A 53,999-nucleotide genomic window follows, 5' to 3' on the forward strand; every position below is an offset into this window, starting at 1 on the left:
TTTCTTTCTTTCTTTCTTTCTTTCTTTCTTTCTTTCTTTCTTTCTTTCTTTCTTTCTTTCTTTCTTTCTTTCTTTCTTTCTTTCTTTCTTTCTTTCTCCAAGAAAAGGTTAAAACTACCAGAGAGGAAAGTGGATAAGAATGTGAATAAACAAGTTACATAATTGTGGAAGTTGCTCAATTCTCCTTGGCTTTAAAAAAAAATTGAGGCTATTTAATCATATGAATTTTTTAAAAAATCCACTCACCTACTGGATTTCAATTGTCCTTGCAATTAATGAATTGTATTTGGATTGGATGATGGGTAAATAGAAAAAAGTTATTTTTAATCATGGTAGAGGGACAAACCTGGAGTTGAGAATTGTCTGATGATTTATTCTGGGATGGAGACCATATGAAACCAATGGAAGGGATTAGAAACATCTGAATAGTTGTATTTACAATCAAAACAAATTTAGTACATGCTCCTACAACTAGAGTATCTTTGGATGAGGAAAAGTCTTTAAAAAGCAACTGATATAACTCAGTCATTTTACAGGGGAAGAAACTGGGATGTATAGCGATGAAAAAACTTTTCTAAGAAAGTAGAACACAAGGATCACAAAAAAAAAATGAGGTGAAAGGTACTAAGATATGAGAAAATAAGCTGGGTAGTGCTGTTAGGGTGGTTAGAATTTGGCAAGATGTTAGTCAAGTAAGAGGATTTTCTGGGAAGGTTGGTTTCAAGACTTACTAGCAAATAAGATTCACACCCGAAAAAGCAAAATCCAGCAGGTGGAACAGGTAGAATGTACAGTCATTTGCACAGAGTGTACAGTATTTGTCTTTCTGTAACAGTCAAGTGATTGTTCTCTATTTTCAATGTATAGGCTTGTCTCCCACCTAGAAAAAATTTAAGACTTCATACCTCTAAACCTCTAGATTATCAGAGAGAATGAAGGCGTTTTTAAAGTAAAGTAAGGCTTCAATAATCCCAAAATCTAAATAAATCCCCAAATCTAAAACCAGTCAAATCTTTACTTGGGTCAAGAAGTGAAGGAGGAATATGTGACTTTCCTCCATGAGAAAGGGAACTAGAAAGTGCTCACTTTACATGAGATGGAGAGAGAAGATGACAGATGGAGAGACAGTCAGAAAAGAGGGAAGGAGAGGCATATAGAGACTAAGAGAGGGAAAGAACTAGAGGGAGGGAGACAGCTACAGTTACTGTTATAGGTTCAGTAATGCCTTAAGAGATTCAAATAAGATTTGGAAAGGAAGAGATAAGTAGTTGTTGTTTTCTTAAGCTCTTAAACACCAAAATTTGCTTCTTAGATTACTCAGCTCCATATCCTCACCCTCTAGTCCCTCACTCCACACACTTTTTTAGATTAAACTTTAAGATTTTTTTTAAAATTAAGGACTGACCTATGAAGATGAAGAAAAGGCATAAGTAACTCCTCTGGAAACTTGGAGTAGTTAGGCGGGTAATTCTGTCTTTCTCTCTCTCAACTAATAAATACTTAAAATTTAGTATGAAGTCTCCAAGATTAATTTTTATTACTCTATTATTAAATTAGTATTAATAAGTAATGGGGACAAAATCAGGAAAGATGATGTGATCCTGTGGAAGAAATGATGAATTTGGTGTCAGAGGAGCTACATTCAAATCCTACTTATTTCACTTGTTACCTCTGCAAATTGAGCAAGTCATTTAAACTCTGGGACTAACTTCTTTGAATAACAGAGGTCTAGATTAGTACAGTCAAATTCAAATAGAAAGAGGTAGAGTAAGTCATACATAAAGACCCCTGCAGCTTTATATTAACAGTTTTAAAATGGAGTCTTCCAAGAGCTGGTTGGGTAATGTGTTTCATATCTTAATAATGCTAAATTTAGAAACTCAAGATAAGATATAGGTCATGGGAAGGAGTGATTAAATAACAGAAGAGCTTTTCTTTTTGGGTCTTTGGGAAATAACAGTCATTTCTTTATTCCTTATGTACCTATTATATGCCAGGCATTATTCTTAGTGCTTTACAAATATTTCATTAGATCCTGATAGCAATCCTGAGGTAGGTTCTATTATCTCCCTTTTTTGTTTGGAACAATTGAAGAAATTGAGGTAGATGCAGGTTTAATGTGATTTGCCCAGGGTTTGAAGCCAGAGTGGTACTCAGTTTTGTTTTTTTTTAATCCCTTATCTTCAGTCTTAGAATCAATACTGTGTATTGGCTCTAAGGCAGAAGAGTGGTAAAGGCTAGGCAATGGGGGTCAAGTGACTTGTACAGGGTCACACAGCTGGGAAGTGTCTGGAGTCACATTTGAACCTAGGACCTCCCAATTCTAGGCTTGGCTCTCAATCCATGGAGGCACCCAGCTGCCCCTGAACTCAGTTCTTTTTGACTCAGGTTCAGTATACTCTATACACTGTGACCATGTGTAGGTGGAAATGGGCTGTTATTTTTTCATTATTATTTATCTAATGCCTTTATTATTTGTTTTTTGTTTTTGTTTTTGTTTTTTTTAAATTTTAAACCCTTAATTTCTGTGTATTGACTTATAGGTGGAAGATTGGTAAGGGTAGGCAATGGGGGTCAAGTGACTTGCCCAGGGTCACACAGCTGGGAAGTGTCTGAGGCCGGACTTGAACCTAGGACCTCCTGTCTCTAGGCCTGGCTCTCAATCCACTGAGCTACCCAGCTGCCCCTTATTTGTTTTTTTAAATAATTTTATTTTTTAGAAAAAAAATTTTTCCATGGTTACAAGATTCATGTTCTTACTCTCTCTTCCCCAACACTCCCCCCTCTCCCCTGTAGCCAACATGCATTTCCACTGCTTTCTTCATGTGTCATCGATCAAGACCTATTTCCATATTATTGATAGTTGTACTAGGGTGGTCAGTTAGAGTCTACATCCCAAATCATGTCTGCATCAATCCATGTGTTGAAGTGGTTGTTTTTTTTCTGTGTTTCCACTCCTGTAGTTCTTCCTCTGAATGTGGGTAGTGTTCTTTACCATAAGTCCCTCAGAATTGTCCTGGGTCATTGCATTACTGTTAGTAGAGAAGTCCATTACATTCTATTTTACCACAGTATATCCATCTCTGTGTACAATGTTATCCTGGTTCTGCTTCTTTCACTCTGCATCAATTCCTGGAGGTCTTTCCAGTTCACATGGAATTCCTCCAGTTTATTATTCCTTTGAGCACAATAATATTCCATCACCAGCATATACCACAATTTGTTCAGCCATTCCCCAATTGAAGGGCATACCCTCATTTTCCAGTTTTTGCCACCACAAAGAGCATGGCTATAAATATTTTTGTACAAGTCTTTTCCCCTATCATCTCTTTGGGGTACAAACCCAGCAATGGTATGGCTGGATCGAAGGGCAGGCAGTCTTTTAGCACTCTTTGAGCATAGTTCCAAATTGCCATCCAGAATGGTTGGATCAATCCACAAGTCCACCAGCAGTGCATTAATGTCCCAATTTTGCCACATCCCCTCCAGCATTCATTACTCTCCCCTACTGTCAGGAAATGGGCTGTTATAAGAAAGACTCCTGCTGATTTTATTTTCTTGACAACTAGAAGAAAATGTAGCTGGAAACTAGTAAGTTCCAGATATTAGAATTTATCATCATTATAACTTTCAAAATTTGCTATCATATGACTCAAATATTGTCTATATGCTTAATAAAACAAATGTAGAACATATTTTCTGAATAATCATTTAATGTCTTATTTAAACACCGATTCCTTTATTTTTAAATATTTAACTTGTTTCTGGCTTTTGTCAATTCTTTTATTTTGTCCAGGACTCTTTGTTATACTTTCAGAGAGACAACATTCTGATTGGAACCCATAACAAGGCTATCCGCCCTAATAATAAATCATTTTTTTATACATCATTCAAAACATTTGCCATAAGAATGGGACAGGTCTGGTTTGTGTGTATCCGTGCAGGGTTGGAAAGTAAAGATCCCCAAATTGAAAAAATGTTCCCTCAACAAAAATTTCATGCCTAGACAAATTATTTTACCAAGTTCTAATGTTTGCTAGGACTGCTGTTCCAGGTTTTTCATTTTCTCAAAGTCCTTCAAAGTGATAATTAGCTTAAAATGAAGCAAATTCATTTTGAAAGTACTAATAATCCATGCAAGTCTGAAAAGTTTTTGCACTAGGAGTTACATTTTTTTTTTCAGGGCCAAACAATGATAGAATTTATTTGTAGTGTGTTTTGATGATGCATTGATCCAAGTGAACAGTACAAAGCTCTAAGATCTGCTACTCTAAAGATACCTGGGGACACACGACATGAAGTGGACTATGACAATGGTGTTATTCTTGAGAATGTTTTAAAAAACCAAGCACCTTGCCTTTTCTTTGTATCTTCAGTGCTTAAAACAAGGCCTGTTAGTGATTCAGCACTAAATAAATGCTCATTTGACTGATTGCCATGACATTGTTCATTTTACTTCACTTGAACTATAGAATCGAGAAGGAAATATTGAACACTATTTTTGTGGTATTGTGTAATTAATGTGGTGGGTTAGCTAGGTGGTGCAGTAGAGGGCCAGTCACAGAGTCAGGAAGGCCTGTGATCAAATCCAGCCTCATAGACACGTAATAGCTATGTGACCTTAGCAAGTTACACTTAACCTGCAACATTTTTTCCTGTTTACCTCAGTTTCTTCTCTTAAAATGAGCTTGGAAAGGAAATGACAAACTACTTCAGTATCTTTGCCAACAAAACTCCTCCCAAAAGGTCGCAAGGAGTTGGACATGACTGAAAAATAACTAAATGCCAATATATGAATACGGCATATATTCATGATTTTGTCAGATGAGTAAAGTCCTAATGTACGAACTATTTCCAAGAACCCAGATTGCAGCTCCTTTATGCCATGAGAGATTTCTTTGGGTGTTACCCAAGACCCAGATGTGTCTTAGTTATTTTTTCTGAGGATCACACAGATATTATTAGGGGCAAAATTTGAACCCATATTTTTCTTTACTTCAGTGGTACCATTCTATCCCTTAACTTTACTGCCTCTATCTGAACAAATGACTTTTGTAAAAAAGGATTTTAAATCTTCTAGAATATTTAGGAGTTTTTGCTTTATTTGAAAAAGTCTAGATTTCTTCAGACTGGTATACAGATAAACAAAAGTCATCAATCTTGTATCATTCTTTTCTTGTAAGCTCAGGACACTGAGAGATAAGGCAGGTAAATGCAGATATTGACTTGTCCCCCTTTCTTAGAATCTCAGGAACCCAAGAGTCTGGCATAGAGTAAAATACATTCAGCAATTATTGATTGAACTTCAAACTCAAAGTAGTTATCCCAAATTTTGGAAAGAGGAAACAAGCATTTTTATGTGCCTTGCTTATAAATCACATAATGCAGTTTTCCTCACATTTCCTTGTCTGTAAAATGAGCTGGAGAATAACTAGAAAACCACTCCACTTTCTTTACCAAGGAAATTCCAAATGAGGTCACAAAGAGTAGGACACAACTGAAAACAACTGAAAAACAAAATAACAAATGCCCTCTACTTACTAGACACAGTGTGGAATGTTTCCCAAATATTATCTTTTAATGTTATTTTTTGCTTTTTTCTCCCCTAGGTTGTCCTTCATTTCTGTGCATTTACATTTCTAATGTATTGTTTTTTCTTTTGTTCCTTTGTTTTCTTTGTTGAGGCTTGTCCTTGCAGATTAAAGTTTCCCTATTTTGCTCATTATTTTTGTTATGGAGGTCATTAATTTTTTTGTAATGATTCTTATTTTCCCCTTAAACCATTTAGAAACAACATTATGGTTTCCAGTTCTCAAATTCCACAAGGTTCTTTGTCTCACCAAGTATTGTAGCATTTTCCTTTATTTTGCAGAATATATTCATGAAAACCTGAATTCACTTACTAGATCTGGAAACCATATTTCCTTCTGCTGTTATGGTTTTTCCTCTTGACTCATCTTCAAAGTTCAAGTTCTTTGAGATGTCTTCCTGAAAACTTTCTTTCAAACTTTTTTCTCCTTTGTTTTTCATTTGTTTCTGAACTCCCTTCCTTCTGATAGTGATTTTCTTGGGGGGCAGACTATATATAATGGGACCCAGAAATAAAGAGAAAGGGAAATGGAGTGGGATGTAGAATATACAGAATTTCCAGGGCACGAAAGAAGGATTCCTCTAACCCAATCTGGTCAGAGAAGACATCCTAGATGACTACCAATAAACAGATAAAGATGGTATGCGTGTTCCACCCTTCTGAGATGTACATGTACCCTGATAGGCAATTTTGTCCACCTCAGGCCCTTCCTCAAAGTCACCTGGCCTTGGGGTCACATGCTTCTCCCTCATTGTTTTCTTTCATGTATCCAAATCTCCTGGTAAACCAATAAAATCTCCATCTTTTGTTACTGAAGGCAGGCAGTCTTCTACCTGCAAACATGCCTCCTGACCAAATCGCTAACAAATCTCTTTAAATTTATTGGGGTTCATTTGCAATTCCTTAGGTGTGGACTCCTCACAAATCAGGCCCGCTTTCTCACCCCCTAAAAGGACCTCAAATCATTTTAGCTTCCTCCCACATTGGACAATTCATGATTCATCATCCTGGACTTCTGCTCCAATGAACTTTTGTGTGCCTAAGCTGGGCTTAACTGTATGCTATGCTCTTTGCCAGGAGGCTTGGTAGAACACGACACTCTGGGTCTCTCTGTTCCAGCCACCTGGTTCATTCCCGTTCCTCAGTCCTTTGGCTCAGGAGTTCAGAATCTGTTTACTCAGGCACCAGCAGCAGTCCAGAGTTTTAGAGCCCTGGTGCCTTCAGATTGCAGCCCCTGCAGGGCTGTGGCCAAGCTGGATGTCAAAGCATGAGCCATTTCTTTCTGCAGCCCAGGAACTAGGGTCTTCCTGGTCCTGGAATGAGGGAGTGGGGACTAGGGTGTGGAAGTGGGATTTAAGTCTGTGTCATGTCCTTGGGTCTCCTGGGGTGTGGGAGATAGGGGAGAGGTGCTGAATTTAGACACTGAGCATCAGTTCTTGTTTTGTTGGGATCCTGTGTGTCATGGACCGTGAGAACAGTCAAAATAGTTTTATCTTAATATCCACTTTGGAGAGGTTTGTGACCTTGTGGAGACTGAGGACAACATTGAGTCCGCCATCTTGTTGCTCCTGTGACCAGTAAGTCCACAAGAACACTGGGAGCAAGATACTACTTTTTATCCTTCTTTTAGAGGTGGGGAAACCGAGGCAGTGGTTAAGTGTTTTGACTGGGTCCCAGAGCTACCAAATGTCTGAGATCACATTTGAATTTAGTTCTGCCAGCCTCAGTTCTTTGTCCAATGCACCACCTACTGGCATTTTTCACAATTAATGCTCATTGCAAAGCTGTTACCATTGTTGGAAAAGTATTCAATATTCATCGGGTGACACATAACTTTATACATGGATGAAAAAGTTGCAAAAATTTCTTATATTTATCAACCTTATAAAGATCCAGACCAAGGTGAATTCGAAGTATTGTACTTGGGACTTTTACCCACAGAAAGCACCTTTTACCAGTTCTTTTGTAAGCATTACAAAAGGGTTTCGAATAAATAGCAAAGTAAACTTTCAGTATTATGCTTACTTAGGTCTGCATATTTCAAGGATGAAGTCATTAACGTCATCAGTTTTTGGGAAAGGTCTTCTTCACAGTGTGTTGGGGAAGTCAGAAAAGATATGTGGCTGACAAAACATTTGGCAGTGACCTTTGTATTAATATTTATTTTGACATCCTCTTTTCTATGTAAATTCCTTGGCTTCATTGGAGGGAGTATAATGAAATGGAGCCTCTTATTGTGAAATGTAAATTTTAGTTAAGGAGGCAAAGGCAGTTCATATAGTCTAAAAAGAATTTTAATGTCTTGTTCCTTTTCCCCTCCTCTGTTATGTATTCACACCTAATAAAAGATTAGTTTGGGAAAATGTGAACAAGAAAACTTGAATTGCTAAGCAATAATATGCAAGGAAAACTAAATGTGTCTAATTTTAAATCTATGACTAGGAAGAGAGGCACCAGAATACAATGGAATCAGAGGATCTGGGTTCAAATTCAAGGTCTGGGTAAATCACTTAAGCTCTCTGCCTACATTTCTTCACTGGTAAAATAAGATGGTTATCCTTTCTAGCTCAAAATTATATGAATTCAGCCTTTCTTAATCTTCTTAATCTTCTTAAAGTTCAAGAATTTGAGTTCCTAAAGTTTGATTCTTCATGTGGGATGAATGCGAAGTTTTAACAACAAGAAGTTGTGAGTATTTGTAGGAAAAACTAAGGATGGGCAAGGGTATCCCTGGCAAATGAGAGTGATGCCTATTACTGGTGCTCTGCCAATAGTTTCTCAATAATTTTTATCATTAGTTACTATTTGATTTTAAAGGCTTACTTGGGTTGATATCTAACCCAGCTGCTACCACCCTGTCTTTTATCTCTGTAATTTTTATTGATGTGGCATCATGATAAAAAGGCTGATATGGAGCCAGAAGACCTGGCCTGAAGTCAATTCAGGCTGTGCAACTTTGTCGCCTATATGAATTCAAGAACCACTTAATCTCCCTGCTTTATTTCTCCATCATTAAAGTGACAGAGTTGAGCTAAATTTTGTTGGAAGTTTTTTTCCAGTCCTAGATCTGTGAAACTCTTTGTGGGTTCCCATAAAGACTGTCAGTTTTATAACTTGCACTGTCGGCATCTCTATGCCATTCCTCCATGTTTCCCTGTCACCAATCCCCCTCCACATTCTTCATCCTGGCAATCATAAGATTTAAGTGAAATTTAAATAAATACTTTATGAGAAAAAACTTGGGGGGTCTATGCCTTAAACTCAAAGGATAAAACACACATCCAATTCAACGGAAAATGCCTTGAGTTACCCCCCACACGCAATGAAGATCTATTCTTACAAAAGATTATGTAAGATTATTTTAATGAAGCTTATATTCAGACTACAGTTAAGCAGTGCAGGCATTAAGTTACTTCATTAGACATGGGTTTGACATCTGAGGAAGCATTTCCAAAGACAAGAAAGACTTCATAGCACAAGCAAACTGACTACAATCTATTTGGTTGTTAACATATGCAGAAAATGTCAAGGAAATCATTCATAGAAACAAAAAGCAAAACAACAACTGGTCCTCTCACATTTTTTTTAAATGTCTCAAACTCTACAAGAAGCATCTACTAAGAAAAACTCACAACTCCTCTAATACTTGAGAGATCTTGAGTCAAAGTCTCCCACTATCTCTATTGAGTGGAATGTGATTCACCGTGTTCACATGAGCATCAAAAAGCAAAGGAGTCTTTCAGAATAAAGCACATATTCTAGATGTTACTTCTTACTGCTAATATAACTAATATTTTATTTTACTTTTTTCTTTTTTTAAATCAGGAATAATAATGCTGGGTGCAAAATCTTTCACGAGCTTAGATAAGAGCTACTTGGCCATCAAAGATAAACAGCTCCATGTCCTGTGGAATTCTTAGGAGTTCTTCTCCGAGATCCTGACTGTGACAGTCTTGACTTCAGTGTATTCATGGAGACCATATTCTCCTCTAAAGGGGAAAAAATCCAAAATAACATTTGAGATATCATTATCCATATTTATTTCTATATGTATATGTATTTCTATACTGGGAGTTACTCATTTTCTTGAAATTATAGATCTGGACCAAAAAACATCAGATTAAGTGATTTGAAAAGTAGTTTGTATTCTCAGAAACATCAAGAACTATCATCCTGACCCAATTGTCCATTTTGTGAAAAGCCACTTTGGGAGCTTTTTTATATTAATACTCAGATCATAACCAGGTACTACAGGTACTTTTACTTCATCAGACACGGGCCTGACATTTTAGGAAATGTTTTCAAAGTGAAATACAATGGCTTAATTAGGGATTTTTGTCACTTGTAACCAAAATAATTGTCAGGAGACGGCAAATACAAGTTGAGTGAGACAATATGTTCCATGTTGGGCCATTTCTCATTTCCTGAAGCACATAACCTTGCCCACATGCCCTTAGCAGGCAGAGGTACAGGCTGGCAAACTGTGATGCATGATGAAATGTGGGGACGGCTCTTTCTTTTGTGTGGTAGATCCCCTTTGACAGTTTGATGAAGCCTAGAGACCTCTTCTCACATGAATGTTTTTAAACACACAAACTATAATACATAGAATTACAAAGGAAATCAGAGATGAATGAAAATAAAGATGTATTTTTTTTCATAAAAGTTTAAAGAGCTCCTAAAATTTATCAATGGGTGCATATGGATCCAAGGTCAAGAAATCCTGCTCTAAATCTTTGGTGAGAGTGAATGCACACTTTTGGATATGTTATTGCATGATATTAATCACCAACCACCCTGGCCTGGTTATATCTTTAGGCAAATGGGGTTCTACAACACCTATTATAAGTTATCATTGTCATTGATCAAAAAAAGATGACCATTCAAAAGACATGAATGAATTAATTTTCTAATATTGATTCAAAGAAACACTACAAATTGGCTACAGGAAACATGAATCCTATAATAATTATAAGGAATTGTTACAAAAACAAGATAGAGGAAGGATAAACTTAAATAATTATTACCAGCACACAATAATTTGTGATAGGTTAACGTACTGATGAAACAGATCCAAAGAGATCTCACGTGTCTAGGATATTGAAACAAATCTAGTAAACTAAAATTGAATAGGCATTAACATAAAGTTGGCTCTTTAAAAATCAACTTCACAAATATAAGATGAAGTAGGTATGGCTAGTTAGCAATTAATTTGAAAAAGATCTGAGTTTTAATCGACAAAAAGCTCAATCATAAGGTAATGTTTAAGTATGATGGGCAACATTGGTAATAAATGGTTCCTGGGCTACATCAAGTGACATGTGGTTTCCAGGATTAAGCAAATTATAGCCCCAATGGGCTCTTTGGGGCCTCTAGAAGTAGAGTATATTTTCATACTATAATCTAGGAAAGACATTGTTAAGCTAAAGAACAACTGGAGGTTGGTGACCAGCATGCTGGAAGGTCTCTAAATCATGCCAAACAGGATCCACTGAAGAACCTTGGGATATTGATCTGTAAGAAGAGAGACTTTAGGTGGGTATCACGGCTCTCCTCAGATAATGTGAAGGGCTTTCATGCACTAGAAAGATTAGACTTGTTTTGCTTGGTCACAAAAGGTACACCAAGAAACAATGATTAGAAGTTGCAGATAGAGTTCCACTTCTTATCAGGTGAAACTTCCTAACAGCAAGAGTTATTGATTAATGAAATGAAGTGGATAGTGGATGAATCTTCAATGTGGGTCTTTAAGCAAAAGGTGAATGACCATATGCTGGGAATATAACAAGAAATATTCAGTCACACATGGCTGGGACTAGATGGCCACTGAGGTCACTTTCAATTCCAAGATTCACTAAAATTCTTGAGAGAAATAGTGTGTATTAATGATTAGTCACTTTACTTCTCCTAGTGCTAACATCTTAATTTAAGTTGTTTTAGTTTTATGCATAAACAGTGTAACTAAAATCAACTGACCAATCACTTTTTTTCCTGTTTAAGTCACGAAACATTATCCTTTTACTTACTCTCTTTCATCTAAACTTCCCAAACTTGGTTCCCAGGGGAAATTGAGCAGTAGCAGATTAAGCTGAGTTTAAACGTAATTCATAAGAAAGTTTTCTCTAAGTTCTCATTCAAGTAGTTAAAGTTACTTTTTAGATTTTAAAGTCTTTAGGGTCCTTGAGTCTACTTATTTACTATTTTACTGTCAGCATTTCTCAGATTTCTTATGTGAGATAAATTCAAAATCATAGCACTTTAGAACTGGAAGGGATCGTGTCTAGTCCTACACCTCTATTTTAAAGTTGTAGAAATGGAAACAGATAGTAAAATATATGTCAAAATTATTTTATGATTAGCCAATTAATTCAAAGATCCAATTTGAAGAATATTGAGGAACGAGGGGGAGGGTTGTAAAATTTGAAAAATTTGTCAAAGGCACAAAAACAACTTTTCTCAGGGGGTATAGTAATTGACTTCTCACTCGATTTGGTAGGTGATGGTCTTTGTTTTTTCATTAGTAACTCAAGTATTGGCATTGAGAATTTTATGTATTTTAGGTTGCAAATAAAACCTAGCAGGTAGGGATAGTTTTCATTTTGATTATTTCATTTCTAATGCCTCAGAATATGCTTAGCATATAATAGGTGCTTAATAATAGTTTAATTGTTCTGAATAATAGCTTTTTGCATTAACCAGGGATTTGATATACATATGTCAATCCACTATACTTGGCTTAAAGTCATTTCAATTAAAAGTGAAACAAACATTTATGGGGAACTACTTGGTTTTCCTTTTCATTACAACAGCCTATAATGATTTTTTTTTAATATCAAAATCACATAGTCTTTATTATAGAATGCCACAAGGAACACTGGATCAAATACATGGCATAAATGAATATTCTAAGGCCTAAAAGGGTTGCCTGACTTGTCCAAGCTCAGGGCCAAAGCTTTCAGTTTTCCTGCTCAAAGTGCTTTCCTTTATACCCTATGCCTTTCTACCTTTGTGGAGATTAGAGACCTTATTTATATACCATTTATTTATTTTTTATTATTATTATTTTTTTTATTAAACCCTTAACTTCTGTGTATTGGCTCCTTGGTGGAAGAGTGGTAAGGGTGGTATATACCATTGATTTAGAAGTTAGTTGGTGTTCATTGGAGAAGCATTGTCCAGTGACTCCCGGGGTTTGGTGGGGGAGGGAGGTGTCAGCGGTGGAGTCAAGAAGTAAGATTCACATCTAGCCTCTAATAAATACTGGTTATCTGATCAGAGTCAAGTCAGCTAACTTCTCAGGGCTCCAGGGGGCCAACTATATGACTAACTCTAAATTATTATAAAGGAGTTATTGATTAATAGCGATGGATGGTGGTTCTCCCCCATGGGATCCTTAGACTGATGAAAGGATCAGCTTGTCCCTGACTTTATACTTTCACTCTCTCCCCAAATGATCTTGCTCAAAAATTTTCTTTTTTCTTTTTTAACATACATGTCCCATCACCCCAATTAGTTTGTAAATTTGATAGGAGAAATGATGTTTCATCATAATTTCTTTCGTTAGTAGTGAGCTAACTATTTCCTTTACTATAAGAAGGCTACAGATTTAATATGATCTTTCAAAAAATTAAAAAAATTCTAGTTGAATAATAAACTTAAAGGAACTGGGATAAATTCATTTTAATATTCTGTTCATAAAAAGGACATTATATGAAGCTTGATCACATATGATTTGCATCTTGGAATGTGACAATTTTTTTATCATGGCAATTTGCTTTCTAATTTTTGCATGAATTAAATAATTTCTGGCAAATTGAAACTGACACGTGGAAAGTCTGAAATGATTGACATTGACATGATTTTGTAATCAGGTAGGTATCTACAATAGTTTCAGAAGGAACTAGAAGCTAAGGGGTGAAGGCTCATGAAGGCTATTTTGAGAGTAGTACTAGCAGTAGTAATAAGAGCCAACATTTATATAGTTCTTTAAGTTTTGAAGAGTACTTTACAAATAATCGCTCATATTCACATAGCAAACTTCAGAGGTAGGTGCTATTAATATCCCCATTTTATAAGAGAGGAGGTTAAGCAACTTGTCTAGGGTCATAAAGTGGCTGAATTTGAACTCACATCTTCCTGCCTCCAGATGCAGCACTATGCCACCTAGCTGCCTTATTATGTTATAATGGCAAAGTAAGGCATTTTCATGAAACCAATTACCATAGAGAATAGATCTCCAAGGGTCATTCATCTAACTAAGTTTGTATTCATCTTTAATTTGATCAAAGTTATCACAGTGAATTCATTTTATGTGACTTCACAAAACATAACTACAAATCCCTCTGGCTCTAGAATCAGGGAAACTGGGTTTGAATTCTAGCTTTGCCACCTGTAACTGTGGGGTGCCTTTGTTAACTAACTTTTGTGGGCCTCATTTTCCTTATTTGTAAAATGAAGGAGTTGGATTAGAAGACTCACAAAGTCTCTTCTAATTCTAATTCTGTGATTCCATATAGTGATTGCTATATGGTCACAAAGGGAGTAAATAGTCTATACCCACTCTCTGAGCCCAATTCTAGCAGTCTTTCTATGGCACTTCTCCGGAAAAATGTCACAAAGTCAATTATATAGACATACACATGTGCATATTTATCTGTGTATGTGTAACATGCAAATAATCATATTTATTATATATATTTTTAGGGTAAAAGTGATGTATCTTTCTTGTAATCATGAGTTTATATAAAAACAAAATTTATATTTTTTGTTTTAATGACTGCAAATATTTTGGTCTCTATATTTTATCCCAAAATATTGTGTGTATATACATATATGTTAATTAGATGGCAGAGTGTATAGAATTCCAGGCTTGGAGTTAGGAAGATTCATCTTCATGAATTCAAATCTGACCCTAGACACTCACAAGATGTATCACTCTGGGCAAATCAGTTTACTTAGTCTGACAATTACTCATCTGTAAAACAAGGAGGAGAAGGAAATGGCAAACTATTCTAGTATCTTTACCAAGAAAACCCCTAATGAAATAATAATTGAAAATGATGTAATAAAATATATGTAGATGCATATAAATTCACATATATGAACATATATGTACAATATATTTATACATAATATAGATTCATGTATATAAAATATGTGTTTTTATACTCCTTTTTATATGAATGAAAGGAATCTCAGATCCTATGAGCTATTCTGGGAAATGAAAAAAAAATACAGATATATGTTAATTATTGACTGAATTTTTTCCTGAGAATCTAGGAACATGGAGATATCAACAGGAAAATGGACATAAACCTTCAATATATATCATCAGAATAAGCTGGAGATACCACGAAAAAATGCCAAATAGCCTTACTTACAATTCTCGCCCATTCCCAGACATCTTGAATCCACCAAAAGGACTTTGAGCAGAAACCACACTATAGCAGTTCACCCTGAAAAGGCAAGAATATTTTGTACTTATTTCAACTGGATCTAATAAGCATGTATTCGGTGCATATTGTGTGTAAGGTTCATTTGCTTCAATTTTTTTGGATTGGAATTGTGACTTCTTTGGTGTAGGAATTCCCAGTGAGGAAACTCATGCTATCAAGACAACATATTGGGACTTGTTTTGCAACTTAAGCCTTTTATAGAGTTGCCTAGATTTCTGAAAGGTAAAGTGATTGATTAAGGGTCACACAGCAATTCTATGACCAGAGGAGAGACCTGAACCCAAGTCTTCCTCACACCACTTTCAACTCTAAATGCATGCCACATTGCCTCTCTGTAAAATTGATAGTAAGTGGTCAACTCAAACTTCATATGATCAACTGAACTGACAGACCAGATAAAGGCATTTATTTCACATGGTATTATTTACAAAGTAGTTTATATTTTGTCTTAATTGGTATTGTGGTTTCATCAATTAGGATATTATATTCCCTCTATCAGAGCAAAATACAAATCCTTCCCAGCCTTTACAGCTCTCAAGAGATCCATTAAGTTTATATTTTTATTGTATTCAAAAGGGGGAAAATTATAAAATAGATCTAGACAATTTATAAAAATGTGTCATGAGCACTTACACAATATTCCCCAACATTAGCAACAACCAGGATTTCACAAGTTCTGTTAAGAGACTACTGTGGTTAGTTCTGGAAAGCTAAGGGGTATAAACTCTATTATTTTCTACCAACCCTGGAAGCCTCTCAGGATGGACCAAATGACAGTGTCTGTTATTCAAGAACCAGACTCTCTAAGCTGAGAGAGAGAGAGCCAGGTCCACAAAGTGATCTTCCCTTTTCCTGTCCCCACTCCCTCATTTTATTTGTCTAAGAAACATGGGCCTGTAAGCCTCAGTTTCCACTTCTGTAAAATATAAGGGTTGGATTAGGTGATCTTTAAAGTCTGACTTACCTCTAAGAGACAAAGTTTTATATATGATAAGGAAGAAACGGGTACAAATCCCACCTCTTTCACTGAGCCACCTAGCTGCCCTGCTAGGCAATTCTCTTAAAATTAAAAGTAGCAGAGAAGGTGCCAGTTTACAACAGTAGTGGGAATTTCTTTAGTGGGAATTCATTACGCCCATGAAATCACAAAATTATGTACATAGATGTGTGCATATACATAGATATGACACATATATGTATGTATGTATTTAGTGCTACATAGAAGAAATTTCGCTGAGCAAAAAGACTATGCCATATACTTTGCTAATGTCTTCCCCAACACCTAGCATAGTGCTGAGCATGTAAACGGGGCTCATAAATATTTGGGGATGGATTGAGTTTTTTCTGGTTGTTCTGGAACTGTGATTTTACAATATAGAGAACGTCCTTATTTGGAAACTTCCTCTGTTGGTACGGAAAGGCAATTACTATTATAATTTATAATCTTAGAGTTTCCTGGAACATGAGAGGTTAATTGAGTTACCAGGCAGCTGTTATTTATCGGAGACTGGACCTGAGCCCCAGTCTTCTTGACTCCCAAGGATGGATCTCAATCTATTAAATCCACCCTGCCTACCTAATGCTTCTATTAAACAACTAATTTCAGGAAAACATTTTCAAGAAATAAACCACATAGGGCGAACTGATCTCATTTAAATTAGAACATCTATTATCTATAAAATTATCAGTAGCTCAGCAAACAGAGAAAGGCTACATCCCAGCAGGTTGCTTAGTTTGAAAGAGAAACAAACTTAATTCTGTAAATGCCCAAGTTGTTCTATTAATGTTATTTGAGATGGCATATAATCTAAATAATACCTCATTAATGTTTGACTTACCAGACAGTGCCAGCTTGAAGAGCAGAGGAAATTGTCAAGGCTTTATCAAGGTCTTTGGTAAAAATACCTGCTGCTAAGCCATAGTGAGTATGGTTGGCCCTCTTGATCACTTCATCAATTGTTTTAAACTTCATAATTTGTTGGACTGGTCCAAAAATCTGCTCCAAAGAGAAGAAATGAGGTGGTAACAGAGAGGGAAACTTTGGGTTCCTGTACCCCATATTTACAGAGGAATTCAAATTTCAGTTAGAGATATGTGTTTTAAAAATTCCTCTTCTAGGGGGCAGCTGGGTAGCTCAGTGGATTGAAATCCAGGCCTAGAGACAGGAGGTCCTGGGTTCAAATCCGGCCTCAGACACTTCCCAGCTGTGTGACCCTGGGCAAGTCACTTGACCTCCATTGTCCACCCTTACCACTCTTCCACCTAGGAGGCAATACACAGAAGTTAAGGGTTTAAAAAAAATCCTCTTCTAAAATAGTTATTAGAGCTGCACAGATGCAAGCTAAATCCATAAAAAAACAATGCCTGACTTTCTGGAAGAAGATATTTATCAAAATTTAACTATATGCCTATAATGACAATTTTAGCCAGAATTTTAACTATTAGACTAAAAATGTTTTAATAGGCAGATGTCACATTGGCAGTTTTGTACCCAGGAAGGAGGAAACTAATCAGGCAAAACCCAGGAATAACTTGAATGTTTGTTCAAAACTCAGCTCTACACCTCAATTCCCCATGGTTCATTAATTCCAAATTGGATATATGATCCAATCAAAAAGAATCTCAACTTCTGCTTACTAGAAGAATCATCATGAGCAAATCACTTCATCTCTCTAGGTCTGTATTTTCCTTACCTGTAAAATTAGAGGGTGTGATTAGACTTTTTAAAGGTTCTTTCCAGCTATAGATCCTTCAATAACTATGAACATACTCTAGCCAAGATATGTTTTTCCCATTGATGTTTTGTTTTGTTTTGTTTTTTAAATTTGGTGAGAATGATGAAGGAGGATGTAGGGCCATGTACTTAAAAATAGTTTTATCTTTAATTTATTGGTTGTCTATTTTAAATCATGATATTTAGCATAAAGTTATATAGGCAATTATAATAAATAATTCCTAAAAGTACAAAAATGCATTGGGAGTTTACAAATATTTGCAGAGATTACTGATGATAAACAAAATGAATCTTCAATTACTTGTGGCCAGCTATAGGTTTGGAGGGTTCCTCCTGCCCCTCATCTTCCAGATGTGCTATTCTAAACCAAGATCTTAGCCTTTTCCTCTTTTTCCTGTTGGAGCCAAGACATGTGAGTACATAACTGAGAAAGAACTGGACTAAGGCAGGTAAACTATGACAATATTTGTGAATTAAAAAATAAATGGTCCAGTTTGTAACCTTTTTAGGTTGGGTCAGTATTTGATTTCTGTAAACTAATCTACCTCACCCTTTTTTGTTTTTCCATTTACTTTCTCCAGTTTGTAATAAAAGGATAATAATTGACAGGATAATTCCAATGACCCCTTCTTCCCTGAACCAATATTGGAGAGGAAATTCCCTGTTCCACTGGTTGGATTTCCATCACATTTCCTGGCCCTTGCCTTCACCTCACCCCCCACTGTCTGTGACCCTTGTGATTGATCACATCTTTTGGACTCATAGTGGCCATGCTCATCCGGTTCCACTTTGCCCTGATTGCTGGTGGTTGTGGCAAGTGTACAGGAGGGTCTGTCTCAGGAATGAGAGTTACAGAATGATTTAGAAGCACTTTCCCAATTGTAGGTTTATTCTTTCTCCTGGCTCCAGACCTTGGTCCTAATTAGAGCTTTGGATCTCAGGCATGAGAGAGTAAAATGGCCATGTGCAAGTCTTACTTTGCCCGTGTGACCTTAAAATATCCATCCGTGTAGCTCTGTTTTCTTGTGAGGAGATAAGGCTCAGAGACTGAGGAGAACAGCCCTGACATGGATTCCAGCAGAAGATTTTGGAAAACCTCCAGTTTGAAACTATAGTTAACCCTCCATTTGATGGCATTATAGAGTCTTAAAAGCCATCAAGCTCAGACCCAGCTCTCCTCCCAGGAAATCTCCTCTGTGTATAATTGCCTCTTTATGGATTACCTATAGTATATTTAAATTCTCCTTTTGGCTTTTTCTCACCACCAGATGAGTTTCTGGATTACCTCTTAGAAACTTTTAATTGGTATTCATTTAGGTAATACATACCCATCTTAGTACTTGCCCAAGAAGGGGGGGAATAGTTTGGGTAGGGGCGAGGTGAGGATTAATGTGAATGAATTACCTTAGATAAGACTTGAGCAGGAGGGTTCATTTTTTTCCATTTTATTATATATAAACTATATCTAAAATGTTTATATTTGTAACATTATAAGTGAAATACTTCTACAAATTATACACAAACATAAAATGTAGTTCAGATGCTAATATACTTTATTTAATATCATAATTAAAATATTATATATGATTTGTTGTATTTTATAATTATATTTCTCTTTATTAATTATGCTATACTATATATTAAATTAGAACAATAGTACTATATTCATTGTATTGTTATATGATTTATTATATATAATAGTAAGTTATCTAAAACATGTAGTACATATATAAAATTATACATATTTGTGTATACATACATGTATACTTTTTTTTCCTTTTTCTTTAAACCCTTACCTTCTGATTTAGGATTGATACTACGTCTCAGTTCCAAAGCAGAAGATCTATAAGGGCTAGGCATCTGGGATTAAGTGACTTGCACAGGGTCACACAGCTAGGAAGTGTCTCAGACTGGATTGGAACCCAGGACCTCCAGGCCTGGTTTTCTATACATTGAGTCACCTAGCTGCCCCTATAATACTCTCTCTTTTTTTTTTCTTTTTTTTAAGATAAAGTTTTCTATCACACTCCTAATTCTGTTTTAGGTCTGTCCCAGAAGCATTAAAAAGCCAGCCTGATGATTTATAGGAACCTAAACCTTCTTTGAACAAAGGCAAATAAAGTCACCTTCTTTAGATAAAGATGTTTATCTCTAAAAGAGAAATGAACACATACAAAGGATAATGGACTCAAGAGCTCAGTGTGATTAAAAGAGTTATGGTAGAACAATATTAAATAAACAGCAAGAGCAAGGAAGTTGAGCTTAAAAAAAAGCCAAAAGTGATTAGATTCTTTTCCCATATTGTCACCAATTTGCTATGTGACCTAGGACAAGTCAATTTATCATCTCAAGGCCTTGCTTTATTCATCCATAAAAGAGGCAATATTCTGTCCATCCAGCAAGGGGACAAAAATTTGTGAAGGATTGGTGATTTCATCTTGGCTCTGAAGTGTTAATAAATTTAAAGTTAGTAAGTTAATTAGCTTAAAGACATATTATAGAATGGATAAAGTGCTAGCCTGATTTTAAATCTTGATTCTGATAATTTAATAGCCATATGGATAAGTCCTTTAACCTTCATGCATTTCACACAACTCCCCAGGTTCCTTTTTAAGTTATAATAGACTGATTCAGATCTATCTTTGGTGGATTGAATTCCCAACATAAGTGAAATACCACAGCCTTCATATAATTTTGTCATTTTACTGTATAGGGAAACTGGGGATATTACCACTTTGACAGATTAGACAATTGAGATATAGGAATAGTAAAGTGACTTGCCCAATTAACAAGCTTAAAATTGCACCAATGCTTTTGGGATGTCCAATATAAGTTCTTTTTGCTGTTGTTATTCAGTAATTATCCAAAGTGTCCAGCTCTTTGGGACCTCATCTGAGGTTTTCTTGTAGAGATCCTTAAGTGGTTTACCACTTCCTACTCCAGATCATTTCACAGATGAGGAAATTGAGGTCTACAGGGTTAAGTGATTCGCCCAGTGTCTGAGGCCAAATTTGAATTCAGGAAGATGAGTCCTCATGACTCCAGGCCCAGAACTCTATCCACTGTGCTACCGAGATGCCCAATGGAAGTTCTAGTTATTTATTTTACCTTTTTTTAAATGAAAGACTTGGACACAATGGCTTCTTCAAGGTTTCTTTCAGCCCTAGATCTATCATACTAAGATTTTAAGAGTGTGAACCAATTATTGAAGGGATAAAACAAAAAGAATGAGTAAATAGGATTAGAATGTTTAGCAAAGGTAAAATAAGGATGTATCTCCAAGGATCTTGATAAATTTTGCAAGGAAGATATTACTAGCCCGTTCTCTATGTTCTTTTTAGATAATACATGTTAGGCACTGCAATTCCTTAGAGTGCTATCTAAATGTGATTCCATTTTTATTAGTAGATGGAAGAGAAAAGGGAAGCAGAAACTTCATTTGAATAAAAGGGAAAACTCTAGACCCTGTCATCCCTAGTGATGGGAACACTATCTCTACAGATGCTACAACCAAAGCAGTTTGTTCTGGATAGCTTAGTTATTTGAAAACCTGAAGTCAGTGCTCTGGATCAGATAGCATCTCGAGGTCTGTTTCAGGTATATGGTTCTTAAATAGATTCATTGTTTTAAATGATACTTCCTCAGAGGAGACTAAACTAGCAATTATCTTCACAAGGGAAGGTGTTTTAAAGGTTTCCCATTATTGAAAGGGAAGCAAATCCCCAACCCATACAGTGCTTTTTGTGATTTCTTAAGTTTTCTGTTTTTGTTTTTTTAACATGTAGAAAGATTTTCCCTTTCTATTCTTTGTGTGTGTGTGTGAATATATATAGCTGAGAACTGCCATATGATAATTAGTAATTACTGCCAGATGGTTTGGGGGTGTTCCGTGTTTCCCAGTCTAGATGACAACAGCTAAAACTGCATCAATGAGTAGGAGAGGCAAATTAAGGTGAAACAAAAAGAAAAGCAGAGCATTTCCTGTGAAAGTTATTCAACCAGTTGTGCCTTGGAAATGGATCCTTTGAGTGCAAGTGTGTAGGCAAAAAAGAAAGTTAACTAAAGAAACAAGAATGGAACCAAGTCTTACCTCCTCTTTGGCAATACGCATCTCATCAGTAACATCAGAGAAAACTGTGGGCTGGATGAAGTATCCTCTTTCTCCCCATGGTCCTCCTCCACATTCCAGTTTGGCCCCTTCCTTCTTCCCACTCTCAATAAGGTCAAGTATTTTGGTGTACTGCTCTTTATCAATCTTCATGAAATTATGGGTAGGGCAGGTTGAAAGTCAGAAAAGAAAAATCAACAGTTTAAACTAATAATTCACTTCTTCCCTGAACTTGTAATTCGAAAAGAGAATATTGTTAAATATCAAATATTATATCAAAATTGTTTTCTTGGCCTGAAATTTATTTTAGTCATAAAATTAATTATAAATCTTAAATTGCTATGTGTAATATTAGTTGTTGTTATTGTTGATGATAATAAAAATGCTAGTGTTGAGAAACTATATGGCTAGGTAATTAAAACTGGTTTTTGACATTGGGTTTAAATAAGGGTGAAATGATATACCATGTTTAAACAGTCTCAATTGGTTGATCTTTAATAATTTTTATGAAGTAGCAGTTTTGAATTCTAAAACATCTTGTAATAAAATCCTTATGGAAATATAATAATTTAATCCTCTCAATATGTAATTTAATCAGAGTTCATTCATATGCTAAAAAGTGGGATAAGGGGGAAAAATCAGTTATTCTGACTTTACTTTTATTTGGCACAAGAAAATTGGTCATTTAGAGCTGGGACTATAATATTGAAGGGTACTTGATCCCAAGGTGTTTTATTCCCCATACCCCCAGATTAGTTCACCTAACATTTCTATTAAAATGAATGAAATATTTATTTATTGACACTTATTTTTATTTTTTTCCATTTTAAATTCCAATTACTATAAATAATAAGTGGATACCCATTATTTTGTTGCCTGACTTCTATTGTTAGTTCTACAGATTATCCTATTTAGTAGACAAATCACTTCATGTCTTTATAGCTCTTCATTGCAAGTGTCACTTAAAGATTTAGGCAAATCTATGTTTGAATATTTTTGATAACTCAGGCATAATTCTATTTAGAAATTGCAGAATGTGTTGCCTGATATGTCAGTCAGACTAGGGAGGGGAAAGTTTGTTTCCAAGATGACCTTATCTGTTACTCATTCAATACTGTCTTTATTGCATCTTTTAAAAAATGAAGCTTGGTGTAGTGATACACACCAAGTAATCCCTGCTATAGGGGAAAATTGAGGTTCCTAGACTGCTCTTGAATTTGGCAGTTCTGAGCTGTAGCAGGGCAGAAATTCAGTGTCCTTACTGAGTCCAGCACCAATATGAGGAAACCACAAGATGAGAAGATCAACATTATTCTTAACAAAGAGAGAATTAAGTCTAGATCGAGTGGAGTCCATGCTTATCAGCAGTGGGATCATGTCCATGAGTGGCCAAAACACATTTAGGTAGGGCAAAATAAACTCAGCCTCAAACTACCCACCCAAACAAACAAAAACACCTCCTCAACACAATAAAAGCATATTCAAATATTTATATTGTCATCATTTGTTCTTCCTGTGGGAACAAATTTTTTAAAATATATAACTCCTGTCAATCCATAAGAGTACAAAGAAAGCCTAAGAATACATGGCAGGCTTCCCAAAGTAGGGTACTTGTAGATTAGTTTCTCCTATTACCTTCTGTATTCTCCCACCATTATTAGTATCCCAAAAACTACCCAGTAAATTCTCACCGGATAAGTAAAACCTTGTATTTACAGTCTGAATGTTCCAGTTGTGTTCTACCCCCATATTTTCAATTGCTTCCAGGATGTCACTTCACAATAAACAAACAGGATCACTGGACACTGGAATCATAAATTTGGAACTAGAAAGAGCTAAGGTGGTTATCTAGTAAGACCTTTTCATTCCAGTAGGGAAACCCAGGCCAAGAGAAATCTAGTGTCATATCAAATGTCTCATGTCCTCCAAAATCTAGTGTCATATCTCAAGTGGAAGAGTTGAGCATCAAGTCTAGTAGGTTTTCTGAAATGTCATTATAAATTTTAAGTTAATAAATTTAGAGGTGGAAGCAACGTTAGAGGTCTCCTAAGCCTAATCCTCTCATTTTATATAAAGGAAGTTGAGACTTAGTGAGGTTAAGTGACCTGCCAAAGGTGACAGGGTAGCAGATCTGAAATTTGAATCCAGGTCTTTAGACTTCATATCCAACATTCTTTACATTCTACAACAGTGCTTCCTTCATTTGCTTGTCTAGTTTTGTCTGCCCTGTTTTAGCCAGTAGCATAACAATTCTTTTAGGTTTTCAGGCTATAAATACAAAAGTCATGTTTAATTCTTTCCTCCTCTTCTTCCTCTACTTCTCCATCTATCCCATAAAGTGTTCTTCACATTTGATCCTTCCTCTCTATTCCTGCTGTTATCACTAGTCCTATCACCTCAAGCATAGATTATTGCAACAGCTTTGTGGCTGTTTGCTCTGATTTAGTCTCTCTCTTCTCTAATCCATTCTGCTTGTCAGCCTAATCTTTGTAAAATATCAGTTTCATCATCCTTCCTATCATTTTCAAACCCCTTCATAATGTGCCACACCCTTTATATTAGAGTTAAGTTCTCATCACTCCCCTTATAAGTACCCCCTCATCTCAGGAAGGCTGATCTCTTAAATATATACCAGGTTGTTTGCCACTTCTTTGTTATTGATCACAACAATGTACTTTCATGGAATGGTCTCCTATGTGTCTGTTTACAAATCCCATCATTCCTCAAGGTCCAACTCAAACCTTCTTCCCCAAACAGTCTAACCCAAATTGATCTCCTGCTTTTCTGAGGTAGGCTATAAGCTCCTTGAGGGTAGGTTCCTTGAGAAAAGAACAGTGAATTTAGAATCAGAGAACCTGGTTCAAATCCTTCCCACCCACTCGAATCACAAACAAAGTTAAGGTCCTCCATAAGTAGAGACATGTTGAAAAGATTCCAATCCAAGCCAGATCTGGACTAGGTCCATCCCAAGACTCAAGAAGTTATCTTAGATCATTAGGACTGTGGCTAAGTGAACAGACTATTGGAGCTCTCATATAATTGATATTCCATATACAGTTCTGGGTAAACATAGTCAATTCATAGTGAATTGTTTATCATTTATTTTGTTTTGAAAGTTTTGTGGTCAGTTAGGAAAAAACAAACTGTAAAGTATTTATCTTTTGACTCCACAGTGGAAAAGAATCTTAAGGATTGACCCATCAAATGGGAGTATGAAGCAACAGGCCAAATGTTCCAGGCGAATGAAATCTATCTTTATGATAAATTCTTTCCCACAATGACAACAAAAGGCATTTTTTAATTGTGGGGAAGCCCTGGGGTGTTTTTTTTTTGTCTCAGCATACTTATTGGTTTAAATGCAACCCAAGATAACATCTTTTTATTATTTTTAGAGATTAAGGTATAATGATCTGTTAAATCAGCAGACAGGAAAACTTTGTTTCTTAGAGAACTATATCATCTTTCTTTTGGAAGCAATAAAACATTTGAGTTCTCTTTTAATTCCTATTGGTCTAATTCCTACAGCTTTTCTAGAGGAGAGAACCAAAATTTGAGTTCTATCGACAGCTATTTTGAGCTGCTTCTTTTAAATTATAGAAAATCTGCATTTTCCTATATGTATCTTAAAATATATTCTCTGAAGAAATCAAACATTAAGCAAATTCCATTAAAATATGAATGATAATTTTTTTCTGTTATTTGCTCTGATGTGGAAGACCAGTTTATAAAACAAAATTAAGAAATATCTTGACCTTTCTTTACTAACAAAAGTAGGACAAAATCAGTCAACTTCCTTGAAAAATTGTTTTAGGATCAACTGATAGTTGCAATATGGTAGAAGTGAAATGGAAACATTACTTCACAGTAATAATTTGTATGTGGGGGGCAGCTTGGTGGCTCAGTTGATTGAGAGCCAGGCCCAGAGATGGTAGGTCCTGGGTTCAAATCTGACCTCAAACACTTCTTAGCTGTGTGATCCTGGGCAAGTCACTTGACCCCCATGGCCTAGCCCTTCCCACCCTTCTGCCTTGGAGCCATTACACAGTATTGATTTCAAGACCGAAGGCAAGGGTTTTAAAAAAATAATAATTTGTATGTGCTGGGATTGTAAGTTTTCTATATATACAGAGTTTCCCAAATCCTAAGTTTCCGGTTGGGTGACTTGGTTGAAAAATGAATGGTGATTTATGGGTCCTTCTTTTCCTCTTAGAGAAGTAGAAAAAATATGATTCATATATTATTATATTATGTTATTATATGTTATATATTATAATAATACATACCTTGGTCTAAATGGACATAGAGGCAAAATTGAAGGGAACAAGAAAGGGAATTATTTTAATGAAGGTCAGTGCATAATTAGAAATTAGATTACATCATGGATGTAGGTAGAGGGGTAAACTACTAAATGGTTGGTACAGCCTCAATGTGAAGCAGATGAGTAGCATAAAAAGTGAAGAGGTCCGAGAAATAAGGGGGGAAAAAGCAATTTTGCTACCTTTGTACTAAATACATTGGGAGAAAGGTTAAAAATGAACAAAAAAACTATCTTCTGGAGGAGGGAGTTGGCTTTAGTATCATAAACAAGAGGTATAAAGATTTATAGATTTTCCAGGACAGATGATCACATGACCATCTTCTAGGATGGTTATGGGATGCTGAATCAGCTGATCAGAGTGATTTCAGTGTTTAGAGTGGAAGAAAGATTTGCAAACACATCTTGGTTGAGCATACTCCATGAACGTAAGGGGAAAAAAACAAGATGGTGAGGAAGAAAAAAGTGGATTTCACATAGCTTTCATTTGGTGAACAGAGAAGGCAAAAGATAGAGGTAGAGATTAAAATTGTTTCTCTTACTAGATTTGGAATAGAAAAACTTTCTTACACTCTTTAATTCTAAATTTGCCTTAATTGGTTTCAGGAATTAGTATTAAATAACATGGTGGAAGGAACAAGGTCTGGAAATCTAAATTTCATTCCAATTTGTTCCAAAGACATCAAGATAAAATTTCTTCTCATTTTATTCAATAAAGACTAACTCCATAGAGAGAAAACAGAAAGAAAATGCATACTTCACATTGATGTGTGACTCCTATGATATGCGCTTCCTTTTTTTTTTTTTTTACTAACCTGAGGGCCCTGTTGTACTCCTGGGTTCAGAGGATCCCCAAGAGTGTATTTCTTGGCACGCTCTACACTTCGCCTAACAAACTCATCATAAATGGGTTCTTCCACAAAGATCCTTGATGCTGCTATGCAACATTGGCCTTGGTGGTAGAATGCACCATGGTGTGCAAATTCCACAGCACTCTCCACTGTAAAAGAAAATATCATGGAGTTACAAGTTAGTCAAAAGGAAAACATTTTCTCTCAAAAGTTCATCTGAAAAGGAATACCTGAGTTCAAATCCAGCCTCAGATAATTAGTATCTGTGTGATCCTACTAAGACACTTAAACTCTTATTTCCTTTAGTTTCTTCAAATGTAAAATAGGGATAGTAACAGCACTTGCCTCATAGAGGTGTTGTGAGAATCAACTGAGTTAATATTTGTAAGCTGTTTAGCACTGTACCTTGCACATGGTTATATAAGTATTATGTAAATGTTAATTCCCCACTCCCCCACCTTCAACTCCCCAGGGAAGTGGAAGTATCTTTTAACCTTAAAAAAAAGAGTAGTCTAAATGAATCTTGGATTTGTCAATGATTATTTGTTTGGGGGTTTACATTATACCATTCTGAAGAATAAGTAATTGGTCTGTGACAAAGATGATTGTAAAGGTGACATCTGTAGTAGAACCTAAAGATCCTTTAATATTTAAAATTTTTATTCCTACCTCCTCAAATACTTCAAAATGCCTTATATATGTTTTGTTGTTGTCGTTCAGTCAGGTCTGAGCTCTTTGTCCTCTGTCACTTAATCTCTGTTCATGTGGTTTTCATGGCAAAAATACTAGAGTGGTTTGTCATTGCTTCTCCAGTGGCAAACAGAGGTTAAACATCTTGCCCAAGGTCACACAACTGGGAAGTTTCTGAGGCTGCATTTGAATTTAGATCTTTGTCTAGGCACAGCACTCTATCCACTATGCCATCTAGTTGCCTCCCAAATGTATTAGATTTCAATAGAAAATGCTACTTGTCTATGTGTTGCTGAGAAAAAGGTATGAAAAAGTTTAAATAATATGGGAATTTTGTGATTATTTATAAAAGGGGGAGGCTGCTTAGTTTGGTGATTAGAGTTCTAGATTTGCAACTGGGAAGAAATGAATTTGAATTCTAATTCAGAAACTTACCAGTTATGTGGCCTTGGTTCTTAGTTACTTATAGCCTCTCTTAGCCTTAGTTTCCTCAACTGTTAATTGGGGGTAATAATAATACCTACCTCAGAGGGTTGGGAGCATTAAATGTTATAATATATAGTCAAGTAATTTGTAAATCTTAATGTGCTATATCAATGTTAGCTATTACTATTAAAATTAAGTCCTCATTTTCTAGGAAGCTAAAACTGAATTTCATAGTAACTTATAACAATTTTTTTAAAAAGCCCTTGACTAAACTGCTACAGTTGGCTTATTTTTCCTGCTCCAAAGGAAATCTGATTTAGTAGCCTCTGTGGATAACTATACTTTAGCACCTGATTTTACTTGGGATTGTTTAAAATAAAAATGGGTGCCATTTCTCATATGCTTAACAAAGTCTTGCAAAAAGTTTTTTTTCGTAAGATTGTAACAGAACAGCCTCATTTAGAAAGCTATATACAGGTAAAATATCAAGGAGAATATGGTAGAGTACAATGAATCAAAGAGCCAGGTATTCTTTAGACTTGAGTTTAATAATCCTTCTTTTGATATCACAAAGTCCATCATTTGGCTTAATCTACTATCTACCACAAATATAATTTGATTTTTTTAATATTCCCAAAGAGAACTTTAGTAGAACATCATCTCCAAATTGCTATTTTATCTTAAAACTTAAAATTAAAACATGACTATAGTATATAGATTGGGTATGGTATATACTGGTAGTATTGAATTTACAGAAGGTCAGAGCTGGATTGTACCTAAGAGTTTATTTAGTCCATCCCCTAATTTATAGCAAAGCAAACTGAGACATGAAAAGGCTATGAGCTGCAGAAATTGTGAAGTTAATGACAGAACACAGATTCAAATCCAAGAGTTCTGACTTCATGGCTTATTAAACTTTCATAAGATTTTTTAAAGGCGAATCAAAAGATATCCAGTTAGCAAGAATTTAGCTCACTGAATGACATTGGTCAGAAATTGCAAATAAAGGGAAAAGGAATGTAAAAATTTTCATTCTACTCACAGTCAGCATCAGCAAATATGATGCAAGGGCTTTTCCCTCCAAGCTCCAGGGTAACCCTCTTCAGATTGCTCTTCCCAGCAGCCTCTTTGATTAACTTGCCAACCTGAAATGGAGCATCAAAAAGGATGATCTGAGTATTTCTCTAAAGAAGGAACTTTTTTCTGAGATTTCAATGTCTATAACAAGGATAGAATTAAATTTCATTTGAGAAAAAGCATTAAATTGTCACGTGAGGGTTGGTATCTCATTTTCAATGTCAATCTACTTTTATTTATAAAAACCCTGTGCCCAGACACATGGTTTGAATGATGGTGAGTATAATGTGAAAACAAACAAAAAAACAAAAAAAGCAAATGAACAAAAGATGTAGATGATAGTTGGGAATCCAGTAGCATAGGATTAGAGATTGAAGGGTTCTTAGGTATCTCAGCATGTCCTTATATACCAGTTTTTAATGGATCAATGATACCACAACTGATCCTGAAGCTCAGGGGGCAATAAAGGTAGACTGGAAATGATGCTATTTTGAAATCAAAGAACCTGGATTCAAATTCTAGCTCTACTGCTCCTTAGAAGCCCGACAAATTCTTCAAGGTGAGGGGGAGAGTCAGGACTAAATCATCTCTAAAGGTCTTTCCTTATAAAAATGTCTAGTGATGTTTTCATCTCTATCAACTCCCTCACTATTCTCCTATGCAAATCCTTCATTGCCATCAAATTGGATCCCTCATCAGGCAAATCCATTGTGAGCTTTTCTACCAATATGTCCCCTCTCCCCTTTCTTAAAACCTTACTTTCTGTTTTAGTATCAGTTCTAAGAAAGAAGAACATTAAGGGCTAGGCAGTCGGAGTCAAGTGACTTGCCTAGAATTACACAGCTAGAAATATCTGAAGGTAGATTTGAACTCTCCTGACTCCAGGTCTGGCATTGAAACACCTGTGCTATTCAGTTGTCCCATACCAATCTGCCTTTGCACAATCTCTTCCTCCTTGATATTCCTCCATAGAATTTCAACCTATGCCCTCCATTTTTTCAATATTCCATCTAAAGTCAAAGTCCAAATTATATCTCAACTTTTTAATGAGGTTTTTTTTTCTGATCAGCTGAAAATGATCTTTGCCTTCTTTGAATTCCTATAGTACTTACTCTATAGTATCAAATATATGCCTTATAATGCAGGTATTTGCATATCAAAATGTAGCCCTTCTCCTACCTTTCTAGCTTTCTTATATCTTACTCCCCCCAAATATTTTTTCCATGATCCAGTGACATTGTCTTCCAGGTTGTTTCATGAACAAATCATTCCATCTCTCAGCACTAGGCATTTTCTCTTCTTTGTTCCAACTACTGACCTCCCTGGCTTCATTCAAATCTTAACTAAGATTTCACTTTCTACAGGAAACCTTCTATAAATCCTCTCTTTTTTTTGGTTTTATTTATTTTTTCATTTAATAATTTTTATTTTTTAGAAAAGTTAACATGGTTACATGATTCATGCTCCTACTTTCCCCTTCACACGCCCCCCCCCCCCCCCGCTCCGCTCTCCCCTCACCCATGGCCGATGCACATTTCCACTGTTTTTAACGTGTCATTGATCAAGACCTATTTCCAAATTGTTGATAGTTGCATTGGTGTGGTAGTTTCAAGTCTACATCCCCAATCATGTCTGCCTCAACCCATGTGTTCAAGCAGTTGCTTTTCTTCTGTGTTTCTACTCCTGTAGTTCTTCCTCTGAATGTGGGTAGCATCTTTACCATAAGTCCCTCAGAACTGTCCTGGGTCATGGCATTGCTGCTAGTACAGAAGTTCATTACATTCTATTTTACCACAGTGTATTGGTCTCTGTGTACATAAATCCTCTTAATTGCCATGCTCAAGCCAGTTATTTTCTCTATTCCATAACTTTTAGGAGTATATAACGTAAACCAGAATTGGTGGTACATTCCTGGTAACTAAAAATGTTAATTTTTCTGGATCATTAATTATAATGGAAATTTTAAATTAAACTAAGTCTGAGGTTTCCTCTCACACAGATTGGCAAAGATGATGAAAAAGAAGAATAGCAGTTGTTAGGAGGTCTGTGGAAGAACAGGCACACCAAAATGTACTGCTGGTGAAGTTTTATGAATGGTCCAAATGTTCTAGAAGGTGATTTGGAAGAGTTACTAACCTGTGCATACCCCTTTGACCTACTATGCTTATGCCACAAAGAGAAAAACAATAAAAGAAATGAAACAATGTCTTCCCACATATACATGACAATATTTTTCCAGTGGGAAAAAACTGGAAACTANAAAAAAAATGAATTTTCATCTAAATACATGTCGAGTCACTGCACTATCATGTTTGTAGCTGATGATTTTTTTAAAAAATCGAACATATTACCTAATGATAGCATAACAATGATTATAAAATTGCAATGAAATAATAAGCAAGAGATTTAGGTTAAGTTCTTTAAATGTCATAAGGTGCTTGTAGAACAACTACATGATTGACTAATTTCTCAGCTGGGAGACAGGTAAATGACCATCCTTTTATTTCCGGCTTAATCTTCAAATACTTTAGTTGCTTGTCATTACTTTAGGTTTGGAATAGATCTTTGGTGGGGCAACTATACAAGAGGATGCAAAGTGTCAGGCGGTTTTAAAAGTTCACTCACTCATTCAGATTTAATTACATACATAACTGCAGTCCTTCCAAGTGTGAAAAGGCTTTGGCTAGTAAACCAAATAATAAAATACTACTTTTAGGGAAGTAAATTTATACAGAACACTTCTGACTGAGAAAAAACTCATTAATTTATTACAGTACTATTTCCCATACATTCCATAAACAGCATCATAAAATACTTGTCCTCGGATTCACCTGCCTCTGAAGTATTGACTTTATTTCAGTTTTCTAAAAAATGTTCTAGTGAAAGGATTTTAAATCCATTGCCCTGAAAACAATAGGCATGTACTAAAGGTTTGTTAAATTGAGTTGAATTCCAACTCTAAAACTTGACTGTGTTTGTGGAAACAATAAAACTTAGTATTTTTGTTTGTTTGTTAGTTTTTGTTTGCCTTATTAAATTCTAACCTCTATTAGACTTTACAAAGTTTGCCAGTTGGGATGGCTTATTCATCTATGGAACCACACTAACCTCACCCAAAACCCCAAACAAAACATTAGTGAAATTCCTTGCACAAAAGGACGTTCAAAAGATAGTGTTAAATGTGGTTTTTATATATTTTAAAAACTTACAAAGAAAACATTTAACACTGAAAGTTTCCTTGAGGTACACATTAAAGGAGGAAAAAAAATTAGGAACTCTGCAGAGCAAAAAAGCAGCAGAAATATATTAAAAACAACAAAAAATTCTTAGGAACCACAAATAACTCCCTTCCTTAGGGAGGATAAGTTCTATACTTATTAACTGGCATTTGGGATACATGATTTTACCAAATCATATAGTTAGAAGCGACACCAGACATCAACCTAGTACGTTGAACACAGTTCAACTCAGTACCGTACATTGTCAGAAAAGGAAAATGAGGCTGAAGGATCAGATGAGAAAATATATGCAAAGACTTTGCAAATCATAAGGCACTATATAAATATTAGCTATTATTGTCAGTCATCTGACTTTGCACAGCTACTTATGATAGATCACTGTGGTTTAATCATCCTAAATCAAACTAGCTACTATCTGGAACATTGTGTTTAAAGATATATAACATTCAGGTGCCCACTTTGGGGGTTGGGGAGATATCTCTAATGAATGATAACCTTGTAGTGGAGGGAGGGAAAACGGGTGGGAATTTCGCAGTTGTTTCAGTTTTTCATGTCTTTCTTTACTGAGTGCATTGTCACTAAAAACTTGTTGTAGACTTATTTGTAATAAAATTAAGTCATTTTTCTTTTGCTTTTTCCCAGTAAAGTGTTTCTGAAAGGAATGCTTTAATGAATTGACAGCTATTGGCCATTCATGATTTATACTGCTAACAAACACTTTCCCATACTGACACTTTGCAAAGAAGGGGGGGAAAATCACTCAGCTGACTGAGGCTGTCTCATGTACAGTGTTAATGAAAACAGAAACATCCTGAAACTTTAAAATGCCCAAACTGTCCAGGGCTGCAAATAATGAGCCCTTTCCTTCTCCTCTCCCAGTTATGCTTTGTAATTAGGATTGTTCACTCTTCAGTTTCAGCAAGCAAAATGGCCATGTATAAATGTGTAACACGACTAGTCTTATTTTCTACTCTGCCTTCTGATTTATTTTAGAGTTATACATCAAATTACAAAAACACCACTGCAACTTTAAAGTTAGGATAGTGTCAAGGGTCTTTGGAAGCTCTTTGGAGCTCCTAAAATTTAGTTTGCACATTTGTACACACAGCACAGAAATAATTTTAAAATTAATAATGCAGGAGTCTTTTACCAGTCATTCAGTAGGAATGCTTGAGACCTGGTCTGGCTCTCTGAGCCTCCCAAAATCAACTAGTTAGCCACTGTACATCTGTTCCAATAGCAGTAAACTTGTCTAATGAGATAAATGGATTTCTTCCCATCTGAAAAAGTATGCCTGTGATACAAAACCATTTTTTTCTTAACTGGCTTTTATTTAATTTATAGCTTTGTAGCCCAGTCAAGTTATACAATATCCAACATTATATCTTAAAGATAATTTAAAAAAACACATTATACATGCAATATTATATCAAGTTTCCTATAGTTTCTCTCCTAAAAGTAATTACTGAATCATTATTTTTTCCCTAGTCTAAATAATTCCTGCTCCTTCCACAAATGTGGGGTCTATGAAGTATAATTCACTAATAAACTTGCTAAGTAATGTGCACCAGCCTGTATAGGAAGATTTGACCACAGAACACTTTAAAAATCAGAATAGAAGAAATAATTTTAGTATGAGGATTTTTTGTCCTATTTAATATCCCTTGTTTTGCAAGATTCATCTAGAGCCTTGTTATGCATGAGTTTATTTGTATTCTTAGGAAAGATCCTTTAATGAGTCATTTTTGAAATTACTCTTTCTATTCTTGAAATAAGTCTTACTTTTCACCTACTCCAGGCAGGGTAACAGATGTGGGTGTCTAAACCTACTAACCTTAGTATATTGAATTTTCCATTCCTTGAGTGGGGCAGGTATGGTCCCCTCTCCCAGCTTGGCTGCAGTTTGCTCCTCCTCTGGGATCTTCTGCCCGTCATTTGTAGCCATTTCTGACCTGGTCCCTGAAACACAGGTGAAGAGAAGTACTACACAAGCTCAGCGATTTTGTCCAGATTGAGCACTTAGCTTTATTTGTTCCTTTTTTATCTGAATGGGCTGAGGATTATTTGCATACTGGGATGTGATTGGATGAACCAACTCAGAAAAAAAAAGAAAATGACACTACTTATTTGTAACACCTGAGGTAGGAAGGCTCTGATTTTAAACTTAAATCCTAAGAAACCATTTCTCTCCACAGCTGAAGCTAGACTAGGAGACAGTTTACTATTTGCAGATGAATTTATTTACAGAGCTAAAACCTATGACAAGAGTATGCAGCTGCTTCAGTCACTGAGGCTGGCCTTCCTCCCCCCGCTTCCCCCCCCTTTTCTTTTATGTTACTCTACAACTTTTTTTCTCTGACAGGCTTAAGCAAAAGGAACAAGACAGAAATCTTTTAGTGCTCCCATTTGTGGGAGATGGAAGAAAGGAGAAAGATTCATGTTCTTTTTTCAGTTAAAGGGTTGTTTCATAACCCACAGTCATATAGTACTTTACAGTGTGCAAAGCATCCTCTCTGTTACTTCATCTATATCTCACAACAACTCTTTGAGGTAAGTGTTATTCTTGCCCACCTTTGGCAGATAAGGAAACTGAGGTTCAGTGACTTGCCCTGGGTAGTGTCACTAGAAAGTGTCTTGAGGCAGAATTCTAATCCAAGGTCATCCTGACTCTTTAATTATAAGACTGCCTCAGTTTAGCTAGTTCCTTTGAATAAGAGGATGAAACAGGGTCATTTTTCATTCTTTCCTACCTTGATTATTCTAACTAAGCATTTTAGAGGTAGATAAGAATGCTGCTGCCATAGCCCCGAATGACAATAGCTCCACAGGAATAATGGTATAGTTTAATTAGTGTGAAGGATGCCTGCTTTCAAATCCAAATTCCAACATGGCCTCTCTGGGTAATGTTTGGGCAAGTCATTTCCCCAGCCTAGGACTCAGTTTCCTCATCTGTAAAATGGGAATGGGAATGTTTTAATTTACTCTCTCACATGACTGTTTGGACGAAAGCTCATTGCAGACTATAAAAATATGTTATTACTATTAATCAACTCAATGAGACAACTCAGTGGTAGGTGTGAAGTTCAATTTCTTCCCCGCCAAACCCTTATTCTGCCTTCCTTAGCTGATATTTAACTCTTCAGTTCCTTTCACAAGAACAACAAAAAAAATCATTTGCCCTACTTTTGTTTTGGAAAAAAATCAGCTTTTCTTCTGCTCACAAAATGTGTTTTTGATTAAATATACAATCACACAACAGCTGTTACTTAATTTGGCTAGATCCATGCCCTGGCAGCTGTGTTTTCTTGTGGTCCCTTGCTTGCTCACCACTTGGCAGTTGTCTAGGCATCCAAATACCAATTGGCTTGATGATGAGGAGGTTAAAGCTATGGATCTCAAGTTAAATGCCCTCTAGCACACTTGGCTCCCAGCCTCATTTCTCACATTGTCTTCCTCTATCATGTTTTACTGAGATAAGCAAGTCACTTTACATTATCTTATGCATTGTACTTTACACATCCAAATACTGTAACTATAAACGGCATTGTGAATCCTTGAAAGTAAATTAGTACATTTCCCAATAGAGAAGTGGTCAAAGGATAAGAACAAACAATTCTCAAAAGAGTAATTGCAAACTCCTAACAACCATATGAAAGAATGCTCAAAAACATTAATAATGAGAAATGCAAATCATAACAAACCTCAGGTTTCACCTCATACTTAGCAAATTGGCCAAGCTGACAAAGGAGGGGAATAGTGTTGGAGGAGTTAGGGAAAGACAGGCATGCTAATACATTGTTGGTAAAGCTAATTAGTCCAATCCTTCTGGAAATGTAATTTGGAACAATGAAAAGAGAGTGTTTAAAAAACCCATACCCTTTGACTCAGGGATTCCACTGCTAGGCATATGTTACAAGGATATAAAGGCTCCATATTTACCGAAATATTTGCAGTGGTCCTTCTGTAGTAGTAAAGAACTGGAAACAAAGTAAATACCCATGAAATAGGGAATGACTAAACAAATTGTGCTATGTCAATGGAATGGAATATTACTGTGTTTTAAAGAGAAATTCAGCAATATGGAGAATCATGAAAAAAAGCATTAACTGATGCGAAGTGAAATAAGCAGAGCTAGGAAAACAATATGCAAATTGATTACACTTATGAAAAAGGAAAGAATTTCCACAGAATAAAAACAGAATTCTTTAAATTATAAAGAAAAGACAAGAAGAAATATGAGAGAATCCTACCCTTTCACCCTTTGCAGACATAGTTTGGTTGGGGAGGCATCACTTAGAATGGACCAATGGTGAACCACTGAGTTATTACACCGGATTTTTAGACGTTTCCAGTGGTTTTTTTTCTCTATTTTTCCCCCCAATTCTTGTTTTTAAGGCATGGCTTTCTGAGAAAGAGATGATATAGAGGAAAATTTAAGTGATTCAAAAACAAGATATGTCTTTAAAAAGGAAAATAAATTACTAAGATTACCCGGAAAAAATTTCCATTATCTCTTTTCCTTTCATTACCTGCTATTCTTCTTGTCTTCACGATTAGATTTCATTCAATAAACACTGATTAAGAACATTTATTTGCACACTATGAGCAAGGTACACGAAGTTCATCAAACATTTCAGGTCAAAGAAATTTGTGACCTCAAGATGAGAAAAATCCTTTGAGAATAAGTTTATATTTTACCTTTGTCTTTTTAAATCTAATTCCTAATTCAATGGCCTTGCACATAATAGACATTTAATAAGTGTTTGTTAGATTGCATTTGGAAACATAATAAATGGGTTTAAATCCTGAACCCAGATCCACTATTTAATAGTTATGTGACTTTGGACTATTCTCATTTTTCTGAGCTTCATTTTTCTTATCTATAAAGGGAAGGAATTGTACTAGACACTCTTTAAAGGTGGTGTTGGCTCTTAAATCTAGAATATGACACACTAACATTGAAACAGCTTCCTTCATCTATTTTTCACATTCCTTTTGCCAAGACCCAAAACCTTACTAAGTGGATGTGTGTTGAATCCAAAAAAGCCTATTGGCTATAAAACTCTTTTATTCAATAAATCTCAGCCTTGGAAGGGAACATAGAAACCATCTAGTTTCAATTCAAATTAAATTCAGGAAATTTTGATTAAATCCCTGTTATGTGAAAGGAAAAAAGAAAGGAAAGAAGGAAGGAAGGGAAAGAGAAAGAAAGATACAGGAAAAGAAGAAAAGAAGGAAAAAAGAAAGAGGAAAAAGAAAACATCTCCTTTCTGCAAAGACCATATATTATGCTTTATTTTACTTGAAGAGTACACCATGTACAAAGAAGCAGAAGTTATACAAAGTAACTTCAAAACTTCAAAACAACATTAAGAAGTGGAAAAGGAAAAAGAAACAGAAAAGAAAAAAAAAGGTTTCCTTTACAAGGTGGTACAACTATGCTTTGAAAGAAGCCAAGAATTCTTTAGTGCAAAGACATGGAAGTTGAAAATAAGATGCCGTGTAGCTATCAGGCCAGCTTGACTGGGTGTGTAGGATTGGTGCTTGAAATAATACTGCAAAAAAGTTTGTTGGGAGCCATACTATGAAGGACTTTAGACCAATTCCTATTTATTTCTCTCTGGTTTCCTATTATATATCCTGCAACAATTGTTTCTCCACTTCTTTGGACAAGTGTGCAACTCCTCTCATTGTGTCTCTTAGATGATTTGGATATAACCTTCTCTTGCTTTACTGAGAAGACATTTACTCCTCATTGCCAATTTGGCTTCCATCTCCTTTAGTATATGAACTTTATCTAAGATCCCAAATTACCCTAACTGCCAAATCCAATGAGTATTTCTTCAGCTCTAATTCTCCTTGATATTTATCCACTATTTGAGTTCATTGACCTTATCTTGCTTTTTTTTTTTAAATTTTAAACCCTTAACTTCTGTGTATTGACTTATAAAGGTGGAAGATTGGTAAGGGTAGGCAATGGGGGTCAAGTGACTTGCCCAGGGTCACACAGCTGGGAAGTGTCTGAGGCCGGATTTGAATCTAGGACCTCCTGTCCCTAGGCCTGGCTCTCAATCCACTGAGCTACCCAGCTGCCCCCCTTATCTTGCTTTTTGATATTCTCCCTATTGGGTTTCTCCTATGTCTCTGACCATTCCTTCATTGTGTGAGGATGTGTGTGTGTATGTGTGTGTGTGTGTGTGTGTGTGTGTGTGTGTGTTTAATCAGTGATTGAGTCCAATGGAGTATATTTTTTAAAATATACTATCCTTCAGATCCTACTACATACCATTCTTCTTTTGAGATCAAGACATCTGATTTATACCCTATCAGGGTTTGTCTATACCAAGATCAAGGCATCCTATTCACATCTTTTCCTCTACCTGTCACCCACTACATAGAGATTATTTGTTTTCTAAATATTCTTAGGGTCTTTAGCGCCTAGCTTCATTTTCCTTCCTACCCAATGTACTGTCTTCCTCCTTGAGGACCTCAGTATTTATGGTTATAATATCTCCAGTAAACCCAACCATCTATTTATTCTACTTCTTCAGTTCAATGACTTCCTTCAACACTGCATATCAGCTATACACAAACATGTTAAAAATAAAACCTATTTCCTGAAATTGTATTACATCCAAGATAGAAAACTTTAAAAATATATCCTCTGATCACATCATCCCATTCTTCCATTTCTCTCATTCTTTCCTCTATATTAAATCAATTCATCCTCCATTTTAAGAACCTTGCTCCTCTCTGCCCTGCTCCTTTTATTTTGCTTTATACTCAGACATTTTACTATTTTATTAGCTACTATCTTGCAGTTCCTTGCTTTCTGACACCTATTCAGACTATGAAACTGAATCCCTGGGTTACTTCCACCATTTTGTTATTCTTCTTCTACTCCATAGCTTATGATGCTAGAGAAAGTCACAGAATTGAGCTGATTTTATCTGATAAAATTAATACCAGAATCTCAACTAGATATTTGCTCAACAATACTACTTTACCCTTATTAACAATTCATATCATTCCTCACAGCAACTTTCAAATATGTTCTCTCATCACCAATACCCTACTTCCAAAATATTTAGCAGATGGCATAGGTTCTTTTTTCACTAAGAAAAATTGGGAAACTTATGTAACCTTTTTCAGGTCCTCTCTTTTATTTCTCATAGATTTTGAGTATCTTCACCTAATCCGTCTTCAATGCATCTTTCCTTTTCTTTGACTTCTCCGCAACATTTTTTTAAATACTTATTTTCCAGATTACATATCAATGCAATTTCTTACTTTTTGTTTTCTGATGTTTTGCAGTCTTCTCTTGTTCCCTTTCATTCCCCCCCAAAAGACAAGTAATATGATATAGGCTATACATATATTATTGTAAAATACATATTTCCATGTCCATCTTGTTGTGAAAGAAGACATACATTGTTTAAATTAAGTAAAAATTCATGAAGAAAATAAAGAATGGTATGTTTCAGTTTGTATTCAGTCTTCATCTGTTCCTTCTGTGGTGGTGGAGATCCTTTTTTAACACGAGTTTCTTGGAGTTGTCCTTGATCCTTGCCTTTTTGATAATAGTTGTCATTCATAGTTGAGCATTATACATTATTGTTATTACTATGTAGAATGTTCTCTTGATTTCGTTCACTTTACTTTGTATCACTTCATATGTCTTTCCAGGTTTTGTTATGATCATCTTTTTTTATCATTTCTTGTGGCACATAATATTCCATTACAATCATATACCACAATTTTTCAGGCATTCCCCAGTTGATGGACATCATTTCAATATCTAGTTCTTTGCTAACAAAAAAAGAACTGCTATAAATATCTTTGTACAACCTACCTTTAATCTGTTTGCGATATAGACCTACTAGTGGTATTATTGGGTCAGAGGGTAGACACGATTTTATGGTCCTTTTGGCATGGTTCCAAATTGTTCTCCAGAGTGGTTGAATCAATTTGTAGCTCCACCAGCAATGTATGAATGTCCTGATTTTTCCACATCCTCTGAGAATTGCCTATTCATATGGCCTTTGATCATTTGCCAATTGGGAAATACTTTGTATTCTTATACATTCGACTCAGTTCTCTATATATTTGAGAAATGAAGCCTATGTTAGAGAGAGACTTGCTAAAATTTTTTCCCCAGTTATTTGCTTTTAATCTTGGTTAGGCTGCTTTTGTTTGTGCAGAAACTATTTAATTTAATGTAGTCAAAGTTAGCTATTTTATCTCATAATATTCTCTTTATCATGTTTTGACCTAAATTCTTCTCTTATAAAAGCTGTAACTTTAAATTTTATTGACCTCTCCATCCTACTGAATACTTTTTCATCCTTTGGCTTCAGAAAGACTATATTCTCTTATTTCTCTTCCTACCCCTTTTTGTTGTTCTCTATTAGAAAGTCTTTGGTCTCGTTCTCTGGTGCCTTCCTTGGGATGCTGGTATAGTAATCATTCCTTCTGTCAAGTATTTAAAATATTTCTTCATTCCTGACACCTTTCCATTATTAAATAAACATACTCCATGTGCCCTTAATCCAGATCATGTCTATTGATAATCCTTTTAGCCCATGTAGTCAACATCCTTTGTCTTCTCCAGTCTCTGCCAAACATCTTGTGAAAGTTGTACACAACCTGTTGATGCTTTCACTTCAATAGCACCCACTCTTTGCTCAATTTCTTGCAACCAGGTTTCAACCTCAAATATTCTATTGAACCTATCCTGTTACAGATGACCAATGATCTACTAATGTCTAAATCTAACACTTTTTTATATTGCACATCCTCTTTGATTTTTTAAAGGTTTTTTTCTACTATTAACTACATCTTACTGATTGCTAATGTCTTAACTTTAGAGAGGCTTATTTTCCTGGTCCTTCTACACTTTTCCTTATGTCTCATTCAGTAGTTCCTTATTTTCCTTCTAACCCTTTAATGTGGACTTTCCTCAAAGATCTTTCATGCAGTCTTTATTCTCTCTACCTCCATTTCCTGGTAAATCTCATTCATCCCCATTACTTCAAATATCAATTAAATGCAGTTGACTTTTAAGAATATATCATTACTCCTGGCCTCTCTTCTGTATAGAAATCCACAGTCAAATCTCCAATTACTTATAAGTTCCAGTTCAGGGTATGTCCCACTGGCTCCCCAAATCAATCATGAAATCATTATGTTGTCCAGTCAGCCTGCTCCTCCTTAGTTCTAACTCTGATATTTCTGTTTCTGGTAATACCATTTGACCACTCTCACAGACTCTTTACAAACTTAGGGTTGTTTTCCCTTCTCTCCCGTATCTCATTTCTAAGAAGCCAACACACCTATTGCTTGTCTTTTCCCATTACCTCTGCCTTAATTCAGACACTTATAATTCTCATTGCCACTTGCTTGAATGATTAAATAGAAAGGTCAGGAAAAAAAACCAAGTTATGATACTGTTGTGAGGTTTGAATGAAATCAAAAGATCTCTCAGGCTTCTCTAGCAAGCATAGCAGGTTATTTTTATATATAATTGAGGGCAGCTGTGGTGAAGTTAAACTGTTTTCTTACCTTTGTCTTTCAATTCCTTTTCTGTTTGAGGAAGTAGAGACTTAGGGAAATTTACCTCAGGATGGAAGTATGATAAATACTAAAAAACTCAAATGAGATTCTAACCATAAGTTGGTGACAGTTGAATGGAAATACCTGGGGAATCCAGTAAAAACACCACAGTTTAAAAAGAGAGCAGTTCAGAGTTTAGTTCAGTTCAGAGGTCAAATGAAGAAAAGCAGTTAACAGAAGAATTCTAAGAGTTCAAGGGGGTAGAACTGATGTAAGCATATTCTTCTGCATGTTCTAATGTAGCCTGACTTGGGAACAGAAAGGTTCATAGCTACTGGCTGAGAAACCTGAGAGAACTAAATCAAATTCCATAGCTATTGGTTGGAAATACTTATTGGGGATAACTATAGCCTTTAACTGAGTCAGCTTTTAAATAAGTTTCATAGTTATTGCCTGAGAATATTGAGTGAGAGCTATTTAGATTCTCTGTAGTGAGAAGCTAATTAACTATAACCAGCATTTCATATCCTGCCTGGGTTCCATAATGCTCTGTCTCTATTTGGTCATAAATTCTTTCCTTATCCATAATTATGACAGGTAAATTATTCTATACTTCCTAATTTGCTTGTATTACCCTTTATATCTAAATCATGTGCCCATTTTCATTTTATCTTGATATAGTGTGAGATGTTGATTTATACCTAGATTCTGCCAAACTGCTTTTCCAATTTTCCCAGCATTTTTTGTTAAATAGTGATTTCTTGTCCCCAAATCTTGGATCTTTAAAATCCTGGATATTTATGAATATTTACTACTGTGTATTTTGTACCTAATCTATTTCACTGATGAACCATTCTATTTCTTTGGCAATATCATATTGTTTTAATAATCATTACTTTGCAATACAATTTTGAGTTCTGTTACTTTTAACTCACATTTCTTCTTCCCTCCTTCACGTTTCTTTTTATTGATTCCCTTGATATTGTTCACCTTTAATTCTTACAGATTATTTTTATGCTTTTTTTCTAGCTTTCTATTTTTTCTTGTAATTTGATTAACAAGGCATTGAATAAATTAATTTAGATAGACTGATGATTTGTATTTTAATGGATTGGCTAACTCATAAGCAATTAACATTTTTCTCCAATTTAGTTTAGATTCTACTTTATTTGAAAAGTATTTTGTAATTATGGGCATACAGTTCTTAGGTTTGTCTTGGCAGGTAGACTCCCAAGTATTTTATATTGTCCAGTTATTTTATTTTATTTTTTAAAAGAGATTTTAATTAGCCTTTTTTTTTAAACCCTTGTACTTCGGTGCATTGTCTCATAGGTGGAAGATTGGTAAGGGTGGGCAATGGGGGTCAAGTGACTTGCCCAGGGTTACACAGCTGGGAAGTGTCTGAGGCCACATTTGAACCTAGGACCTCCTGTCTCTAGGCCTGACTCTCACTCCACTGAGCTACCCAGCTGCCCCCATTTGTCCAGTTATTTTAAATGAAACTTTTCTTTTCCTATGGGACTTCGTAATTGATAAAAATGCTGATGACTTATGTAGGTTTATTTAATATTCTGCAAATTTGCTGAGTCTGTTTATTATTTCTACTAGTTTTTAAATTGATTCTCTATATTATCATATTATCTGTAATAAGTAATTAGCGTCATTTTCTAATTGCCTATTTTAATACCTTCAATTTCTTTTTCTTGTCTTATTGCTTTCACTAGCATTTCTAGAACAATATTGAATAATAGTGCTTATTTTGAGCATCCTTACTTCATTCCTCATCTTATAGGGAAGGCTTCTAGGTTATCCCCATTACAAATAATGCTTCTTGATTGTTTTAGATAAATGCTGCTTATCATATCAAGGAAATCTCCATTCATCCTATGCTGTCTAGAATTTTTAATTAACTCTTAACTTTCATCTTAGAATCAATACTAAATATTGGTTCCAAAGTAGAAGAGTGCTAAGGACTAGGCAATTGGAGTTAATTGACTTCCAGGGTCACAAAGCTAGGCAATGTCTATGGACAGATTTGAACGCAGGACCTCCTGTCTCTAATCTGTTTCTTTGTCCACTGAGCCCCTTAGCTGATGACAGTCTAGAGTTTTTAATAGTAATGAGCATTGTATTTTATCAAAATACAAATCTGGTAGAAAATAACAATTTGACATCTTATTGAAATTATTTTAAGATTTTTGTTGTTTTTGTTATTCCTGCAATGCTCATATAAATCCCATGTGGTTATAGTAATATGATCTTTGTGATATACTTCTGTAATATCCTTGCCTGTATTTTACTTGAATATTTTGCGTCAATGTCCGTTAGGGAAAATTATCTGAAGTTTTCTTCCTCTGCTTTTGCTCTTCTTACTTTTGGTACCATATTTATATCATAAAAGGAATTTGATAGCATTTCTTCTTGGCTATTTCCCCAAATAGATTATATAAAATGGGAATTAATGTTTCTTTGCATGTTTGGAAGAATTCACTTGTGAGTCCATTGTTTCCAGGGGATTTCTTCTTAGGGAGGTTATTGATGGTTCACTTTTTTTCTAAGATAGGGTTATTCAAGAATTTTATTTCCTCTTCTGTTAATCTGGGAATATTCATCCATTTCATCTAGATTATCAGATTTATTGGCACATAATTAGGCAAAATAGCCCTTAAAAAGTGCCTCAATTTCATCTTCATTAATGCCAATACTATATAATATTTTTGGAAAAATAGATGAACAACGGTGTCCTACAATAAATCCCTTTTATGACAAAAAGGTTGAATTTACTCTTTATTTTTGATACTAATTTGTTTTTCTTCTTTTTTAAAAAATAAAATTAACCAAAAGGTTTTCTATTTTATTTTATTTTATTTTTCCTCATAAAACCAGCCTCTTGTTGTATTTATTACCTCTATGGTTTTCTTATTTTCAATTTTTTCAATCTCTCTTTGGTTTTCAGGATTTCCAATTTGGTGTTTAATTAGAAGTTTTAAATTTGTTCTTTTTTTCTGTTATCATAGCAACCTTAATGGGTTTGTTACAGAGAATGTAAAGGTAACCCTGAAAACAGCTAGAATAAATGGCCAAGTGGAATAAACAACAAAATCTGGTGGAAAGCACAAGAGAAGAGTTCCTAGTAGGTAGCAGGAGAGAGTAACACAAGGAACAGAAAATGGAGAGCAATGACTGGCCAATAACAGTACTAAGATAGCAGTCTGACCCTATTAAGGCATGACATTGATAGCTTTGCTGTGATAGAATTTAGATCAAGATAATGAGTGCCAAGATAATTCCAAATGACCCATTACAAAAAATATTATCCAGCTCAAGAGAGAACTGATGAACACTGGCTACAAAATGAAATATGCTTTTATTTTTCATGTGTATATGTGGGTATGTGTTCCTGTATGTATTTTCTTTTGCAACATGGCTAATATGGGAATATAATTTGTGTGAATTCTCATATTTAATCACTATCATATTGCTTCTCTTCTCCAGGTATTGGGTGAGAAATAAAAGGGAGAGAATTTTGATTTCATTTTTTTAAATGAGTTAAATTTATATATATATATATGTATACATATACATATATATATATATGGAAAATATTTGACAAAGATACTATTAAAAAAGCAAGTATGCGTGGAAGAGGAAGTGGAGTGTGGCTAGATGATATTTTATCAGGAAAAAAATCTTTAGTATTAAGTGGATTGTATTTAAAGCCCTTTACAACATTCCTTCCTTCCTCCCTTCCTTTTTTCCTTTATCTCTGTCTCTTCTTCTTTCTCTGTCTCTCTCTGTTTCTTCCCTTTAATCTTCTAATTTACACATCAACACATGCATTTTTGCTATTTGTTGTTAATATATACATAGTTGTTTACATGTTGTCTTCCTATAGATTGTGAGCTTCTTGAGGTTAGGTTCTTTTTTTTTTTTTTTTGTATTTCAGCATTAGCCTAGTGCCTGGTGCATAGTATGTACTTAGTAAATATTAGTCACATGTTTAGGATAGTACTCCTAAAAATGAATGGGATCTTGGGCTGCATTAAATTGTCAAGGACTGGAGTGAATGGGGATAGTCTTGATTTATTCTATACTGTTCAGCCCACATTTGGGCTACATGTTTAATTCTAAGTGCTACAATTAAGGAAAGACATTGAGAATCTAGAGAGCTTCCAGAGAAGAGTGAGCTGGATGGTAAAGGATCCTGAAATCACCCATATGAAATTTGGTTGAAGGAACTGGGGATATTTAGCCTGAAGAAGGGAAATCTTAGTGGCAAAAATAAAAGATGGACATTGATATCCCTTCTAGGATTTGATCTAGAATTCTATGTATTAGAAGGGACTATAGGATCATAGGGCGGGAAGAAGACATAGTAGTTTTCTATATGGTTTCTACTTATTTAATTCTGTATCCACTGATGAAAATTTTTCCATGTTTCCTTTTATTTTTCATATTCAATGTTCCATATGGAAGAATAAGAAAGGTTGGGGTGATGGTAGAGAGGAACAAGCATTTATTCAGTTTCTACTATGAACCAGGGACTGTTCTAGATATTTTGTAAATTTTATCTCATTTTATTCTCCCTACAACCTTAAGGCAAATGCTGTGATTATCTACATTTCATAGTTGAAGTAAATGAGGCAGATTGTGGTAAAGTGACTTATCCATGGTCAAACAGTTGGCAAGTTACTGAGGCTGGATTTGAACTCTATTCTTCTGGACTCCATACTTAGCACTCTTATCTATTGTGCTAACTAGCTCAATGGAAAAATAGATTGGAATAGGGAGAGACTTGAGGCAGGCAGTCCTACAATCAGGCTACTGCAATTATCTAGCCATGAGATGATGAAGGTCTGCATTAGAAATGTGGCAGTCTAAGAAGAGAAAAGAAGGCATAGTTTAGAGATGAGGCAAAAGTGAAGTCAATAGGTCTTGACAACAGATGGGATATGGGGGCAGTAAAAGATTGTGATGAGACCAGGATGATTTATAGGTTGTAAGCCTGAGGGACTAGGAGAATGAAACTATCTGCTACAGTGACAGGGAAGTGGGGAAATAAGTTTAGGGGTAAAGACAAGTTCTGTTTTTTATATATTGAGTTTAAGATGTCTACTGGACATCAACTTCATTATGTCTGAAAATCAGACCAGGATATAATATTGGAGATAAACAAAGAGTTTGGGACAGAACAGTTAGATTTGTAAGCTATCCATATTGAGATTGTAGTTAAATCCACTGGACTTGGTAAGGACACCAAGTGAAGTAGTAGAGAGGGAAAAAAGGACAGAACCTGAAGGACACTTATGGTTAGATAAAGTGATCTAGAAGAGGATCCAAAAAAGGAGACAGAGAAGCACCAGCCAGATAGTCAGGAGGAGGGAGTGATGTCCTGGAAACTTAGAGAAAAGAAAGCATCAAGGAGGAGAGAGTGATTAACAGTGTCAAAGGTTTCAAAGAAATCTAGGAGAATGAGGATTAAGAAAAAGCCAGTGAATTTTGGCAGCTAAGAGATCATTACTAACTTTGGAGCAAGCAGTTTAAATGGAATAATACAGTCGGAAACAGTTTTGGAAGGGATTAAGAAGAGAGTGAAAGGAGAGAAAGAGGAAGAACCTCTCTGTTATTAGGAAAGGATAAACTGAGCTTTCTTTTTTCAGCATGAGAGAGGTATAGGTGTAGTTGTACGCAATAAAGAATGAGCCAGTGGACAAAAAGAGACCAAAAATAGGCGAGAGTGGGAATGACAGAGAGGACAACCTGTTGTAGGAAACAAGATGGAATGGGAATGATCTCTTGATCAGATTAACATAATTTCCATTTTTTGGTAAGATTAATAGAATGGTAAATTGGGTAATCATCAAAGTCCATTCTAGCCCTATCCATCTTCATGGCATACTCCAGAGTTCTATCCTCTCCCTACCCTTCTACTCCAAAGCCCAGCTTCACCATGACTAATATTCCCCATAACTAACCCATACCATCTTGCTTCTACCTACCTCATCTCTCGGTCATGCTAAAGAGCCTCCTCTGTCTTCACACTCTCCTTTCTACCTCTAGTCCTGGTAAGAGTAATTAATTCACCACTGTCATTGCCAGGATGAACACATCAATCAACTAACATTCCTATTTAGCTAAGAGGTGTATTGGTCATTTCCTATTAGAATATAAGCTCTTTGATGGCAGGGACTATTTTTTTTTAAACCCTTGTACTTCGGTGCATTGTCTCATAGGTGGAAGATTGGCAAGGGTGGGCAATGGGGGTCAAGTGACTTGCCCAGGGTCACACAGCTGGGACGTGGCTGAGGCCGGGCTTGAACCTAGGACCTCTTGTCTCTAGGCCTGACTCTCACTCCACTGAGCTACCCAGCTGCCCCTATTTTGTTTTATATCTTTATATCCCTAGTACTTATTGTAGTACCTGACAATTAGCAGCCCTTAATAAAAGTTCATTCATTCATTCATTCATTCTTCAAATACAAGAAATATACTTAGATTCCCTATTGCTCTTTAAAATATTTTTCCTCTCTGTTTTTCTCTTTATGTGATTCTCCCATTTCAAGAAAAAACTAATTCTTCAACAAAGGTCATTCCTCCAACCTATTCACCTTCTCTCCTGGCAGGTAGACCCTTTTGCATTGTGTTAACATGTAATTTTTAGCTTGCACAAGAATTCTTATGCTGGAGTCCATGGACCCTAGAGAATACACAAGATTTTGGTTGGGGGTAATGAACTTGAATGTAAAAAAATATACATCTTTATTTTCATTACTCTCTAAATGAAAATGAGCATTCTTTCCATAATTATTTAAATGTATGATGATATATATTAATAATTAAAAGAAAATATTGGTAAATGCATGGTTATATACTCTTGATAATCAATAATAATAACAATAAACATTCTTGATCATTAATATTAATAATATAAATAAACATTAACAAAAACAATAAATTAAAGAAGACTGACAAAGGGGTTCATGATACAAAAAATTAAGAATCTCTGCAATAGAAAAACAAAAATGAAGTTCAATTTCTGCAAGTCACTTGGACCTTCCCTTTGAACTCGTATTTATTTCAATTGTGATCTTCGGGCTGTTGTATCTACCTCCCAAGCCCAGCTGAATAATTTTTCAGCCTATTTATTATTCAGGGTTCTGCTGATTGGGCTCCCTGGATGAGGCTTTTTTTTTTTTAAGGAAGATTACTCTTCTGTCCCCATTTTTCTAGGGTTTTTCTAATCTTTTTGGCATTATCTGGCATTATTTTATCAGATAGTAGCAGACTTCTAATACCTTATTGCAAACACAGGCCCTCCTCAGATTTAATTGTTATTATTTAAATGAAAAAATTGTAGTTACTTATCTCTTCTACTTTTTCTCATTCAATCACTGATTATACTTGTCTGATATTTTCTTTTTGCTATCTTTCCTCTTATCTGCACTGCTGCATAATAATCTAGGTGTCTATATATGGATATCTAAAAGTTTATTCATCTAATCCTTTTCTTCTCTTCAGTTTATTTTATTCCATTAACTATCAGTATCCTCTCAAACTACTTCCACTTTTCTCCTATCTTTAAAACATCTTTCTCTTCTACCTCTCACTCTCATGTATCTTTTACAGTATACTCATTTTGAAACTCTTGGTTTTCCAAATGAATCTTCTTAATATATAGCTCTGACCATAGACTCTTGAGCTCAAGAACTTTCAGGGGACTTCCCATTCCTTCTCTTTAGACTTAAACTATAAGCTCTTTTGTTTGTCTTTAAAGCCTTTCAAAATTTTAGTTTCAGTCTTATATTCATAAGTTAATCAAATCACTTCCCCTTATAAACTCTTCCTTTTAATCATATTGACCTGCTTGCTATTCTCCTATCTCCTATCTCCATAATTCTGAAGAGTTCCTCCATGCCAAAATCTTCACCTTTGTTATCCCAGTCTCTTGGGACTCTTTACTACCATCAAGGCTCAGCTCAAATGCTTCCAAAACGTCTCTTCTGATTTCCTAAATTTAAATTGTGCCTTCCTTACAATGAACATACACTTTAAAACTAATATTTATTTATCTCTCTATTTGTATGCATCTAGTATACTATAAACTTCATAAGGAGCAGAGCAGTCTCATTTTTTATATTTTATCCCCAGTGACTAACACAGTGCTTGGCACACAGTAAGCACTTAAAAATATTTAACTGACTGATTACTTGAGGACAATATGATCCTTGTCATTTCATCTTAACAACAACCCAGAGATGAAGGTACTATTATTATCCCAATTTTACAGATGAGGAAACTGAAACAAATAGAAGACTGCTCTGGTTCTGGAGAAGAGAAAATAAGTAATACAAATAATTTTTAAAAGATCTCAGGAATATAGCTTGGATAAAATAGGGTAAAAGAAGCTCAGAATGGTTAATGTTTCTATCAGTGTTCTAGAAGTAGATTTTGAGATGGAAGAAATCAAAACACCTTCATATCTCAATGAGTTGAGAAGAATTAGATGAACTATTTCCACAGCAAAGATGAGTGTGTTGTCTTCAAGGAAGAGCCAAATTTCACTTAAGGTAAAGAAGTAGAAAGAAAATGTATTTTAAAAGTTTTTGATAGTAAGTTTGTCAAGGATCTCCTGGACAGAGAAAAAGAGGGAAATGAAATTAGTATTTATTAAATACCTACCATTTGCCAGGTGCCCTGCTAAGTACTCTATAAATCTTAACTCATTTGATGCTCACAATGACCCTGGGAGGTAGATGTTATTATCATTTCCATTTTACAACTGGAGAAACTGAGTCAGATAACATTTAAAATATTTTTTCTAGGGTCATATAGCCATATAGGTTAGATTTGGATTCTGGTGTCTTCCTAACTCCAAGCCCAGAAATCTGTGTTACTTAGTTGGAAATTATGTATTAAATATAAAGAAATTAAAATCAAGAAGTCAGAAATACTACATGAGGTAAATGATTTTCTGAAATGACATTAAAAACTAAAATCTCTTGGGTTCCCACTTGGCATCCGCGCCTTCAACCCACACCACACTCTAGGAGCAGCTGAAATAAGCCATCGTATAGGTTCATTCTTGTTCTCATCCCCAAAGGGGGCTGCTTGATCTAAAAAATTTATCCAAAAAGAAGCAGGAGAGATACTCTTTCCTGTTATATGAAGGAAGGGGAGAACAACTAGATGGGTTAAAGAGGGTAAGGAAGTGGAAAATGAAGCAACAAAGAGCTGTCTAGAGGGTTAGAAACTTGCATGTTTGAGACAGAGGTGGCTAGAAACTCATGACCATTCTTACCATGTTTACTCTGAATCAAGAAGCAGCCAGTCTCCCAAGACCTGTCAACATAAGAGGATAGTGAGGATATCTGACTGAGGAGGAACTATGCACAATAAAAGAGAGGAGAGACAAGAATGGGAAAAGCCAGAAACAATTTAAAAGCCAAAAAATCACAGGTAGAAAGCTTATGTAAAACTCTAATTTCAAAATAGCTCATGTCTTTTTAAAAAAATACAAATGAATAATTAAAGCATATTTCCATTTTAACCATGTAGTAAAAGAAAAGAAAATAAAATACAAAATACAAAATAAGGAAAATAAAGTAAAAAATATGCTTCAAACTTCAAAGTTCATCAGTTCTCTTTCTGGAGATGTATAACATTTTTCATTATGAGTCTTTTGGAATTTTCTTAGATCATTATCTTTCACAGCTGATCATCTTACAATATTACTATTACTATGTACAGTGGTCTTTTTTACATTATCTATGCCATTTTTAATATTTGTTTTCAGATATTTTATATTCTCTTTCTTTCTCTCAGTCCTCCCTCTTCCCAAGAAGGGAGGTAATATGATATAAGTTGTACATATATTATCACATAAAACATTTTTTCATGTTTGACATTGTGAAAAAACACATATTGCTTATACTAGATGAAAATTCATGAAGGAATTTCTATCTGTATTCAGACACCATCTATTCCTTCCATGGCAATGAATATCCCCCTTTTTTTGCTTGGACTTGTCCTAAATTCTTACCTTGATGATAGTTAAGAATTAAGTAATTCACAATTAAATTATCATATGTTATTGTTACTGTGTACAACTTTCTCCTGTTTCTTCTCATTTCACTTTGCACCCCTTCATATATCTTTTCAGGTTTTTTTTGTGATCATCTTGTTTGTCATTCTTATGACACAATAGTATTCCATTATACTATATACTACCAACTTGTTCAGCCATTCCTCAATTGATGCACATCCCTTCAGTTTCCAATTCTTTGCCACTTCAAAAAGGGATACTCTAAATATTTTTGTACAGGCAGGCTCTTTTCTTCTATCTTTAATCTCTTTGGGATACAGACCTGGTAGTAGTAGTATTATTCTGTCAAAGGGTATGCATGGTTTTATGTCCCTTTGTGCATGGTTCTAAGATTGTTCTCCAGAATAGTTGTATTAGTTTGCAGCTCCATCAGCAGTGTATTCATGTCCCAATTTTTCCACATGCCCTCCAACATTTATTGATGATCAATTTAAGGACAACAAAGAAGGAGTAAAATAACTCTTTACTTGAAAGGAATGAAATGAAGATAACAAAGAGAAAAAACAGAAACTATATTTCTCCTATTTTGTTTTTATGTTCTCTACCAAAGTGAACAATCTTCTAACTAAGAGAGAACAAAATTGTTAACAAAGATTTGAAACTCAAGATAAGTGAGATGATAGCTAGCTGTCCTTAATGAGTTCAAGTCAACAGGTTGGGATGAAGTAGCAAAATCTCTGAGTTCTTGTTAGTTGTGTTGTTTTCCTCCATCTTACTTTCCCCCATTTATCTTTCCCTTTCTCTCCTTTCAGTTTTTCCCTATTCATAAATGTTTTTGCTTCTCTTTATCCACCTCCCAGAGTTCTCCTTCCCTTTTGTCTGTCCCCCCCAATTTTTGTCTCCCCTTCCCCTACTCTTTCCCCTTTTCCTACTGGGTAAGATATATTTCTATACATAAGGGTGGATGTTATTCCCACTTAGTGACATTTCTTTTTTTTTTAAAACATTAATATTCATTTTTAACCTGTTTACATACTTTATGCCCTTACTTTCCCCTTCCCCCCCCCCGCTCTCCCTTCCCCCCCACACATGGCCTAGCACATTTCCACTGGTTGTAACATGTGTCCTTGTTCAGGGCCTATTTCCATATTTTTGTTAGTTGCATTGGTGTGGTAGTTTCGAGTCCACATCCCCAATCATGTCCGCCTCAACCCATGTGTTCAAGCAGTTGTTTATCTTCTATGTTTCCTCTCCTTCAGATCTTCCTCTGAATGTGGGTAGCGTTCTTTACCATAAATCCCTCAGAGCTGTCCTGTGTCATTGTATTGCTGCTGGTACAGAAGTCCATTACATTCGATTTTACCACAGAATATCAATCTCTGTGTACAGTGTTCTTCTGGCTCTGCTCCTTTCACTCTGCATCAGTTCCTGGAGGTCTTTCCAGTTCACATGGAACTCCTCCAGTTTATTATTCCTTTTAGCACAATAGTATTCCATCACCCGCATATACCACAGTTTGTTCAGCCATTCCCCAATTGAAGGACATACCCTGCTTTTCCAGTTCTTTGCCACTACAAAAAGTGCAGCTATAAATATTTTCGTACAAGTCTGTTTATCTATGATCTCTTTGGGGTACAAACCCAGCAATGGTATGGCTGGATCAAAGGGCAGGCATTCTTTTATAGCCCTTTGAGCATAGTTCCAAATTGCCAGCCAGAATGGTTGGATCAGTTCACAACTCCACCAGCAGTGCATTAATGTCCCAATTTTGCCACATCCCCTCCAGCATTCATTACTCTCCCCTTCTTTCATTTTAGCCAATCTGCTAGGTGTGAGGTGATACCTCAGAGTTGTTTTGATTTGCATTTCTCTGATTATTAGAGATTTGGAACACTTTCTCATGTGCTTATTGATACTTTT

At 35.4% G+C, this 53,999-nt stretch overlaps 1 protein-coding gene across 1 annotated transcript; it reads right to left on the reverse strand.

Moving 5' to 3' along the window:
* Positions 1–8,944: 8,944 nt before the first annotated feature.
* Positions 8,945–34,467, reverse strand: LOC123249478 (aldehyde dehydrogenase, cytosolic 2). Its single transcript, XM_044678514.1, has 7 exons — positions 34,320–34,467; positions 29,212–29,314; positions 27,018–27,202; positions 21,870–22,034; positions 16,884–17,041; positions 14,971–15,045; positions 8,945–9,579 (listed from the first exon to the last, which is right to left on the reverse strand). Exons 1-7 carry the CDS (start codon positions 34,428–34,430, stop codon positions 9,507–9,509), a joined length of 870 nt encoding a protein of 289 aa, XP_044534449.1. The 5' UTR covers positions 34,431–34,467; the 3' UTR covers positions 8,945–9,506.
* Positions 34,468–53,999: the final 19,532 nt, after the last annotated feature.

The sequence above is a fragment of the Gracilinanus agilis genome, chromosome 1, assembly GCF_016433145.1.
Source record: "Gracilinanus agilis isolate LMUSP501 chromosome 1, AgileGrace, whole genome shotgun sequence".
In the NCBI taxonomy this organism is placed as follows: Eukaryota; Metazoa; Chordata; class Mammalia; order Didelphimorphia; family Didelphidae; genus Gracilinanus; species Gracilinanus agilis.

What these genes read in the sequence shown, in the direction of transcription:
- LOC123249478 (XM_044678514.1), bottom strand. Translation starts at nt 34,430, where the DNA reads ATGGCTACAAATGACGGGCAGAAGATCCCAGAGGAGGAGCAAACTGCA. An exon ending in TGCGTATTGCCAAAGAGGAG is followed by an intron (nt 17,042 to 21,869) that starts GTAAGACTTGGT and finishes TCTTTGGAGCAG; the next exon opens with ATTTTTGGACCAGTCCAACA. An exon ending in TCTGGGAATGGGCGAGAATT is followed by an intron (nt 9,580 to 14,970) that starts GTAAGTAAGGCT and finishes TTTCCCCTTTAG; the next exon opens with AGGAGAATATGGTCTCCATG.